This window comes from Malania oleifera, chromosome 10 (assembly GCF_029873635.1).
Source record: "Malania oleifera isolate guangnan ecotype guangnan chromosome 10, ASM2987363v1, whole genome shotgun sequence".
Classification (NCBI taxonomy): Eukaryota; Viridiplantae; Streptophyta; class Magnoliopsida; order Santalales; family Ximeniaceae; genus Malania; species Malania oleifera.
In genome coordinates this window covers 46,023,089-46,084,036 of record NC_080426.1, presented here as the reverse complement: position 1 = coordinate 46,084,036, position 60,948 = coordinate 46,023,089, and the positions used below count along the sequence as shown (strand labels likewise).

Sequence of the window (60,948 nt, the reverse complement as noted above, 5' to 3'; positions counted from 1 at the left end):
TAAAAATAATATTTTTACCAAATTAATCACCTCATTTCCCACAACAATTTCAATATAATACTACCTACATTTCAAATACCCCAAACAACTCATAATACCCTTAAATCTCTTACTCACCCTGATTTTGGGACGGTGCCCAAGTTGGCTTAACTGACGAACTACTCCAGCAGACTTGAAGAGAATCTTCTCACGAATAGTGTGGTACCTTCTGATCGTCGATCCGGGCTTTAACAAAGCCGGAATTTTAGAGAGAAGGGGAGAAGGACAAGTTTAGAGAGAGAGAGAGAGAAAGAGAGACCAGCTGCATGAAATTTGCTCGTTGAAATCCCGAGGTTGGTGGTTTTATAAGGCGCGGATTCGTCGACGAAACACGTCACCTCGTCAATGAGACACGTCACCTCGTCGACGAGTTCATGAAGGAAGTTTGTCAACGAACTCGTAATCGTCGTCGATGGAATTCAGGCTCCCCTAAACCACCCTCGATAAGTTCTCGTCGACGAGACACGCATCCACGTTGATGAGCCTAGTAAGCCTGTTCGTCGACAAGCACTCTCCACTCATCGACAAAACCCTACTGAATCCCCTTTTCTCTCATTTCTTTTATTATTTATGCGCTATAATTCTCCGAATCTCTACAAAGGTCGTGAATTAGTCCAACAAATTTGATGACAACAACCAATACCATCATCTTAATCATTATCATCATTATCATTGTTACCTCCTACTCCCATTTCCCATGCATACACCTAATAACATAATAGCAATACTTCCTTATCCCTCTTGTAGGATTTGTCCTAGCAACATGGGACATAGTCAATGCGAAGGTTGGACTAGTGAGGCAAAGGCTGTGTCAACTAGGCTTTGTGGTGTCGCAAAAGTAAGATTTTAAAACCCTCTTGCGAAGAAGATAGGGGTTATGCATGACTTCTTCGGGTTCATTTTTTTCTATTTTATTGTCTTATATTATTTTATGTCATCTTTTTACGTTTATTATAGCCTTTGCTTGTTTAGAAATATAAAAAGAATAGATTAAAATTCTAGAAATATAAAGAATAAAAATTAAAATCTTTTAGATTGTTATTATTATTTTTATTTATTTCATTTGTATTATTTGTTTATTGCTCCATAAAAATCTAAAAATTTATAAAATAGGATTTGAAAATTGAAAGCTTGAATTTTGAGATGTTTATATAAATATATATATATATATATATATATATATATATGTTACTTATTTTATTATTTTTTATTCTTTTAAAAATTCACAAAAGTCCATTAATTTTTTTTTTGAAAAAGTTTGAAAACTTTTAAAAAAAAAAACACTAATAGTTTAGAATGGAAGTTCTTTTTTATTTGGACACTTAGGTGTTTTACATCATTTTTTTTTTTAATTGCAAAAGTTACCAAAAATCTCAAAACTATAAGGTTGCCAAAATTAGAAAAAACTAATTCCAATTTTTTTAAAAAAAAAAAATCTAAGAAAGAAATTTGAAATGCCAAGGAAAGATGATTAATTGCTTTGAAGACTTATTTCAATTTATTTTAGGGAGTTCAATAATTTTCATACTCACAATGTTTGGATTTATTTTATTTTATTTTTAAATATATTTTTATGTGTTCCTTTCTATTACTAAAAAATCTAATATAAAATGATATCAAGAGTGAAGTTATCGTGACAGTCCCTTTAATAGAATATCAAATGATCATGAGCAGATTAATACTGACAATCATAAGATGAGTTATTAAAATTAAATGATCATAGTTGAGTGTCTATGACCTTACATTTAAGATAATATTTTAATTTTTAAGTGGAGAGGAGTTGAAGAGCGAACCTATTAACTCGAACGATTAGTTAGAAAACATTGTCTAAAAAAAAATACTTTTAATAAAATTTTGAAATGTGGTGTTGTTAATGAGATAAAAAAAAAATGGATCCTCTCTTTTTTTAGGATGAAGTTAGCCCTTGCGAATAGCTTGATGCACTATTTACTTTCAATCCTTTGAGCAAAATGAGACAAAAGGAAGAAAAATTCATGGACCGGCCCCATTGTCTCTATTCTGTGAGAACTGTAAGATCATCCTAAGGATGCCTTAGGCATCCATAAATCACGAACTGACCATACAATCCTGTTGAATAAATGGAACGTATTAACTATATATGCTACAATATGGGTTGGCTTAACCATGCTACCGTATGAAATAAACGAAAAAAAGGAAAATTTAGTCAAAATCAAAAGTCGGTCGAAACGGAATGGTATAGAATTCTTGGAAGCTAATTCAATGTAGAAGCAGTGGTTGGGTGGGGTCCATGAGGAAAGGATTGACCGGCTAGGACCCGACACCCACTCTGCCGGGTCACCCTCGAATAAAATATTGCCATGTCAGCACATAACTTTGGAACCCACTTCTTTCACATAATTCGCAGGTAGGGTAGACAAAGATACGATGACATGCTGTCCAACTCCAAAGGTTTGTTTGGGGATTGAAAATTTCAAAACCAACATGATGACGATGATGTGGCAAGACATGATATCATTTTTAAATTCTCTAATAGAGTACAGTAGTACACCACCGACTTTTTTTCTCCTCCAAAATGCCAAATTATTTTTTCCATAAAAAATTAAATACTAAATCATTAATTTTAAGGGCTTTGGATCAATCTTTCCGGAAATTTAACCAAAAAAAAAAAACCTTTTTTTATAGGTTTTCAAAAATTCATAAGCCTTTTCTTGAGGTTTGGTTGAAATAAGATACCTTCTCTAATATTTATTTTGAAAGAAAATTTTAGAGTTGTAATTGATTTTATTTGATCCGATTATTAATAAAATCAAACTCTAAATCAAAATTTTTTATTTTAAAATTTTACAAACCGATTCCGAACAGTAGATTGTCACTTAATTAAAAAATCAAATTGTCGTGGTTCGGTTAAACTTCGATTTTTAAAATTTTAAATTATAACAAACTTTTGAGGATCATTAGCCTCATCTGTCGCACGCCCAAAACATGGGCTCAACTTATAAGGCTAAAGGCTGAAGAGGAGGGGAGGTAGAGTTGGCATTTATAGGAAGGGAACTAATTTACTTCCCTTGTGCAACAGATGTGGGTAGAGATGGTGTGTTTGGACTTTGAAAGGTAGTCAACACGAGAAGTACATGGCATAGGCCAAGCCAACACCGAGACCTATGGTGGCGACTCCACGATAAAACTCGGTAGGGTTGTCAGATTTCCAAATAGATCAGAGGGCGTGCAAGACGCCACCAACTTAATTGGGCATGACCTCAGGCCCTACATACGAGTCTTCATAGTGTCGATCGGGAACATGGCCATGTGCTCCACAGGGCCTATGATTGAGCCAGCGATCATAAACTACCAGAAATAGCGGTTGTCGTGAGACAACGAGACAGCGACCTTCGATTGGTGGAACTCTGGGGGCGACGGGATAGGTCTGAAGTCATGGTTTTGGGATTTGGGGGTGATGTTGGTAGCCATGGTGATGGGATTGGGGAATTAGAGTGAGGATTGAAATGGGTATATGAAAAGTTGAGATTTTGAGGAGGTCTTTGATTAAATCTTTGCTATAGTCTGTCGCCATATGTTGGTTTGGAGTCAAGAATTTGCATAATACTTTCATTGATGTGAAGATGTCTTATATATAAGACTTGAACAAAGTATGATTGTTATAAATTTCAAAGTATTTAAATATCAAATCAAAAGATTTTATACCATCATATACAAACAAATATTCAAGTAATACAACTGGATAACTTAGGTTATCGAATATCAACCAATCTTCAGCTGCATAGATTCTCGGCAACTCAACAACTGACAAAGCCATCAACGATTTGCTGAAACCATCGACGGTTTTCAATATTCCGTCAATGGTTTTCTTTTGGAAATGTTTCTGTCTGAAACTATTGAAGTGACCGTCGATGGGTATATAGTAACTGTCAACGGTTGGTTGAAAAACTACACAATTTCTTTTACACGCCCCTTTAAGATAGGCATGTCATCACTCGAGCCAATTTTGGAGCACAGAAAGTGGAATTTCTGATGTGATAGAGCTTTAATCAAAGGGTCTGCAAGCTAATCGTGGGTGCTAACATGATATACTTGCAACATTACTTTGGTGACCAGATCATGATAAAATGAAGATTAATAGCAATATGCTTCATCTGGGAATGCATAACAGGATTAAAACTCAATTGAGTAGCACCAATATTATCACAAAATAAATGTGGAGGTTTAGTTGGAAGAACCTGAACCGTGATTAGGGAATTAATTAATTAAGAGAGAGAGGTAAATTGATAATCAAGCAAGCTTCGTCGACGAAGCCAGAGTTTGTTGACAAAGTCTTTGTAGTTCTAGGCGATGAAGTGTAGAATCTCATCGACGAGGAGTGGCTGGGTCAAAAGATTATAAATAGATATTTTCATTACTTCTCAGCTAAAAAAACTCAAATTCAGTTATAAATAGATATTTTCATTACTTCTCAACTAAGAAAACTCAACCTACTCTCTATCTCTCTAGATTTCATTGCCATATATAGCAGGAATCGTAGATCCGACGTTACCACAAGGATCATGAAAGGATTATCTACAAGTTCTAAGGATTGGATTTTCGGTTAAGACATTTTCAAGTTTCAGCGTAAAATCGAGGTAAGGCTCGGTTTTCATTCCCATTCTACTAGTTTTGTATAGAATGGAGTCGTGAGTATATTCTATACTGTGGGTTGTAGGTTTTGGAACTCGGTTCGCTGTTTAGGGGCCTTGAAGTTTGGGATTTTCCATTTGGGAAAAAGGTAAGGGGAATTGTGTTTATATTGGTTATTTTCGAAATCGGACTCAATATAACTGTGGTTCACGGTCCTGTGTGCATTTTGGTTACTCATTTGGGAGGATCTAATGGATAAAACTATGGGTTTTTCATTATTACAATTTTTGGAAAAAAGGGGTATTGGGTTGCATCCCTGGTTTTGTTGAAAACCGTATAAATATGCTGATTTATACTGTGTAATAGGGATGGTCGTACTTTGACTTTATTTAAATTGTATATGTTTGGAAAATCATGATTTTAGATTGCCAAATGGGTGTGGTATGTTTGATTATATGAGCATGCATAGTTGTGTTTTGTGGAATGCAATTGGAACTGGGTTCTGAGTTGTTCCAAGTACTGAGAGTGTCTGTCTCTATATTCGTGGGTGTATGAAATCGCTAGGCCATGTTTGGTAAGTGTCCGACTCTATATCCGAGGGCGTGAGCCTTACTGAATGATCACCGAAGGGTGTGGATCCACGAGTTTGCGCTGGTACGATGCCATGGGAGTCGAAGACTAACCATGTGCCGGTGGCGCCGTGCATCGTAGGTCGGCTACGGGCCGGCGCCGGATATCGCGGACCGACTTTGGGCTGAAGGGTGTGATGACACCGAGATTGCGTGATCATGTGTGCGTGCGTGTATGCACTGTTGTGAAACTAGTACTGGAACTGCATTTTAACTGTGTATGTGTTGTGTATCATGATAACACTCGAATGCTACACACCGATATAACTTGTATTCTTCCTTACTGAGAAGTGTCTCACCCCTGCTGTACATACATATTTTTAGGTCCTTCAGGTAACCGGAGCTAGCTTCTTGGTGTAGGGGCGTAGTGGTCAGTATACCGTGGATAGCGCTTAGGTAAGAGCTAGGTCTTTTGTTCTCGAATTGTCATTTTGAGGTATGGTTGATAATTAGGTTTATGTTTTGTGCTATGGAGCTTGGACTCCTGTTGTATGAACTCTGGTATGGTACTGTATGTATATATATAGAAAAACCTATTTCCGCTGTGTATATGGTTGTATATGAATGTGTATATGCCTGGGAACCCCACGGGGTCGGACCCTCATTTATCGTACTATATCTATGCTTCGTGTTATGTCTAGACAGTACACTTTTTTGGGGTATAAGAAAGGTGGATGCAAGATGGGTGATCCTGTGGCAAACAAAGGGGTGATTGAGGACATGACTTTTGTTGTTAAAGTCAACGGGCAGCGTACTCAGGTAAAGGAAGAGAAACAAATGCCAGAAAATTGCAGCAGCATCAATAATGTTATTTTTGTAGAGTTAGAGACTTAGAGCAGAACTGCGGGGAGTTTTATCTTAGGTCAATAGTATCATGATATGAATGGGCATGTGATGTAGGTGGAGCAACAGACTCAGGGCAAAGATGACATAGTTCATATTGTAGGGAGTTTCAGCTCGGGAGACCAGTGGAATCACGGTGGGCTCATGTGTACTATCAAACCACTGACTCAGGCGTGTGAGTTGATGAGGGTTCCAATTTGGAAGAGGGTGATAGGATGTCGTGGAGCGATGTATCTATTGTGTGTGAATAACATGTTATTGGATGAAAAGCCTTTAACTGAGGCTAGTTAGTTGGATACTTTGTTGAAAGTTTTTGACATGAATGTGTTGGGTACAATATTGGTCTTGGTTTATTGATTCGCATGGACAAAATTGTAGGGAGATTGGTTTTATCTCAGGGGTGGTTTTGTGAAAAGCTACAGGGAGATTAGTGTTATCTCAGGGTGGCTTTATGGACGGAACCGTAGGGAGACTTTGTTTGCAGTCTCAGGGGGGTTCAATGGAAAATCAATATGAAATGTCTACCGTTCGGTACCCAAAGATGAACTATGATGTTCGGGATATGTCAAAGGTCCTACATGATTATGTAATGTAGTGTTTCAGATGGCAATAGAGTGGACCGTCAATTGTTAGTTTTGTTGAGGACTATGTAGGGGACTTTGGTGATATAAGGCTTGCAGCAGTTTTTGTGTTTTCTATTGTGGGAAGGTTTTATTGGAAGCCTAGGGTGAAGTTTTCGGGTATTGCATCTACAACTATATCAAGGTTAATGGTAGAAGCTGAAGCTGTCATCGGCAAGTTCAAGCGACATTGCTTGGACTTGGTGCATGTCTCCAAGTGCTAGAAGGGAGACGGTCCCAACTGAGCGTTTCAAGTTCAAGGTGGAGAAATCAGTTATATTTTCGGGTTCTCCTAAGGGGCGTATAATCGCCAAGGTGGAGATTGTTATATTTGTGTGTGACTCTTATACTTAGTGGGATCACAAACAAAGGAAGGAAAACATGTGAGAGAAGTCTTCTTGTGCTGGTAGTAAAAGACTCATTGATGAGTGCCCTGTGCTCATCGACGAGAAGATACCAAGGGTAAGAAAATTTCATAGTTAAGACTCGTCGACGAGAGGATAGACTCGTTGATGAGTAGGCTTCTTGGACTTGTCAACGAATCCCCCATTCTCGTCGATGAGTGCACTTGGGCTACGAGAAGTTATTTGAATTTTGAATTTGAACGGTGTGACTATTGGGGATTTAGAGGGAAACCTTTGAGGGTTTATTATATATGTTATTCTGAGCATATTTTGGCATGTAAAAGAGTGAGAGAGGGTAAGAGAAGGAGAGAAGATCATTGAGTGTGTATCTTTGATTTTCATAGCAAAATCTCTTGCCGATTACTCCCGTGGATGTAGGCTTGGCCGAACCACGTAATTCCTCGTGTTGTTGCCTTTATTATTACTTTCTTTATATTACTATGGTTATGGAATGATTATGAATTCATCATTGATATTGTTGTATTTATATAATGTTTATTCCGTTGCGAATTGTTGGAAGAGACCCTATTTTCACAATACCACTAAATTGTTAATTAATATTTAATTAATAAAAAAAATCAAAAAGAAAAATTTGTTAAAAGTGGGGTATCGCTCCACTTAGTTTACGAAAAACCCTCTTACAATATATATAGTAGGGTAAAAGTAGGTGACTTTCGTAATTGCACCTACTTATTTTACACATAAATTGGGTCTAACTCAAAATAATAAAATTATTCAGATTATTTTTAAATTAAACAAAAAAACAAAAGAATACTCGCTTAGTGCGAGTTTTTTTTTTTTCCTAATTTATTTTTTTTTTAAAAATATATTAAATAATATATTTTTTTAAAAAATAATTTCTTAAATAACTCTAACTTAATCTCATTATTTGATCCTCTCACAAGTAGTGAAATTTAAAGGGCCAGAGGGGGACGTGTGTGAAGGCAAATCTCCTCGGAGTGTTAAGGCTTGATGAGACACTTTCCATGCGTACCGGAAATAGCTTGAACCCACGTCTTGCGAACTGCACGACCCCTAAGAGAGGTGGAGGGGGAGACGTGGCCTTGGCGGGAACCAGAATCTGAGGCGGGGATGGGTGGAGGAAAGGTCATTGTGGCGGCGATGGCGGTGTAGCTATCGAAGGGTGAGGAATGAGGATGTGTTCGCGCAGATATCGAGCGGTGGGATCCCGTGGTTCGTAGGGACGACCGTGGTGCTGTCACTGGCGTCATTGATCCCTCTGTTAAAGGGGGTGAGCGTGCAGTCCAAGTCGGAGGGCGTGATGAATTCAGACGCTGTGGAACGGGAGGATTGCCATGTTGGGTCTGGTTGCTTCGGCCTTCACTGAATATGTTAAGGGTGGTGCCCTTGTGTAGCTCACCCCCACCATCTTCTAATATTCCTTTTGGACAACAACTACTATAATATTTTATTGATTATCAATACTGCTATCAATAGATAGATCAATGTTTTTACAGTAAAAATACTACTGTAATATTATTGTAATTTTTGGCTTATACTGATTGATATTTTAAGGCCATAAATAAATTTATTAATGTGTTTAATTTCATCATCATTTGGGTAAATTAATTGCATCGACCACAGACACAGTGCTGCTTAATAGTTTAAATCGAGGGTGGCTGTTTGATTCTTATAAATTTAATTTTATATTAAATATGAATTTCAAATATGATACTATTACAGCTACATTGTTAAAAGGAATAAAATATAATTTAGTGAAACTATTTGTGTGATTTACCTCTATTTTTTCATAAAAAAAATTTGGATGCAATATTTGTTAATCTAGGTTCATACTATTAACAATGTTGTATTATTGAGTTGTTAGTTTAGTTGTTAATTCAGTTGTATTTTTCATTTCGTGTAAATACTATCAATTTCGGAATATACAATTTTATTTATTTAACATGGTATTAGAGAGTTTTTCTCTCCGCTCCGCTCACGCTTTTCTTTGATTCTCCCTCATTGAGATCTCCCCTTAGATGGTCTCGCTCTTGTCGGCCATCAGTTGCGGTCTCATTCTTCCGACGAGGTGCGGTTACTTCTCGCATAGACTCTTCGCTCGAACTGTCCCCTATCTGACATCACTTTCTTGTCTCTGCTAGCAAAATCATCCTCTCCTCAGATTTTTTTTCTTCATTTTGATTATGGGTTCATATCATTCGACGAAGATTTCGTCCCCTGTTATCTATTTTTGTTAATTTTAGGAAGTCCTTGGACAGTTGATCGATTTGCGATTTTTATTTTGACGACGTATGCTTTTAATCCCCACGAAGGCTTCATTTAAAATATATCTTTTGTTAGATGCGTGATGGATTAGAAAATTCACACGACGAACTTGGTTCTGTTGATATTGTTGTATTCGGATAAGTGACATAGAGAAATCATTTGAGCATAATTATTAGATCAATACAATTTTTATAATTATGTATTTTTTAAATATATTTATAATATATCGGTTCGAATTGATTAATTATGGTTGTTGAATGGTTCAAATCGATAAAAGAAAAATAAAAAAATTCGAACCAAAATGGAAACGAAAAAAATGACTAACCAAATTTTCAATTTCATTTGATATGATTTTCTTGCTTAACTCTATTTTTTTTAAATTTTTCTTGTCCATCCTTAAATAGCACCAACCCACTAAAAGAAAAATTAGAGTCGTCCCTACAGTAAGCCCAACTAGCAGGGTCATGCATGTTTACCCCAAAGGCCAAAACAACAAAAAAGGCCCGAAGGTGTCAGATGCTTCTGGAAAGTAAATTGGCATCATGTGATGTACCATCAAAGTATCCCATCATTCCTGCCGAGGCCACGTCTCCTCCTCCACCTCTCTTGGGAGCCGTGCAGTTTGTGGGTTCAAACTGTGGCCGGACATGGAAAGCGGTGATCATCAAGCCTTTAACACCATCGGGCAATTCTTGCCGACAAATGTCGTTGGATTATCCAACGAGATTTGCTTAAGTTGACTTGTTCAATGAAATTTGCTTTCACACGCATTAATATTTGAGTATTTAATTTTTTTAAATCTTTGTATTTGATTCAGTAAAATTTATTTAAATTTCTTTAAATTAAGTAACGATAGAATTATTATTAAAATTATTTTTTTAAAAAAATATTATTTAATATATATATTTTAAAATAAATCAAGAAAAAACTCGGCTTAGTGCCCTCCCACGAGTTGCTCATTATTTTTGTCACTCTGTCCTCTACGCTTGCAGGAACTGACGGGGGCAGAGCAAGCTTGCCGTCGGTCCTTGGCCTTCAAACCTCAGGCCGTCACGTGCAACAACCAACTGATGACGCCTAATAGGCAGCCCTCAACCTCAAGCCCCATTCAAGTATTCCGACTCCCTCACAAGCACAACCTTTGGATCAATTTTTTGTTTACATTATGCTTGTTCATTCAATTTTTAATTTTTATTTTTAAAACCCTAGTTTTTGTTTGAAGTTATGCTTCTCTATTATTTTTGGAAGTCCTAATTTGAGTTAGTCCATCATTGTTATCTTTTACTATATTAAACATTATAATTATATTTCTCTATTTTTTTAAAGGCCAAATTTGATGAGAGCCCTAAATTGTTATTTTTTACTACAATAATTTTTGTTTGAAATTATGTTACTTCTTTTCTTTAAAAGCTACAATTTGATATTTTTGTTACCTTGTGAGTAAATTTTTTTAAGGTATATATATATTTTTTCTATTCAGTGTAGTGAAAAGTAAGTTTTTATTTAAAAAAAAATTTATTTAGTTGTGCTCTAATGATATGTCTAAATTTATTACAATAATTTATAATTATTAAAAATAATTTTAAAAATTGAATTTTATAAAAAAAAATCTTGTGCATAGAAATTCTAAGTACATTTTTAGGAATTTCACAACACAAATAAAATAAAAATGTTTTTATGAGACAATTATGGTGTTCCTAAAATTAAAATTCTCCAACATGTCATTTCATAAAACTATTTTCAATGTTTAGAACCAAAAACCTTCATTATTTATCAAAAAGATTAAAATAAAAAAAAGACAAAAGACACTAACCTCCTTAAGACTTAACAAAAAAATAATAATCTTTCCTAAAATTTCAAAAATTTCAAAAACCTTCCAAGATATTTTAAAAATTCTAGTGACCTCTCTCTTGAACTTTGTAAAAAAGATACAAATATCTTCTTGTATCTTACAAAGTGAAAATATTTTTAAGGGGAGGTCTATGTTTTTAGTAGTGATCAGGGCCGGCTCTTCCATTAGGCCACTGAGGTACTTGCTTAGGGCCCCAAAAATTTTGGGGCCCCTAAATATTTTTTTAATATAATAATATTAACATTATTTATGGAATTCATGTGTTTGGTGGGTGGAGTGCAGATACAGTGCAGTTAAAATTATTTGATATACTTAGAAAAATTAATTTTAAATAAAAATAAAAATTAATTAAAATATTAAGAACCCCTAATTAAATTATTCGCCTAGGGCCCCATATTGTGAAGAGCCGCTACTGGTATTGATATTTTTAAAATGTAAGGAAACTAATATTAGTTTTTGAAGTCTAAAAAAAAAAATTACTTACCATTTAGAGATTGTCAAAAAAAAAAAAAAAAAAAAAAAAAACCAAAAGAGAGAGAGAGATTGATGAGATAGACGACGGATCCGTCGAGGCAGGCGGCTCGGTTCCATTTTCCTGGCAGGAAACGGTACCGTTTCTCGAACAAACGACCGTTTCATTAACCCCCCGGCCACTATGAAACGCAGTCTCGCAAACGGCCGGGGCCTGCCTCGCCCTTGCCCTTAAATTAGCCTTTTTAACCATCCCATCATCCCATGATCTCAAACTACCGTTCTTCAATCCCTACCGTTCATTTCAAACTTTTGTTATCACCATCAACAAGCTTCTCTACTGCTCTTACTCAAACCGCCAAAAATGGCCAAAAACACGACCGGTCTGAAGAAATCCATGAATCTCTCTTTCTGGGTCGACCCGGAGCTTCGATGGGAACTGCTAGCTCAGCCGTTCATAGCGGTTCTCAATTAACCCAGTCCTTCTGTTCAGGTGCCCTCAAAGTCTCCGCGAAAATGGGTTTTATTAATCAAGGAAAACAACTGCATTCCCACTTGTTAAAGTTAGGATACCAGGACGAGCAGTCTATGCAAAATCAGTTGCTAAATGTGTATGTCAAGTGCAAGGAGTTTTATGATGCACAGAAGTTGTTTGATGAAATGCTTGTTAGAAATGTGGTAACGTGGAATACAGTGATTTGTGGGACGGCTGAGTGCAGCCGTAGTATTAGGTGTAGCGTCCATTTGGGATTTTTCTATTTTAGGAGAATGTTGTTAGAAATGGTGGTTCCCAATTATATAACATTGAATGGTTTGCTGCGTGCTTGCTTGGATTTAAATGATGTTCAGATTGGCAAACAGCTGCATTGTCTAATAGTGAAATGGGGATTTCATTTGAGTTGTTTTGTCAGCAGCGCCCTTGTTGATTTATATGCCAAATTTGGCTTAGTTGAAGATGCACGGTGCGTTTTTGAGCATGTAATTTCCAGAGATTTGGTGTTGTGGAATGTGATGGTGTCTTGCTATGCTTTGAATTGTTTGGGAGTAGAGGGTTTTAGGGTCTTTAATTTGATGCGGTTGGAAGGTGTGAACGGTGATGATTTCACATTTACTAGTCTGCTCAATTCCTTTGGTACATTGGGAACTTGTGAATTGGGGAAGCAGATTCATAGCCTCATCATAAAACTGTCATTTGGTTTGGATGTTTTAGTGGCCAGTGCACTTGTTGATATGTATGCAAAGAATGAGAGCATAGATGATGCTAAGAAGGCTTTTGATGAGATGAGTATAAGAAATGTTGTGTCTTGGACCACTATGATTGTGGGGTATGGACGGAATGGAGATGGGAAGGAGGCTATGAAACTTCTTCAGAAAATGCGTAGGGAAGATTTTGACCCAGATGAGCTAACTCTAGCTAGCATCCTTAGTTCATGTGCCAATTTATCAGCCGTGAGTGAAATTGAGCAGATTCATGCACAAGCGTTTAAAAATGGATTTCAAGCTTTTTTGTCAATCGCAAATGCTCTAATAAATGCTTACTCCAAATGCGGTAGCATTTCTAATGCATTCCAGTCTTTTATTTCAGTTCCAGAGCCTGATCTTGTTACCTGGACTTCAATTATTGGGGCTTATGCCTTCCATGGTCTTTCAAGACAAAGCATTAGTAGTTTTGAGAAGATGTTATATAATGGCATGAGGCCAGATAGAATTGCTTTTCTTGGGGTTCTTTCTGCTTGTAGCCATGGAGGCCTGGTAAGTGAAGGGCTTCATTACTTTAATCTAATGACCAGCGGCTATCAAATTGTGCCAGATTCTGAACATTATACTTGTCTTGTTGACCTTCTTGGGCGTGCTGGACTTCTTGATGAAGCTTTTGATGCATTAAACTCAATGCCAAATGAACCTGAGTCAAACACCCTTGGGGCATTCATTGCAGCATGTATAGTTCACAAAAATGTAGGATTAGCAAAATGGGCAGCAGAAAAGCTTTTTGTATTGGAGCCCAACAAACCTGTAAACTACACTGTAATGTCAAACATGTATGCTTGTTCTGGGCATTGGCTAGATGTGGCGAGAGTTCGCAAAATGATGAAGAGCAGATGTGACAATAAATTTCCAGGTTGTAGCTGGCTGGAGATTGCTGGCAAGGTTCATACTTTCCTATCAAGTGATAAATCCCACCCACAAGCTGTAGAGGTGTTTAGTATGTTGGGATTGTTGATTAAGCTAATGAAGGAGGATGACAATGTTTCCAGCACAAGCATTGTACTTGACATTGTAGGGGATGAATATCTGCTTAAAGATGCTACCTGATTTGGAACATGCATTACATGGAATAAGATAATCTTTAACAATCAAATAGTAAATGCAGCAGCAAGACTAGAACCCCGGACCTCCTAGCAACCATGGCTTTGAAACTATGTTAGGCAACCGCTTCACCAAAATGTTTAAGCTATTACGTTCCGGCCAACAATGTGTATCAAGCCTTAGCAGCTTGCTTAACAGACTCTACAGTCTGAGGTAAAAAATTCATATTTTAGAGTCAACACATAACTTGTATGTTTCATTGTGCTCATACCAGAAATTTTTAAGAAGTTCCAATTTTTAATCTTATTTTATCATGCATAAATAAATTTTCTAATTTTTTTTTGGATCACTCACAATTCTACTCTTTGTTTGCCTTTTATTTTTGTTACCAGAAGCAGCTTGCTTCACAGACTTCAGGTCTGAGGTAAGAGATTCTTTGTTTACAATAAATGCATGGTTTGTACTTTTCATTGTGCCTGTACCAGAATTTTTGAAGAAGTTCCAAATTATTAACCTGATTTTATCATGTATATATCTTTTTTTTTTTTTTTGAATTAATCACAATTCTACTCTTATTTTCCTTTTTCTTTTGTTTTTTTTTTTTACAACTTTTAACAATCTGCAGTGCTTCCCCTTAAATTTTTTTTTTTAATTTTTAAATTTGGTCAATTATCCATTAATTTGTCACTACATTTTGCCATTACTTCTTACTTCCTGATTTTTAAAAAGAAATATATTTTTATCATTAATTTTCTGTTTCAAACTGGTTGCACTTGTTAGTTACCACTTTACCTAAAAGCTTAAGCTGATAGGTTGTGGGCTAACAATGTATATCAAGCCTTAACATTCCCCCGCGTGTGCAGCACGACAGCAGGTGGAGAGATAAACAAATGATAGCACCACCCATTATAGGGAATTAGATAATTCTTTAACAAACAAATAATAAACACAGGCAACAAGACTGGAACCTAGGACCTCCTGGCAACTTGGCTCCAATACCATGCTAAATTACCACTTTACCTAAAAGCTTAACCTGTTAGGCTGTGGGCCAACAATGTATATCAGGCCTTAACAGTGCTGCTCAATAATTGCTCAGATTAAATTTGTTAAGATACCCTCAGTGATATCTCTTATCAAATTGGTTAAGAATTAAGATACCTTAATGGTCTTAACTTTATAACTTTAAATATTTGTTTTGGACGAGTACTTTGTGTGTTGAGGGGTGGGGAGGGGCACATGTGTTTGTAGGCACGCATGTGTGTTTTGGGATGAAGTTACATTGCTAGACCCCCAAGGCTCCACATGAATATGTGGGAGCATGTATAATCCACTTTTTTTAACTCAAATTTTAATTTTGAGACTTAATATTTAAATATGTCACCATCAAAACATTGTCCCCTTGAAAAATGTCATACAAAATACTTTGTATGTATGCAACATGCATTTAATTTCATATACTTCCCCTCGTTCGGTTAGTAGAATGGAACTGAAGCATGAAAGTGGTCGAGTGAGGAATGGGAATTGAGGCAAGAATGGAATCATCGTTGGGCCATTTCTCCGTTGGGTTACTATATACTAGTAATGGTTATTTTAGTCTTTTATATTATTAGTATGTTAATGTTATGTTAATTAGTAAGAGTTAGTAAGGGTATTATGGTCATTAGAATGTATTTGATATGTAATATGTATTATATATAGAGGGAGAGACCTATTGTTATGTAAGGTCATACATTTAATAAAAAATCTAGACATGGTATCAATGCAAGATCCAACCTAAATCCTATCAGCAAACTTGGCTCAGTGCCACTAGGAAACACCCTCCCATTGCTGCCCTTCTCAAAACCACTACACCCTTCAATATTTCATGAAACCAACTATATAGCTAGAAATAGAACCGTTTGAACTATAACCCTTCAAAATTCCATTGCTAGAAACCTCTCCAAGTGCCCCCATGCACTGGTTGATTGCTAGTAGTCCCAACCCCATGCGCCAGCACGTGAGAGTGTTTCTAGCCATCAATTTTTGTTTTTGTTTTTTTTGTGTTTTTTTTTGTGTTTTTTTGTTTTTTTGTGTTTTCTAGCATGTTCTGATTCCTTCCCTTGACCACATTATAGGCTATTGGACATGTGTTTGCTCCAAAATCCAATTTTTTTCGTCCATGCACTAATGGTAATCTGTTAGTTGTTGTTTAGGGTTAGTAAAGGCCATTTTTGAGTCCCTTGGAGCAGCGACAGTGTTTTCATAAGTTGATTTGTGAGGTTGTGGCAGTGTTTTATCAGTTTGTTGGTGGTTCACGGTTCACCTCATCCATGGTTGTTTCGGTGGTTAATTTCATTCATAGTTGTCCCGATTAGTTTTGTTTGTTCCTCTTATTTAATAATGGTTTGGTTTGTGAGTATTGGGATGGAGTCTATGAATCCCAAAAAATATGTTTCCTTCATTGCTGCCACAAATAACAACTAAAAAGTTGGATGGAAAGAATTATGTTAAGTGGGCAAAATCTGTTAGGGTTTATTCAGTAAGATTAGGAAATTAGAACCACTTGTTCCAATCTAGTCCTTTTGATGAGAAAAGAAAAGACGTGTGGATTCAGGAAGACGCCCTGATTGTTTCCCTTTTGTGGAACTTGATGGAACCCCAGATGGCACGGATGTGCATGCATCTAGATACATGCAAGGAGATTTGGGATTATGTCAAGCTTCTGTACTATGGTAATATCACATGTGTGTATGATTTATCCCATGAGTACTCAATTACAACAGGGTGATTGAAGCATTACAGAGTATTTTGGAGAGATGACATGTATTCATGAGGAGTTTTACATTATATGACCTATAACTACCGATGTTCATGAGATGTAGAAATAGAGGGGAAAGATGACAGTTCTTTGGGTTCTAGCAGGTTTGAAACTTGCATTTGAGGTAGTTCAGTCCTAGATACTTAGTACTATTGAGTTGCCATCGTTTGACGATGTTTATTCTTGTGTCCTTCGTGTTTCCTTTAGCATACATTGACTTGCTTTTGCATCTGGCTCTGAGAGGACAACATTTGCCATGTGATTCTAGATTTCAACCAAGCAACTGTAGAAGTTATTGAGGTGGTTAAAGGGGTTGTGGTAGTAGAGATGGACGAGGTAACGACACTCCTCGCAAGTGTGTTGACTGTGGACAAGTTGGTCATACTGTTGAGCAGTGTTGGGATCTTCATTGTAAACCTTCATGTGTTGCCAATGCAGCCACTGCCGACTCCACACCTTTGGGGCCAAGTGGGGGGCAACATACTATATCTATGTCAGAGGAAGAGCTTCCAAGTTCTAATAGTATCAAACATCACAAGTTTCTCTTCCCATTGCATCTCTTGCCCAAATCGGCAACCTCACAACTCACCCATCATCTCGTACTTCTCGTCCTAGTCCTTGGGTTATAGACTTCACTACCATTGATCATAGCATAGTTATACCTAATTTCATGTCTACTCTACAATATCCCAAAACTTACCTTGTGCTTCTTTTGTTGATGGATCCACCACAACTATTTGGGGAATTGAGATTGTAAATCCCACTTCTTCTATTTCTCTTCCTTCAATTTTGTGTGGTCCCAAGTTTCCTTTCAATCTTTTGTTACTTAGCAAGATTACCAAATCTGTGAATTGTTTAGTAACATTCTTCCTAGATTTTGTGGTTATTTAGGATTTGAAGATGAGGAAGATGATTGGTGTAGGGCGTGAAGCTGGCAGACTTTATTACCTTGAGCCGCTATCTCCATTAACTGCTTGCACTGCTGTTGCCACACCTCTCCAAATTCATTGTCACCTTCGTCATCCTTTGTTGGAAATGTTGGAAAGTCTTGCGTCTAGTTTTGATTGTGAGTCTTGTCAGTTGGGAAAGCTTCATGTGTCCCTTTTGCTTCTTGAGGTAATAAACGGGCTATAAGCCTTTTCATGTTAGTCCACTTTGATGTTTGGAGTCCTAGTAGAGTTGTGTCCAAGTTGAGGATTTTGTTACTTTGTAACCTTTGTGGATGATTATTCAAGGATGACTTGCTTATTTTAATAAAAGATTGTTTTGGGTTATTTCATAAAATTTGTGCCTTTTGTTATGAAATAAAGACTTAATTTGGTTTGTCAGTTTGAATGCTTCAGAGTGATATTGCTAAAGAGTACTTTAGTACTCGATTCGCTACTTATATGACTTAATGTGGTACCATTCATCATCATCTTGTGCCCACACTCTTAAAAAAAATGGGATTGTAGAGAGGAAAAATAGACATCCTTGAAATAATTCACACCTTTTACTTTATCAAATGCATGTACCTGAAATATTTTGGAGTGATGCTATACTTACTACTTGCGCTATCTTATCAACAAGATGCCGTCCTATGTTCTTAGTGGTAAAATTTCATACTCCGTTCTCTTTCCTAATTCACCTCTATTCTCTCTACCTCCTCGTATATTCGGGTGTGTGTCTTTTGTTCATTAGCTGACTCCTAGGGTGAATAAGTTGGATCCTCGTGCTATAAAATGTGCCTTTTTGGGCTACTTATGTACTTAAAAGGGATATCATTATTATAGTCCTACTCTACATCGCTTCTTTGTTTCTGCAGATGTTACCTTTTTTGAGTCTACACCATACTACACTCAGTCTGTAAGTGCTTCTGATCTCAATGAGTCCTTTAGTCTGCCTTATCTTCCAGGTTCTAGTCTTCTATCCTTACCCTATCATCCACTTGTGTCTCCATGTGGTTTGAGTCCTTCTCACCGTCTCGATCATCCTAATTTGCAAGTAATTTTCCTTGAACTCCCTAATATCTTTATTATTTCTCAACCATACTTTGAGTATTACAAAATCTTGTAGTGGGCCCCAAACAATTATATGCGCATATGAAAGTATCGCCATTTCTCAATTTATTGCGAAATATTTGCAAAAAATTGAAAGTCATTAAGGCCTATTACCTTAAATTGGCAAAATAAATGTTTAGTATTCACGCAATTGTCCCAAGGAAGAGAGTCCCCTCTAGCTTTATGCCTTTGGTTTCCTATGATCATATTTCCCACGATGTTGATCCTCCCATTGCTGTTCGGAAAAAGTAAACACACATATACACAACATCCTATCTCCGAATTTGTTTTCTATGACTTCTTATCACCCTCCCATTATTGGTTTGTTACAAATCTATCATCTTATGCTCTTCCTAAATCTGTTTAGGAAGCCTTAGGCCACTCTGGGTGGAGGAATGCAATGGTTGATGAGGTGAATGCTTTACAGGACAATGATACTTGGGAATTGGTTTCCCTTCCTCTTTACAAATTTGTGGTTGGTTGTCACTAGGTATATACTGTGAAAGTCAACCTTGATAGTTCTATGGCTCGTTTGAAGGCACATTTTGTTGCTAAGGGGGTATACTCAGGTGTATAGTTTGGATTATTCCAACACTTTTTCTTTGGTTTCCAAACTTACAGTAGTACACCTATTCATCTCCTTGGCCACCACTTGTCATTGGCCGTTGCATAAGTTAGATATGAAGAATACCTTATTGTATGGTGATCTTCGGAGGAGGTCTATATGGAGTAACCATGTAGGTTTGTTGATTAGGGGAGTCAGGCTTATTATGTCAGCTCAAGAGGCGCATGGTTTGGTTGATTTAATGTTGTAGTGCTTGAGTTTGGCCTTCAATGGTGTGCAGTGGATCACTTTGTGATTTATCGTCATACTCAGGGTAGGATTCTTCTTATTGTGTATGTGGATGATATTGTAATTAGAGGTGATGATGATCAAGGTATTCAGAGCCTTAAACATTTTCTACTAACCAAGTTTCAAATCAAATATTTGGGACAGTTGAAATATTTCATGAGTATAGAAGTATCTTGATCTTGTTTGGATCTATTTTGTCACAGAGGAAGTATGTTCTTGATCTTTTGGATGAGATATGTTGTTGGGATTCAATCCAGTTGATACACTCATGGATCCTAATAGCAAGTTAGTGCTGAACATGGATGATTTGTTGCCTAATCCTAGACGATACTGGAGATTTGTTGGAAGTTGAATTATCTTGCAATCACTCAACCGGACGTATATTTTCATAACAAGTGTTGTGAATCAATTTTTGGATTCTCCGAGGATAAGTCATTGAGACGCAGTAATTCACATCTTATGATACCTCAAAGGTGCACCTAGGAGAGGTCTCTTATATCAATATCAGGGTCACACTTATCCACAAGTAGGTGCAATATTCTTGTTGGTGGTAATTTGGTTTTCCTGGAAGAGAAAGAAACAAACTGTAGTGGCCAAGACAAGTGCTGAGTTAGAGTATAGGGCCATGGCTCACACTACATGTCAGCTTGTTTAGTTGAAAAACATGTTGGAAGAATTGGGTTTTCCACATTCTTAGACTATGGAGTTTATGTGTGATAATCAAGATGCTCTTTGTATTGCCTCCAACCTAGTATTCCTTGAGTGAACAATACACATTGAAGTTGATTGCCATTTTTTTTTGGAAGAAACTTGTGCAGAAGCTCATTACCACCACTTATGTGAAGTCTGATGAGCTTTCCGATTTGTTTACCAAAGCTTTGTGGGGGGGGGGGGGGGGGTGTTGGTGGTGTTTGTGTTAAATTTATTTGTATCAAGCTAGGAGCATATGATATCTATGCTCCAGCTTGAGGGGGAGTGTTAATTGTTATTTAGTCTTTTAGTGTTATTAGTGTGTTAGTATTATGTTAATTAATGAGAGTTAGTAAAGGTATAATGGTATGGTCATTACAATGTGTTTGATATGTATTATAAATAGAGGGAGAGACCTATTGTGTAAGGTCATTCACTTAATCATAAATCTCAACAAATACTAATACATAATGGTTGTATGCATAGAAATTTCTATTCCTTTCCAACTTTAATGGGTGGTTAAATGAAATGACAAATAAGTATTTTTCAAAATTGCCCCTAATGCAAAATTATTTTTATTGAAAATTTATGCATTTTGGATCAGAAATTGTATTTGTTTTTATATTTTTAATAAAAACAATAATAAATGATATTTTTGGTTGTATTTTCTTGCTATCTTTCAAAATAAATAATAATAATACTAGGTGGATGTAGGGCCAATTGATGGTATAGACCCAACCACACCTAACCAAATCCTTACTGAGAGGAAGATCCACTTCGACATCCATTGCTTGCTTCCACCTAGGGTTAGCAAGCGCTTCAACATGCGAGGAAGGGATAGAAACTATGGAATAGACATAGCAAAAGAATGCATAGGACTACGTAGGTGAAGAATTAAAACATAATGAGCAATATGATAAGTGGCTAAGAACTGACAAGCACATGTTCGAGTACCTTCCTAGTGAGTAATGGGCAAATCCAAGTTGCAATGGGATCTTTAGAACCAAAAGCCGAAATAGTGATGGGAAGAAGGTGCAATTGTATGGTGGTAGTGATATCTGTGCTTGCTTTCCATTTAATTGTCTGTCTAAATCAGTAACTAATGGATTTGGAAGAGGAGTAGAAGATTTATCTAGAGGGATAAAGGTAGGATAGGAGGACCAATACAAGAGGGGGGACCATTAATTGTGATGGAATCAAAATAGATTCTTCTAAGGAAGACCAGACACTATAGAATAATGGTGTTCCCTAAAAAATTGTGATATCGACTCTTAACATATTTCCTACAAGTTTGGGGGATCATAATAGTGAGTTTTTTGTTTTGTCCAAAATTATATTATTTATATCAAAATTATGTAAAAATGCCTGGTCCCCATATTTTTTTTCCCCCCGAAATGATGCATAGCCAAAACTCGTGGACCATCTTGTGAGTTTTTGCAAGTTTTGCATGGAGAGGTATGTGGAGGTGAGAGTCGTCTCGACCGCCTAAATTGTTATGTTCTCTTTCATTTCTTAATGTTGAAGTTGAATACCCCCTTCTTAACCACAAGATCTTGGTTGAATAGGGTCTCCTCTCCTCTCATCTCTTTGGAGTTTGGGCTTTTTTAGATTCCCAAAATTGACACGATGGCTGCCCCATGTGCATTAATTACACACCATGCCCATGCCATGAAATCTAGGGCTATAAAGGTAGTTGTTCTGCAGACTCTTCAGAGTCCATTTTCCATTTGAGGACTTTTTGAAGACACAACCCAACCCTTTAAGATATTTGCTCTTAACACCTCAAACCCAAATTAAAATAAACAATAATAAAACACAAAATATCATCCAATGCAATGGATGCATATGAGTAAAAGAACCTAGCCACCTCTACATAACTACGTACAAAAAAATGTGAGTGTGCTTCACATTGTATATCATATGATTTACTTCAAAACTAATGGCAACACATTGTAAATTGTATTCTTGCGTTCGGTTTGTCAATCAAGGGGGGAAATGTATTCTAACCAAAATACGATTTCTATGAATGGAAGAATCATGATTTTGGTCAAGATTGGTTGGAACCCATCTTCATTCCATGGAGTCAAACTCGTTTTATAATAAAAATATTATAAGAACAGCAACAATTCAACAAATAGTAATAATACTAATTATTATTGTTATAATTAAAATAAGAACAACTAATGATAATTACAATAAAAATAGTATTTATTATTATAAAAATAATAATAACAACAAGAACAATCTTAATAATAAAAGGAAAAAATAATAATAACAATTTTAAGAATAATAATTATTATAAAAATAATAAAAGCTATAAATAATTACACTAATATAATCACTATTATAACTCAATTCTTGGGTTTTGTCTTCATCAATTCTTCAAATGGAAAATGGAGTCTGATGAGACTGGGGAACATCTACCCTTATAGCCCCAGATTTCGTGCATTGGCATGGCATGGCATGGCAATGGTCTGTATTTAATGTGTGTAGGGCAGGCATCATGCAAATTTTAGGAAACTAGAAAAGTCCAAACTCCAAATAGAGGAGGGGAGGGGAGGGGAGGGGAGACCTTGTTCAACCAAGATCCTATGGTCAAGAAAGGGGGATTGAATTTCAACGTCAAGTAATGGAAAGAGAGCACGATAGTCTGGGAGGTCGACCAGTCCACCAGTCCTGCGACTCCCACCTCTATATACCTACCATGCAAAACTTGCTGGATGGTCTTGCAAGTTTTTGCTGCACGTCATGTCCAGAAAAAAATTAGGACTGAATGATTTTTAAATAATTTTGATTAAAATATTTTTTTCTTATTACATCTATATCATTTTTGAGTTCTCAAGTACCTGACAATGACACATTTAACTGTATGAAGAGAGAACTTGCCCTGACCAGCATGTGGAACATAAACAAAACATGTGTATCCAAAGACATGAGGTGCAACAGAGAATATGTTTCTGTGCACACAATGGATAAGGGTATTTGTCACCCTAGAACACTAGAGGGCATCCTGTTGAGCAAAAAACAAGAAGAGCATCGGTCCAAAATGTTTTAGGAACATGCACATGAAGGAGTAGAGACCATGCTGTGTCAAGTAAATGTCTATTTTTTTTTCATTTAGCTACTCCATTTTGGGTATGCATGCCTAATGTTTGATGAATAATCCCTTCAGCCAAGAAAAAAAAAACTAACGCTCATTTTGAACAAATTCAAGTGCATCGTCAGATTGAAAACGTTTGAATATCAATTACAAACTGAGTTTTTATTTCTTGATAGAATTAAGTAACTACATTAAAAAATTCAAACCTATCTTTTAAAAAATAGATCCAAGTCATACTGAAAAGATCATCTACAAAGGACACAAAATATTAATGACCAGGCAAATTCTTGACTCTAGATGGACCCCGAATATCTATATGAATAAGAGAAAACAATGATTTGCTGCAAAAGTTGATTCTAGATGGAGAATGTGTCCTAATATACTTTCCCAATTATTGCAAAGCATTCAAAATGAGTAAAAGCAAATTTGGACATAAGAAAAATTGCTTATAGTTTTTTAATACGTGGATGACCCAAACGAGCATGTCACTAATCAAGGGAAACACCATGAGTAGAAATTGAGGAAGCCATATGACAAGAACTGAATCCACAATGACCACCATCGAAATAGTACAGGTCATCCTTCTCAAGCCCTCCACCAGTCCTCTTCTTTGTTTGGGGATCTTGAAAAACACAATGAGAAGGAAAGGCCACATAATAGTTGTTGTACTTAGTTAATTGACTAACTCATAGCAGATTCAATAGAAATTTAGGCACATATAACATAGAAGAAAGAGGAATAAAAGGAATTGAAAGAATATTGCCAAAACCAGAAACCGACATAATTGAACCATCAACAATTGTAACCTTAGAGTGTAAAGTAGTGTGGTTCAAGGCCTCAAACAAATTAGGACTACTTTTCAGGGAGGAGGCACCAAAATCTGTATAGGTGAGGAGGATGAAAAGGCAAGAAGACCGGTTTTAACCTAAATGGGCCTCACTAGCACAAGATGTAAAAGATTGAGTTTGGAGTTGTTGAATCATGCAAACACGATTGCTAAATCCCTCTCTGGACATGGTAGATGATGTACTCAACTCCTTAGTGGAGTGGCTTAGTGGAATCGCCCTTAGCAAGAGACTTATTGGGCCAAGTTGATTTCCTAAGGAGATCCCAACCACAATTGTGCAAATGCAAGAATTCATGACGAACTCCTCATTCTAATACACAACTGCTGCCATGACCACAGTCAAAACCTCGTGCCTGTCCCCCAAAAAACTTCTCCTACTATGGTTAGAGGCAATAACCATGTCTGAATTATCACAGGAAGGAGCTTAAGAAGTCAGGTAGCACACACTAGCACAAAACAACATTTTTGAACTTCAAAAACCCATAACTTACAACACTTGAGACCTTCCAAATTCCAGAACTTTAAGAGGCAGCTATGGCTACAGAACTGAGCTTACAATATCCTAGGAGGAATTGCTTTACAACAAGAACAGAGCAGACCGCAGCAAAGTACCGCAATCATTTAATAAACAACCTGGAAGCAGCTCTTGGCATTATGGGCTATGGCTGGAAGCAACTGGAAATGAGTGTAGGCAAGAACAGCAAATAAGTCTTTGAACACCAATCAATCACAAAATGAACACACAGCATCAAAGCAGTATCCCCACCAAACCACAAAGAAAGTACAAGTGCACAACTGAAAGCAGTCTGTGGAACAGAGGAACATCAACAACATTACACTGAAAAGGAGTATAAGTGTACGACGAACTTAACATCAACAAATCACAACAAAAGCACACAGCTTCCTACCAAGAGTGTAGCACAACCTAACCTAGAGGAAGGGTATCCCTAAACGAATGTCAAACCAATTAGAAAATCATATTCAAGTTTAGGGGAGTATATGGAAAAAAAGAAAAAGAAAAAAGAAAAAACTGAGTATCAAAATCAATTTAGATTAATTAGATTTGAAGGAGATCAATGGTATGATACCATGTTGCAAAATTAGAGATGGAGGAGGAAAGAGAAGAAGAGAAGAGGAGAGAAGAGGAGAAGAAGAGAGAAAGGAAAGTTGGGCAGCAATTTCCTGTAGTCTACATACAGCTCCAGGTATGCCTTCTTATATATTATTAATTAGAATAGTCTTAAGAACAATAATTCCCCCATCAACAAAACCTAATTACTAGAATAGCATATTCTCTTTTGACAATAAGAATGATTATTATTGTAAGTGTGTTGTCGTTTGTTGTTTATTATTTTATACATTTTTTGTTGTTATCACTATTTATATTTTTCTTATTATTTTTATTGTTGACATTATTATTATTGTTGATGTTGTTATTTTTTTATTATTTTTATAGTTATTTTTTTGATAAAAAAAGAAGGTGTGTTAGAAAGAGAAAGAGAAGTTACAAACAAAAGGAGACAGGAAATCCACCCCAAAAAACGAAAAAATAAATATAAAAATTTTAAAAATTTAAAACTAAAAATTAACTAGGGAATCCCCTCATCAATGCTTTTGCATCATAATTCACCGAACACTTAAAGTTACTAACTCTCTTTGACATTTCTTAACTATGTTATTGCCCCTATCAATTTGCACTTCATTTCCTCTATAATCACACAACTTTAAATCCAATCTATACATTTGATCTTGCGCTTCTAAAACCTTCCTTGGAATCTCCTTCGCTGGTGTTGGTAAAATTCCGTCCTTGCACTATAGTTCATTGACCAAACTATCATATTCAAAAATAGGAACCCCCTCCAATCCTTCCAACAAGATGGATGTATATATGATATGTCCCCTAGAATAGGAACCAAAGATATATCGCATGTTGTTTCCTAAACTCATCCAACAAAAAACCTCCACCACAATCAAATTCACTAAGATAGTCACTGTTGTTATCTTACAGACCCCCCCCCACTTCATTTCCTCATTTCCTTTGCTAGCCCCGTCACAAAAATTGCCCGTATTCTTTGTAGAAATATCTTCCAAAATACTTAAATCCTCTTTTAAATTTCTCTCTAAAATCTTTTCTTACTGCCTTACCCAAGTGTCCTTTCTTTTATTTGTATGACTTCCTCATCTTTGCGCAACAGTCTTCCAACGAGCGTAAACCTTGGGACCCTTAGATTTATTTGACGTAGAGCTGAAACATTAGATTTCATACCCAAATCATCAACTCTTCTATTAGCCTTGGTGACATCCGCCTCTTGTTCCTCTCCACGTCTGGTTTTGGAGATCCATCTCAGTGTGACCTAGGTTCGCCCATTGGTTATTGGAAAGGTGCTCAAACATGTGCTCTGCATTCCTTAGTTTCTTATGCTATTGCTCATTATGTCTCAGTTCTTCACCTTCCTAGAATCCTAGTCCTATAAGTTTTTTTCCTTTTCTATTTTCCTCTATTTATGTTCCTACCTCGAATGTTGAAGCTCTTGTTGACCTTGGGTAGAAGCATGCAATGGATGTAGAAATGGATGCACTCAAGAGACATGGGACTTGGTGGATCTTCCACTCAGTAAGGAGTTGGTTAGGTGCTGTTGGGTCTCTACTAAATAGCTTAAGACTTGGTTCGTTGCCAAGGGGTAACCTAAAGCTACGGTATTGATTATTTTGGGACCTTCTCTCCTATTGCTCAACTAAATTCTTTGCATGTACTGATCTCATTGGTAGTTGATTTTGGACTTTATACTAGTTGGATGTGAAGGATGCCTTTTTGTATAGAGATTCATAAGAAGAGGTATACATGGAGCAACCTTTTGGGCATGTTTCTCAATGGGTGGATGGTAAAGTATGTAGGTTGCATAAGGCCATTTATGGTCTTAAGCAGTCTCCTCGAGCGTAATTTTACAAAATTAGTGTTGTAGTCTTTGCGAATGACTTTATACAACGGTAAACCAATCATTTAGGTTTTGTCCGCAAAAAGGAGATAGGTGTGATACTTCTACTTGTTTATTTTGATGATATCATCATCACTGATAGTGACTAGAGTGGGATTGCAGATGTTAAGCTATGGCTTTAAGAAAATTTCAAATCAAGGACTTGGGTATTCTACATTAAGTTCTTGGTATTGATATTATATAGTGTATGAAAGGGTTGGATCTATCTCAGCAAAGATATGCATTAGACTGGTTAAGTGAGACTGGTTTCTTGGGAGCTAGACCAGTTGATACTCCTATGTATCCTAGTGTGAAGTTGTCTAGAGATGTTGGATCATACTTTGAAAACAAATGTTGGTTGATGGGACTTTGTTGGTAGGATTTTGCGGTATCTTAAAGGCCTCTTAGCAGAGGTTTGATGTATAAATATAATAGAAATTGTGAGATCATATGTGATATACTTTGATGCAGATTGGGTTGGATGAGTTGATGATTGAAGTTCTATTATTGGATATTGTACATTTCTAGGAGGTAACAAGGTTACCTGGCATAGCAAGAAACAAACTAATATAGCAAGATTCAATGCTAAAGCAAAATATCTAGCTATGGCTTGTATTATGAGTGTGGTTATACATCTGAAGTCTCTTATGTCATGGGATTCTTGGTAATGAAGCCAATGGATATGCCTTTTGATAATCAAGCTGCCATTTATATTGGTAGCAATCCAATGTTTCATGAAAGCACAATGCACATAAAAGTTGACAGTCATTTTGTGAAGGTTGCCGTGTTGAATAAGGTCGTGAGGACTCCTTTTGTGAAATCTATGGATTAGTTAGGTGATGTTTTTATGAAGCTTTTATTTAAGCCTGCCTTGTCTAGGGTTGTTACAAGCTGGGGTTTGGTGATATTTATACATTAATGGCTTGACGGGCAGCGTTAGAAGATAATATGCTATTTTAGTAATTAGGTTGGGTTAATAGGAGTATTTCTGTCCTAAAGATTTCACATTAATATAAATAAGAGGGCAGACCCAGAGCTATACGTGACTCCATGAAATTGCCACTCAATTTTCACTCTTTTTTTTGTCTTTTTCTCCCCTTCTCTTCTCTTCTTCTTTTTTTCTCTTCTCCATCCCCTAACTTTACAACAAAAACAATTGTAGAAACTAAAGAAAAGTAAATGCTTATTTACTAAAATAGAGATGTCCTAAAATCTAAAAGATATGGATCCCAACAAAAATACACGAACCTTGTGTTTGGGAGCATGGATTTCACACTTGGATTTGTGTTGATTTGGACAAAACGCAGTATAAAATTGTATTGAATTTGTTCCAATCCACACAAGTCCAAATCCAAGGTCCAAAATCCATATTTGCAAACACTACTTAAATATTAAAAGAATGTCAAATTCCTGATGCTGCTAAGAGATTAAAGGTTACGAGTTAAAATCCTCCCTAGAATTCAAACTCACAACCGCCCATCGTCCAAACTGCATGGGAATAAGCTCTTACTAAGCCATGAACTCCTCTACTAGCTGAAATTTAAGGTCTAAGAATTTTAATGCAAGTTAAGCATCAAGACAAACGAAAAAGAGGATCAGCATTCAGTGCATAATCAAGATGATTTTAGCTTGGTTCCGATAACAAGTAGGGAAAAAATTGATGAAAATAAAAAAAAAAAACATTAGATTGGTGGTTGATTTGGGTTTCACAAAGGGGTTAGAGGCTGGTATATCCAGGAGGAAGAAAAAGGAATATGGTTTGGGTACAAAATCTGATGTTTTAGGTTTTAATTATGAAAAATATAAGGGCCCTAAGGTGATATTCATTGGAAGGCTGCTTTGATGGGTGCAGAAATGAAGAAATTATATGAAGAGAAGAGAGAGCAATTTGGTGAGGTAAGGCCAAAGAGTTTTAAGGAGAGATTCTGCAGGGGAGTTGAGTATTGTGGAAGATGCACTAGATAAGTGGAAGGATATAGGGATTAATGGAGCTTGCAAGGGAAATGAGATTAAGAAATGGGGCAATTTTTCAGATAATGATAGCTATGACAAGTAAGTTTGAGAGTGATGGGGGTTTGTTGTTGGACAAGATTTGGGAACAATTTGGTTATGTTTCTGATCCATGTGATGATCTTGGGGACCTATCATATATACTCACCCACCCCTGCTGGAAGGATTGAAGGGGGTTTTTAATTTTGAAAACAATGGATTGGGTAATGAAATGTGTGATGCTGGAGGAATGGAGGTGTGGTTTGTCAGGGATAAGTACGAAGTGAAGGCTCAAAGGGAGCTAGAAAATCTAAAGTGCTTTGTGAGTTATGATGGAAAGGGATAGAAAAGGGGTCTCCTTGGTTAATTGTGCTTTTTGTTTATTGTTTATTTTTTATTTTTATTGCATTTTTTTTTTTTTGCTGTTTTTATTTTTTTGGGCAGATTTCTTGTCCCCTTAAATTGCAACTTCTCTTTCTCAATCTAACATACTTTCTTTTATTATAAAAAAAAAAAAAATGCAAGTTAAACTTCAGTCATAGTTGGTGCAATCAAGCCTCTTGTTGACTCGGTAAACTCATAAAGGCCTAACTTGTTCTCTTTGTGTCTCAAATCATCAATGTTCCTAACAAAAAAGTAACAATTACTGTGACTCCATACATCTTACTATGATATCATCTTACCAATAGACTTAAACTACCGATAGACTTAAACTTGTCTTGGGGGACACTATCACCATGGCACAGTTTGCATTCATCCATGATAGATAAATCTCTGATGCGGTATTGGTGGCTAATAAGGTGGTTGAGGATGTGAGGAGGGAGGGAGGAGAGGTAGAAAGGGGATTCTCTTTAAATGAATTTTGGGAAAGCCTACATTAGGGTCAACTAGGGTGTTTTAGATAAGGTGTTGGGTAAGAAAAGGCTTTTGGGAGGATTGATGGAGACAGTGGACCAATGGGATCCGTTCTCCCTGTTCTTGTTTACCCTAGCTATTGTCACCCTTAGTAGGATGCTACTCCATGCTTAGTGTAGGGGAGTTATCAGCAGTTTGCATGTGGGGAGGGATGAAGTGGAGATCTCTCACCTTTAGTTTGCTGATGATGCCCTACTCCTTCTCGAGGACACTTGCTAAATTCCAGAAAGTCATTATGTTGCTGAAAATTTTTGAGCAAATCTTGGGCCTTAAGATTAACAAGTCCAAGAGTGGGACAGCAAACATCAATATGGGGAGAGAGTTCTTTAAAATTTCATTTCTTTAGCGGGTTGTGAATCCCTTGAGTGGCCCCTATCCTATCTCGATGTCCCTTTAGGAGGGAACCCAAACTCTGAAGTCTTCTGGGGATCCTATGGTTGATAAGGTGACTAGGAGATTGGAGAGTTGGAAGAGGGCTTATTTCTCTCTTGGGGAGCTGAGCCACTTTAATTAATTCCTTGCTCTCTAACACTCCTATTTATTATCTCTCCTTATTTAGGATTCCACTGAAAGTAGCCAAATCGCTAGAGAGGCTGATGCGTGATTTCTTGAGAACGGTTCCAAGTTGGGTAAGTGAGACCACCTTGTTAGCTGGGGTGTGGTCAGTAGACCTAAGTCTGAGAGGGGTTTGGGCCATTGAGAATGTGATATCCAAAAGCATCTCCCTTATAGGCAAATGGCTTTGGAGGCTCCCTCTAGAATTTGATTCCCCATGGCATAAGGTGATTAAGAGCAAGTATGGTATCAAATGGAATGATTGGGGGATGAGAGGCAGTGGCATTACCTCTCACGTGTATCCTTGGAAATTTGTCTCCCTAGTAGCTTGTCTGTTCTTTCCTTTTATTTGGTTTAAAGTGGGTAATGGCAAAAAAAAAAAAAAACGTTTGCTTCTAGGAGGACATGTGGGTGGGGAGTCTTTTTTGGAGTTGAAAAATTTCCTCATGTATTCAAGCTTCCATTGCTTCATGATGCTCCCATCAGCTCCTTCATTTCTTCAGAGGGGGGTCCTTGGGATTTCCATTTCTTTAGGAATCTCAATGAAAGAGAGTTGAAGAGCTCACTATCCTTCTTTCTTTATTAGACCATCATGCTCCTGCCATTCATTAGGATGGAAGAGTGTGGCAGGGTGATCTCCGACACATTCATTTCTAAATTCTTTCTATATCACCTTCTAAAGCCTCCTTCCCCCAACCTTTCTCCTTGGAACCACATTCTTTGGAGGGTTAAGGTCCCTGGGAAGATTTGAGCTTTTGGTTGGACTGTGATCCTGGAAAGGATTAACACGCAGGATTTGCTTCAGAGGAGAAGGCCCCATAAAGCTCTCAGTCATAACATGTGCTTCATGTGTAATGCAAGCAACGGAACGAGTGCCCATCTTTTTGTGCATTGCAGGGTAGCATCGAAGCTTTGGAATGGTCTTTTTTCCTTGTGGGGAAAGAGTGGGTGGCCCCAAGAAAGGTGGGGGACTTGTTATTGGTCAACCTCTTGGGTTTTGGAAAGAATAGAAACAGAATTGGTTTGCAGCTGTCTTCGCCATCCTTTGGACCCTGTGGATTGAGAGGAATGCTAGGATTTTTAAAGGTCGCTCAACCCGTCCATGGTTTGGGAATTGGGATAGAGCAACTTTGCTCACATCCCTTTGGGTGCACTCTTGGATTTTTCTGGAGATTACTGTTTTCTGACATCACAAGAGATTGGAGGGCAGTTCTCTTTTGATACTTGTACTGTTGTTCCTGGTTTCTTTAGTAGTTTATAGTTTCTTTTTCAGAAAAAAAATGAAAATGTCAAGCCTCAAAGGTATTTTTGTCTTCATGTATCTCGTTTCACTTTATTTCTAATGTGAAAGACCTCTAAAATTAAATCGTTCTCATATTATTTTGAATGTTTGTTAGGAAATAAATGAAAAATATTCACTTTCCGACTACAGTCAAACTGGCATCTTGTCAGTTGGTTAATTTCTTTGCCTGTCTGAGTTCCCATCCTGTGGAACTTTTTCCTGATTTTCTAGATGCTAATAATGTAAATGTTTTTGCCAGCTTTGCAGGATGTAGTGCAGTGGCTATGAATTATGAAATTGCAATATCCTCAAATAGTCAAACTGCATCTTTGAATGCTAACCATGCAAGTTCATAGAATTTATTAATTATCCTACAAACCTCTGCTTTCTAATGCTAGAAGAATCTGCAAAATGTAAAACTTGGTGTTTCTTTAAACATAATGATTGTTGACTCTTCTACTGTGCCAGTACAGAGAATCATTGTTTTGCATGTTGAATGCTCTCTCTCTCTCCAAAGTTTCCAGAACCTGGTTGTAGTTCTGCTTTCAGTTGTGTAATTTTAGTTCAATTGAGTAATTTAATATTTGACTAGATCTTGAGTTTTCTCAGCTTATGAGAAAAAGTGGCTTTTGAAGATAAGCCAGCTTCATTATTAGAATGACCTAGCATTGATTTTTTTCATGGGAAAAAAGTAGCATTTTGAATTTGAAGGAGTCAGTGGGATTTGGGATGATTTAAAAATGATAAGAATTAATGTTGTTACCATAAGCAGGAAAATGAAATATCCCATAACGATCAACATTTCACTAACGAGTAGTCTTGCCCTCACATGCAGCCCCCCATTGGTTGGAATTATCTAACCTATCACTAGATTATTGTCTTCTTGATTACACGTCTGGAACAACCAGTTACTCTAAACACTTAAGCTTGCAGAGAAGAGTGCTTTTATTTCCTTATATATAGTTTTAACCTCACTCGTGTGAGAAGTTATTAGGGGCCACGTCACATTTTAAATATCCAATCAAATCATTGAACTTTAGGTGATTTTTGAAAAGTTGGACTTAACCCGATAAATAATTAATGGACAAAAAGGGACATCTGCAGGCCACAAGGCTCTCACTTTGCGAGGGTAGGGGAGGGTCCTTGCAGTGTACGCAACCTTACCCTTGCTTTTATGCAGAGAGACTATTTCCTTGGACTCGAACCCATGACCAACTTGCTACAAAGGAACAACCTTACCTTTGATTCAAGGCCTGCCCTCATTATTAATTAAAAATCACTCAAAATCAAAAGATTTGATATCTTGTCTAAAATTTGATGTGGTTAGATAGACTAACCTAATAATTTATCCATGTGTGGCCATTTCCCGGGCTAACCAAATACATTGGTTTTTTAAATATTCTTTTGGAAAGGTGATGGCTCAAACGCAGAATTTGCTCTGATAGTTACTTCTAGAATTCATGCTTGTAAGAGTGGTTTAATTCCTATTATATATATTCTTAAGATATACAATTCTTTATTTTTTTACACTAATGAAAATATGATGCTTCTTCAGTGGCTACAGGAAATGGTTTTTGACCATACTGTGAGTTTAGCTCCTTAATACCATTTCAATTTGAGAGTCCCTTGAAGTTGAAATCAGGGCTTGCTGTCAATGAAGGGACATATTTGGCAGTTCTCTGTTTTGCAACTGCATGGTAAGTAGTGGCCTAGAGATTCACTTGCCAATAGGTATTATTTTTTGAAGTTTAGCACTGTACTTTGAATTTCTCTTTTTCAGTTGATTCATTCCTAGGAAAATCAGAAATAGGGAATATCAACACAGCATGAACACATTGCCAGTGACCATAGTTCCTCCTCCATTGTTTAAAATGACAATTGATGGTTCTCCAATTTGTTCACAGGTTAAAGGTGGAGAGTGATACCCAGTCACATGCATGTTGAAGGAAGCTAAGTGGCATCAGGATCTTTCCCCAGGGAAAAAATGGTCAGTCACTCAGTTCTGCTGTTTCTGTTTTTGTCGATTAATTTACTTTATTCCTTTTGTGTAAAACTTCTGCTTCTTTTTTTTTTTTTTTTTCATTTTATTACATATGCTGCATGCATTGTTTTTTTGAATGGTTCTGTAAATCATTGTGGACGTCCTTTTTGATGGATTTGGCTAGTTTGGATGTGTATTGAAAATATGTAGTGACCAATGAGAAGTTATACTTTTGAGTTGGTGATTAGGATCCTGTTTGCAGGGAGAGGTGGGGGGGGGGGGAGTGACCCATTTGGGGTGTGGCTACCCAGAAAGTGCAAGAAAGAAAATCACAGAAAAAAATAAAATGAGAAAAATAAACTCTTTAATTTTCTCTTCTATGTGAAAGTAAAGTTCAAGCTTTAGACTTGAAATTTGTGGAACTTGACTAAAATATGTTACCTCTAAAAGATAATTAAAATTTCTTTGCTTGTCAAAGTGAGAACTTATATTTTATAATGACAAAACTAACCCTTTAGTAATTGTTAGTAAAATTTTACAGTCACACAATTACCTTGACAGACTTCTTAAATTTCTTTATTGATATCTCATGCATCTATTTCATTTCTTAAAACATATAATATCATGCATTTTGTCACATAGAGTAGTCATTTGGTGGGGGGGGGGGGGGGATCAATTGGCAAAGCAGATGGTGAGTCTAAGCATAGAAAGAGCTATGGAGAATCGATGTCAAGGGTAAGATGCTAATCAATATTCAAAATAAATGGACACCATCTAATACTTCTCATTCTCTAATTTTCCTTCCGTCTACTCCTAAAATAGGATTCAAATTTGGTTAGTCATCAAAGTGAGAATACAATTTATAATAACAAGAGTACAAGACTATGCCTTTATTAGCTGTTCGTAAAATTTTACAATGAGAAAACTGCTCTTACAACTTCTTAACTTTCTCTATTGTCTTGCATTTATTTCATTTTGAAACATATATGTGATGCATTTTTTTAAAACCTGAGAGCAGAGATGGAAGAATCAGTTAATAAAGAAGATAAAGAGTTCAAGAGTGGAAAGAGAAATGGAGAGAGTTAATAGACAAAGTGGTCGGAAACTAATTAAGATTCAATATAATGGGCAATATTTAATATTCTGTGTGTGTGTGTGTGTATTATTTTAGAAAATTATTAGACCCTTTTGATTTGTGGACTGTTCGCTTCTTGCCCTTGGAATTTGCTTTTCGCCTTTTTTGAATTGTTTATTAATTTGTAATATTAAAAATGGCAAAGAGCAAACACATTTGAAACAGGAGATTTTCTTATTTTTGACTTGATACGCATAATTCAGGGGCGCAATCAAGCTAGCTCAATTTAACAAAAACACTCAAACTACAACTTCTCCATGAGGACGGATGAGGAAAATTATACATTGCTTCAATCTTTCTATAGGAGATATACTCATGCAAATGAACAAATTAATTTATGTTCTTTAATTATTTCGAAGACTAGATTTTAAGTTGTCCATCTCTTTGGTGCTTTCACACACACACACAAACACATATATATATATATATATGTGTGTGTGTGTGTGTGTGTGTGTGTGTGTGTGTGTATGTATATATATATGTACACAACAAACAACAACGAGAAGGAGCTTTAAGTCCTTAGTTTAAGAGTTGTTAGACCCTTTCTCAATATTTCATTCCAAGTTATTTTAAGTCCACCTCTATCCTTTCTACTACATTGACAATAACCAATTCACTCCTATTCAGTGGAACACTACTAAGCCTATGTTTCAAATGCTCAAACCATCTAAATAGCCCTTCTCTTATCTTATCTTTTACTGGTGTGCCTACCTTTTCGTAACCACTGTCCTTCACATATTCCTTGTGCAACTGCCCTGAACTCAGCTTCAGCACTACTTCGAGCCACTACATTTTGTTTTTTACTCCTCTAAGTCACCAAATTTCCTCATACAAAGGTGCAATATCCGGTGGTAGACCTTCTATCTTCCGTTGATCTTGCTCAATCAGCATCTGTGAAAACTTCTACTTCCTTGCTTTCACATTTCTTGAAGAAGAGTCCTTTGCCTGGAGAACCCTTGAGATACCTAAGAATCTTGTACACAGCCTCTAGGTGAGTCTCCTTTGGTGAATGCATGTGTTGGTTTACCACACTTACTGCAAATACGATGTCAGGTCTGGTATGTGATGGATAAATTAGTTTACCAATCAATCTCTAATACCTCTCCTTTTCAACCGATATTCTGCAGTCTTCAACTCTTTTTACTACTTCAATGGGGGTTTCACTAGGTTTGCATCCAAGCATGCTAGTTTCGGTTAGGAGATCAAGGATATACTTTTGTTGAGAGACACTAATACCCTTTTTTGATCTAGCAACTTCCATTCCCAAGAAGTACCGCATTTGTTGTAGGTCTTTAACTTCAAACTCAGTAGCTAGGACTTTCTTCAATCTTTCTATCTCCACTATATCATCTCCAGTTAGGATTATATCATCAACATACACAATCAAAATTGTTTTCTTCCCACTTTTAGACTGTTGGAAAAACATAGTGTGATTTGATTGCCCTTGTCGATATCCTTGGTTCTTTATCACCTTCGCAAATCTATCAAACCATGCTCTAGGAGATTACTTAAGTCCATGCAGGGACTTCTTGAGTTTACATACTCTGTTTTCTTCACCTTTTTTACTGAAACCCGGTGGTATCGTCATGTAGATTTTTTCTTCTAACTCACAATTTAGAAATGCATTCTTAATGTCAAGTTGCTGAAGTGGTCAATCCAAGTTGGCTGCCAAGGATAGGAGAACCTGAACTGTATTCAATTTTGCCACCGGTGCAAATATCTCCGTGTAGTCAATGCCATAGGTCTGTGTAAACCTTTTTGCAACAAGACGGGCTTTATACCGTTCAACTGTCCCATTAGCTCTATATTTCAATGTGAAGACCCATTTGTAGCCTACTGGCTTCTTCTCTCTCGAAAAATTCATAACATCCCAAGTTCCATTCTTTTCCAGGGCCCGCATATCCTCCATGACGGCTTCCTTCCATTTAGGAATCTCCAAGGTTTCCTGGATATTCTTTGGAATTTTTATCTTGTCAAGGTAATAGGTAAAAGCCGACACCTTGTAGATAGAGTTTTATAAGACATGAATTTTGAAATGGGATGGAGAGTACATGACCTAGTTTGTTTTTTGAGAGCTATGTCATCAGGTGCAGACTTATCAGAAGGAAGCTTGTGGCCATTTGGATCTATTACTTGATCGAGATTGGGCGTGGACTCATGGTTGCTCGGAGCTATCACTGGTACAACTCTCTTGGTGTCTCAGGTATGAGATTCTCCCTGTTATTTGATTTTGGCTTCCTTGAGTAAACAAGTATCTCCTTGTTATTGTTTTTTTTTTTTTCTGTATCTCCCTCTGAATTTAAGTGGTCTTTTGTACATGACAGATTAGGGAATGGTGTAATGACAATGGTGTTGATAGATTTAGTGTATGGCACAGATTCATCCACACTGAAATCAAAGAATCGATCTTCACTACAATTCTCCCCCCTGAAGAGAGGGCTTTTGGAAGTAAGGAGTGGTTTCAAAGAACATGACATGAAGGCTAACAAACAATTTTTTTGTGACATGATCATAAAATTTGTAGCCTTTCTGAGTTTGAGAGTAACCAATAAAAACGTAATTAATGGCGCGAGGTTCCCATTTATCCCTAATGTGAGCATGAACATGTACAAATGTAGTACACCTAAAAATTTTTAGGGAGAGATTGGAGTTGAGCTGAGAGTTGGGAAAATATTCTTTGAATTTTTGGAGAGAAGTGGCAAAAGAAAGAACTTGACTAGGCATTCTATTAATGAGATATGTAGCAGTTAAAATGGCATCGCCCCAAAAATATTTTTTTCATATTTGTAGTGAACATCAATGCCTAAGCTACTTCAAGAATATGCCTATTTTTGCGTCCAGCAATCGCATTTTGTTGAGGGTTATCGACACAGGAACTTTGATGGATGATTCCATTTTCTTGAAGATAATTTCCCAAGATATTATTGAAATATCCTGTACCATTATCAGTTCGCAAGATTTGAATGTGAGTTTGGAATTTTGTTTGAATCATGGGATGGAAATTGATAAAAATAGAACGGATTTCAGTTTTATCTTTCAACAGGTAAACCCAACAAATATGAGTGTGATCGTCAATAAAAGTAACAGACCATTTCGTGTGAGAGCGATTAAGAGAGCGTAAGGGCCCGCATAAATCACTATGAATCATAGTACAAGGTCTGGATGATTTGTATGTGGATTTTGGATAGGAATTACCTTGGTGTTTTTCAAGTTCACAAATCTCACACTGAAAATCAGAAGATGTCTTATTTGAACAAATGGAAGGACATAAACGTCAGTATTTAAAATTTGGATGACCCATCTTAAAATGCCATAACAAAGATTTCACTATCCCTAAAAACAGATGCAGAATCGCAAATGGTAGTTTGACATTGTTCACTCATATTCACCTCCTCAAAGTAGTAGAGTCCCTCACACTCCTTAGCACTATCAATCGTCTTCCCCGATGATTGGTCCTGGAAAACATAGTGAGAGGAAAAGAATTTAGTAGAGCAATTGGAATCTTTTGTCAGCTGGCTAATGGATAACAAATTGCAAGACAGCCTAGGGACGTGTAGGATAGATTTAGACTTATAGTCAGAGATTCGAATACTCCCTTTGCCTGCAACATATGAGAGTGATCCATTTGCAATTTTAACTTTCAAATTTCCAACACAAGGTGAATAGGATGAAAACAGATGATAGGAATCGGTCATATGATCAGAGGCACCAGAATCAATTATCCATGGTGATTTGTAATAAGAGATAGTATTTAAGGCTGTCAAAAAATTACCTCGGTGGGCTAAAGAACCAGACGGAATACGTGTGGAAGACTGACCCGATGCTTGAGTGGTAGAGAACATTTTATAGAGTTGCTCCAACTGTTTTGAATTGAATGTGCAACTTGAAGTGGAATTATTATTTTTCTCACCTTGTGGTTTCTCGGTTGGGTTATCAATAGCAGCTTGGTAGCCATTTTTTTGGATTCTATCTTGACTTCCAATCTACGGGCTTCCCATGTATTTCCTAGCAATTATCTTTTGAGGGGCCCGACTTGCGGCAGTGCTCACACCAGGGTCTTCCTTTCTGCATTTTTTGGCTTGTCCCAACAGGAGTTCCTCTTGAAACGAAGGCAGACATTTCAGGTCCATTGTTTTCGATCAGAATCGGCTCCTTCAACATCACTTTGTGCCGATTCTCCTCTCGCCTCTCCTACGAGAAAATTTCCCGAGTTGAAGGCAGAGGACATCGGTCGAGAATCCTCCCTCACACCTTGTCTAAGTCTTGGTTGAGTTCTGCCAAAAATTCGAATACTCGTTCATTCTCGATTCTTTTCTTGTATTGGGCATTGTCTTGTCTCCAGGGCATTCCCATTCTTCCTCAGTGCTCAGGTCGAGTTCTTGCCAGAGATTCGTCATCTCCATATAGTTGTTTGTGACTTCTCTTTCTCCTTGCCGCATCTGCCATACCTGAGTTTTGATCTCAAAGATTTGAGAGTAGCCTTGAACGTCTGAGTTAGTCTCTCAGACAGCATCCCAGATGTCCTTCGCCGACGGTAGGAACATATAGGTCTTGCTAATTGAAGGTTTCATGGAGTTCACTAGCCACACAGTCACCATGGAGTTCTCGGACTTCCACTTCTGCATAGCTGCAGCGTCGGTTGAGGCGGGCTTCTTCTTCTCGCCGGTAAGGTAGCCTAACTTTCCTTTGCCGTCAATCACGAGTTTGATTGACTGAGCCCATTCATGAAAATTCTTTTTGTTTAGTCTCTCCACTGAGAGTGGGAAGGACGAGCTTCTCGCCCATTCGAATTCAAGGTGGAGGTGGCTTTAGTCTTGCCGTCAAGAGCTTCAGAGGTGCTCGACGCTCTGCTATTGACGGCTCCTTCTGCCATCGTTAACTAGGATTATAGAAACCCTAGCTTTGATACCATGAAATCAGAATATGTTTTCTGTATTTCTTGAATGAATTTTTTTGTACAATACAAGCCAATACATTATACATATAATACAATCAGGTATGCTAAAGATGGAAACAATCTCCTAAAATAATCTCTCTCAATAATAGACAATTCTCTACATAAATATCCCCTAAATCACTCCAAGACACTCGGGATTTCTACACATAGCATGCTTGAAGCACTCCTCTATTTGACCCAACTTGCTTTTAACTCTATGTATTATATCCTCTTCAATCTCTCTTTGCTTGTACGATAGATTCAACGTATCGAAATCTACTAGTGTTATTAATTTCTTGATTATCAATTCTAGTCTTATCTCTACTATTCCTCCTTACGTGGCTGAAGTTACATTTTATATATTCTATCTTATTTCTACTTATTCTAAAGTCTCTAGACTCTAAAGTTTTTTTCATAGTTCTAACTTATATTCTACCCCACTCCTACTTTTATCAATTAGAACAATATCATCTGCAAACAACATTCACTATATGATCTTATTTTGGATATTACTAGTGAATTCATTGATCACAAAAGCAAAACAATACAGACTCAAAATAGAACCTTGATGTACCCTTATTGTGATTGGAAATTCTTTAGACTCTCCTCCTTCAATCCTAATATTGGTCATTACTCTATTGTATAAATCCTTGATGACATCAATATATCTATTGCATATTCCTTTTTTTTTTTTTTTCCAAAACACACCAAAGGATTTCCTAGGTACTCTACTATCATATACTTTCTCTAGGCCAATAAATTTTTTTTTTTCTTTTCCTTCAAAATTTCCATCAACCTTCTTAGAAGATGGATAACTTTGTTTTCGACCTTTCAGTCACAAAACTGAATTACTCTATTGAGAGCCTCATTTCTAACCTTGTTCTTTGTACAATTACCCTTTCCCATAGTTTTATCGTATGACTCATAAGTTTGATTCTAGATAGTTATTATAATTTTGAACATCGCCTTTGTTTTTGTATAAAGGTATTTTTGTGCTTTTCCCCCACTCCCTTGGCATTCTCTTGGTTTTTAATATAGTGTTGAAAAGATTTGTTAACTATATACTACCAATACCTCCTAAACATTTTCGAACTTCAATTGAGATGTTGTCCAGTCATATAGATTTCTCACTTTTCATCTTTTTCAATGTTATTTTTACTTCACTAACTTCAATTTTACAGATAAATATCATATTTTTAGTCCTTTCCTCATTTGTTAAATCTAAGTCTGAACTTTCTTTGTTTAGCTTTACCAATGGTCTTTTTTTTGTATCTTTTCTTATCTCTTTATACTTTTCAAGATTTCTTATGTTTCCATAATTTTTCCATGTGTTGTACCAAATATTTTTTGTCTTTATGGATTTTTGGACTTGTTGATCTCACCACCAACTTTCTCTATTGTCAAAGAATCTTCCTCTAGATTCACTTAAAATCTCTTTTGGTATCCTTTTAATAGAGCTAGTCATCCTATTTCACAGATTGTTCAACATCTCCCTAATCTTCTATTATCCAATCCCTTTCTTTAATCATTTTATCTTGAAATTTCACTAATATTGTTTCCTTTCAGCCTTCACCACCTAGTCCTTGTGAATTAAATGTTTTGTTTTTTCTTTTTCACTTTCTAGTACATGTATCTAATATTAGAACTCTATTTTGTGTAGTCAAGCTTTCACTTGGAATAACTTTACAGTCTTACAAGATAAAATATCCCCTTCCTAGTTAAAGGAAAAATCTTACTTTTATTTTGTCTACTCTTGAAGGTAGTATTCTTTTCTTTTCTTAAAACGTGTACTCAATATAACCAAATCATATGACAAGGTAAAATCTAAAACAAAAATCACCAGATTCATTTTTATTTCCATATCCTTTGCTTCCATGTACTCATTGCCTTTATTGTCCTTTTCAACATTTCTATTCAGATCATCTCCTGTGAATGTCATACACTAATATCCCTTGTATAACGGTATATATATGTTGGATTGAGTCCTCCAAGCCTTATATTATGATTTTTCATACTCAAATTCAAAAATGCTACAAAAACTATGGCATGCTTGATGAAGTTCGGCAAATGCAAGTGCAAAATGTTCTATCCACAATGGACTAAATAATCTCAAACAAACAAAATAGAAGTAAAGAGCTTAAAATTTTGTAGTTAGCTATATAATTAAATAATAGGTTAAACATGAAGCAATATGATAAAAAAAATCACTTTGATCTTTTTTTTTTTTTCTAGTAATGTTAAGTTCCATACTTATTTAGCCCCTATTTGGAACGTCTAAAAAATAAGTACTTATTGTAAAAAGTATTTAGATAGAGTAAGTATTGTTTAATTCATGCTTAAATGAGTACTTATTTTAAAAAGTACTTTTTCTAACTACTATTTTTAAGGAAAATAAGTATTTTTCAAAAATGTATTTTTCTGAAAAAAAGTTTACTTTTCTGAAAAGGTACTTATGATAAGTAATCTGAGACCACTTTTAGATAAATATTTTTTTAGATAAGTACTTTTATAGAAAAGTACCTTTTTATAAGTGGTTCCAAATGATTCCTTATTCTTCAACATATCTGGCTAACCTTATTTATATTTCAAGACCAAAAAAATGACTATTAGATTATAAATCCAATATAAATAAAATTCAATCTCTAAGTGCACGTTTAAATTTATGTTGTATTTGGTAGAAAAGAAAATAGTACAATAATTTATGGATAGGTTTGCAATGTACACACTTCTGCAATGCCGAAAATATGCTTGCTTCATTTTGCAAAATTATTCTCAAATCACTTTTTTTTAAGGGTAAAATAAAATGATCTATTTTTGTAAGGTTAAAAAAAAAAAGGTTTGATTGGAACCAATTTACAATGTATTGTATTTTAGCATTCCCCTACGTGCTTGCACATGTACTTACGTGCTAACTTAGATGTAATGTTTTGATTGCAATACTTGCTAATGTTTAATATTTACATTGATATAATGGCTATGTTAATGAAGGCATAGATATGGATGTATTTTGTTTTTGCTTCATTATATTTCAAAAGAATGTTGTTATCCTATGACACAGAAAGAGTTTTTGATTGGTTTTTTTAAGGGGCAACACAATAGTTTTAACATGTGACATCTATATTGGAGGTCTCAGTTCAAACTATAGAAAGAGATATAGAGGGATTTGGAATAGAGAATGAGCTACCCCATTGTGTAACTCAAACTCAATGAATCACTTAAATCAACCAAGATTAATATGTGTGTGTGTATGTGTTTGGTTGACCATTTTGCCATTTAAGTACAATTTAATTTGATTAATGTAATATTTATTATACAACTTTGATAAAGTTTAAATGCATGAATAGTAACTTGATTAACCACATCTTAGACAATATAAATTTAGGAACCTAACTTGACTGTTAATGGTGCATCAATACACTACATGCATAACACATGCTCCTACTAAGTGTAATTTAATTGTTAATTTTATGCCACCTAGTGGGTCTTTAGGTTTATTGTTAATGTTGTATTTTTAATTTTATGCCCAAAACCCAATTATGCTAACACTATGTGAAGGCATTTGTATTATACTTTTTTACATTAAAAGACATTAATACTTTTTTATATTAATCTAATAAAGAAAAAGGAAAAAATATTTATATACATATATTCATTAATTGTGAACATAAATTAGTTCATACAATCTTAGGTGAGGAAATAAGTCTTCAAAGAGGTCACAGATAAAACATTCATATGATAGAAACACATTTAGTCTCCAGATTATCAATTGGACATTCATAATCCAAATAGTAAGGTCATGTTTGGTTCAAAAAATGGAATAGGATAGGAAAGGAATGGAATTAAATTTCGAATGGAGAACATGAAAAAATCAAGTGATAAACTTGATTCTATTGCTTCTTATTCCATTCATACGTACCAAACATGCAGTAACTTTTGGCTTATCTTCTAATTGGAGAATGACCAATTTCAAGTTCTAGTGTTGTGACACTTAGACTAACATTGTCAATTGGATAATAATAATCGAAATAGACTAAAATGTGTCGTGTTTGCCAATTGGAGAGTGACAATCTCATTATTAGTGTGGTAATGCTAAGACAAACATAAGGATGCATGAAAAGGAATGTCTATTGAGTATGACCATTGAAAAAAAAAATAACAATTTGCATGCCTGTTACAGTTATGTATATGGTCCTTGGACATCATTCATTTATAGCTTTCCTTTGGTGAAATATCATTTTAGGGAATATGTATATTAAGTATGAGAAACCAACTCAAAACTTTACATACATTTCAATATGATATTTCATATTACCTTTGTGCATATAGCCCTTAGACTTGATACATTATAGTTGCCTTATTATGAAGTATCATATTTTGATTAGTGCACATATGGTCATTCTCTCACCAAAGGACAAAAAATGCAAAATTTGAAAATAATGGTCTAATACGACTCAATAAATCCTTGGATAAGGTATAAAAGAGTAGAGAATGGTGTTCTATTGAATCCTTTAATTAAATGGGCCAAAGATCAAACACATAGCATTGAGAAAAGAATTTGATAATAACATCTATATCCTAATTGCTTAAATAGGACATTACCTAAAGGAAGGACCAAATCACACAATAACCATAATAGAATATGCTCTTCTCCATTCTCCCTAATCTAAATTGTCATCGTATGCTATTACCCTATGTTTGAAGAGGCCTTGGATTTGAATTTGTATTGGATTTAGATGAGATATAATATAAAATTGTATTGAAATTTGTCCAAATCCACCCAAATTCAAATCCAAGGTAAAAAATCCATGCTTCTGAACGCAACATTAGGTATCGTTTGTTCATGGATATTGAAAGCCCTAGTGAAAAGTTTTGGTAAAAAATTTCTTATAAAATTGGAAAGTCTTTAATTCAATTAATTGAGACATCAATGGGTACCAATGTTACTATACACATTATTAGATTATAGTGACTAAGGCATCACATATAATAAAGATAAAATATAATTAAGATGAAAAATAGATTGTAAGGATGAGATGGGTAATTTGAAATATCTTAAAATTAGGAGCCATATATGGATTAAGGTTGAGGAACAACGACCTTGGTGATTGCTCCACACACCCCTTTCCCCTATTTAATGAGGCAAGGTATCATGAGCCAAGCTTTTCAAAGGTTTAGTTCTTGCCTCTATTTATTTCTCTTGTACTCATCATAAATTGTATTACTTTTGTATTCATCATGTTAATAGTAGTATAGTATTTCTATGTGGGGTCATTATGTAAATTTTTAAAATTTTGGGGAGCAAAGTCCAATATTTTTTAATTGCGTAGAAAACACTTTAGGAGAGGCAAAGTGTTTATTGATCTTGTATAAATCACTAGTGTCGCATTTTTGTTTAAGTTGCTTTCCCTACAAAACACAATTTACAAAGGCATAATGAATAAATCGTGTTGTTTCTCTAGTATATGGTTCTCTTTTTTTTTTATTTATTCATGTTTATGTATTGCCTGTTGTTTACTTTGTATTTTATACTTTTGAACGTGTTTGTGTAATGAATCTATAGCAAACTTGTTTTCTTTTATTTATTGACTAACTTGGGTTTGTGTTGCAACTAGTGATGTGTAACACTTACACTAGGGGAATGTTTGCCTATGATGACTAGTATAAACCATGCTTCATTAGTGTCTGATTCAATTGCCTCCTGATTTGATGCTTGCTTGAAGCATTGAGAGGAAATCATGCCCCAAAAGACATAATTTTAACAAGAATCAACTGGATAAGCTTGGCTCAAAAGTCACCTATCTCAATGAAATGGCCATTGAGAGACCAAACTTGCTAACACAATGTTGTTGGAAGGAACCTAAAAGCATATCACGGTTCCATTCTTGATCCAGCCAAAGACTTCTTGCTACACTATGAGCCCTAATACATGGGATAGAATAACTGACCTTTAAGGTGACCTTTTAGCCAAGTGTTCCATAGTTGCCTTGATATGTTTGTGGTTGTATATCTTGATAATATTGTTGTCTACAAACCCTACTTGAATAACACAAAAGTTGTTTTGTAAATTAAAGGAGAATAGTCTATTTGTAAAGAAAAAAAATGCTCCTTTACTTAGAAGTTTATCAAGTTCCTCAGCCATGTAATTTTGTAAGATCGAATTTGGATGGACATGGAAAAGATGAGGTTTATCCAAGACTAGGAAGTCCTAACAACTGTAAAATAATTTTTTATCTTTTTTAATCTCACCAATTACTATTGAAATTTTCTCGAGAACTTATTAAGGTTGCCCATTAACTGAATTGTTGAAGGAGGATCTAGGTGGAATTGGATGGAGGAGTGCTAAATATCATTTAACTTGTGGGGAATTATGATGAGGGATCCTATCACTGCCCTTTTTTCTCAACATCATGAAGTCCTTTAGGTTGCGTTTGGTTTGGTGGCTAAGGCGTATAGGATTGGATTATGCTAAATTGGACTGACTAGACTAGGTGCTTTTATTATCCTGGCTTATGTTTAGATGGTATCAGGCTAATCTTTAAAAAGAGCAAAAGAGCCTTTAGTTTTGGGCATAACTCTCTCTCTCCATAAAAGGAAATTATAATCGCATGCAAAAAAAATTTCCATTGGTAGAAGAAGATACAAAATAGACCATTTATATGGCCAACTATCATTCAACCTCATGATCCAATTTCTTACCAAAAAAAACCATCATCTAATTAAAATTTAAACCAAAATCATGAATTGCTTCCAAAATTCATGGATTGTGAAGAAAAAGGAAAACCAAATCCGTGAAGAGGCTTCATCACAATGAATCAACACCTCTTATAACCTTCAACATATGCCTAGCTGCTTCTCGAGCCATCCCCACCACCATCTCGTCATTGTGGAGTCTAGTTGATATTGTTGAGACCTGCCAAGTATAACAAGATCTACCCACTATGGGTTTTATCTCACCAGAACAATTAAAGAGGAAGTGTGACATTATCATCATCAGCAGAGCCAAGAAACACAAGATGCGCCCAAGATGATTTAGATCACCGAAACAATTGAAGAGGAAGCATGGTGTTGTCATCATCGATAGTGCTAAGAATAGCAAAATCTACCCAAGATGGATTTCGGGTCATTGAAAAAATTGAACATGACTTGTGAAATTGTTATCATTGATAGTGCCAAGAATGGCAAGATCCACCCATTGCCTTTCATCGTTAAGAGTGGTGTAGGTGAAAGATTAATGGTGAGAATAATGGGGGCAACTGAGGGAAGAAAACAACAAAGGTGGCAATAGTGCCAGAGAAGTCAATCAAGGGGGGCGGGGGCGGGGATCCTTGTCTCTTCCTAGTCAAACTTGTTCTACTCTTATGTTGCACCAAACATGGGGTGAAGGTCCTTAGCTTAACCTAACCTAGTGTAGCCTTCGCACTAGACACTCCCTTTAAGCATAGAATAATGCATTTGACTTTGCCCTTAATGGTGTCTTATTGTAAGAGAGTTATCTAACAAGCTATGACAATTGGAAGCTTAATAAAGAAGACGAAAAGCACATCGGTTAGGAGAAAGAACAATTGATAATTATCCATTGCCTTTGAGCAAGTACATTGCTTGCTTGGGTGAAAATTAATTATGAAGGTGGATATCTTGACTATTAGTTACTTCTTTGCGCAGACCAAGTTAACCCTAAGCATTCTCATTTGCAAGATTCTTGGCATACTTTGACTTCTTCTTAAGTAAAAGGTAGGATGAATGAATTAGGCTACAAATGCTTTGCATTAGAAGGTCGAGCTTTTGACTATCTAGATAGTAGCATGCTTGATAGCTAGTTAGGTTGTTGCAACGATAGTTATCTCAAATGTGGTACATTCTAGGTCATATATGGGTATGAGGATTGAGGATGTCAATTAATTATACACGTTGTATAGAGGGGGTTAAGCTTCATTGAATTCTATTTTGGATCATGGTAAGCTTTTTTGAAACTCTTAAGGGTCACTTGGTTTGCTGTTTTAGATTGAAGTTGCATGAGAAAGTCATATTAAAATAACAATGAAAAATATGAGTTTTTTTTAAAAAAAAGAAAAATTATTTTTGTGGCTTTTGTATGACACAAATAATATATCCTAAATAAAATCATTAATATCATTCTTCAATTAACTTGTTGGGAAAATATATATATATATATATATATATTTTCCCTTTCGTCAAATTATAAAGTAATAACCCAATAACAAAACTATATCAAGTGGGTACTTACTTTCCCAAATATATATATATATATATATATATATATATATATATGCATAGATAAAGCATCAATATTCTTCTGCGCTTTATATTTTGTTACTTCATTTTTTTTTTTCAATCACAAGTTCACAAGATTTGTTATTTACAAGATGATAAACAACAGAAGAAAAAAAGGGAGGTTATGTTTCTCATTGTCTTTCTCTCCCATCTCCCCCCTACTAGTAACTCTCAATCTCTCCTTTTTATGTAGCATGTTTTTCAAATTCCACATGCCAACTCTTAGGCCAAGGGCTCAGACTGTCTTAAATTGTTCTTCAAATACTCCTGAAGCTCTCTTCCTTTATCCTATTTCTAGTTTGTAACTAGATCATGTGGTTTTTTGTTTGGATGTGAGTGTATTTAAGTGACCATTTTTATGATTTGTGTCGTATTCCAACCAATAAAGGGCGCCCTCAGGACACAAGATTCCCTGTTTTGCGAAATAGGGAGAGGATCGTCACAGTGTGTGCAACCTTACCCCAACTTTTATGCAAAGAGGTTGTTTGCTTAGACTCGAACTTGAGATTCCAACCAATCCAGTTTGCAAATATACTATGTATATGCAATCTGAATCGTAGTTGTAGGAGGTGTAGTGATCTTGATAACTATGACCACGACAATATAAGAGCACATCAAGAAAATTCTTGTCGAGGAACTTATAGCTTAAACTATCACGAGGACAGTGGAAGAGGGCAAAGCTCGTCAGTTCTTGGTAAAGAATAGCTTTTTGTGAAGAAAGAAACCAATCCTATGTTCCTTAAGCCGATGACCTCAAGAAGGTGCTCTTTTAGAAGTGTCATGATAAATTGTGAGCAACCCCCCTAGGACTAGGACTATGCATTTGGTCAATATAGTTATTTCAGTCAATTAACTGAATTAACCAAAAGAAATTTGGTTCATGAAAAAAGCATAACGAATCTAGCAAAATTACAAGTCCTATTTAATTTCTAACCAAATCAAATTGTTATTTGATTAACTTGATTAATTGATTTAATAAAGTGTTAACCCACCTCCTTATTATATAATATTTAATAAAATTTAATAAAGCTTGAGGTCTGATGAGTGGTGTAATTGAAATTGGAAGAGTAAGGGAGAGGGGCAAAGTTTAAAAGGGAGATCTAGAAGTTAAGGCAAATGATGAATCTTAATCTAGATTGGGAGTGGGGATTGGGAGCCTAGCAAAAGGGAAAGGCGACTAGAGATCAACGACAGTGAGCCAGTGAAGGAGAAGGGTGACTAGCAATTGACAATGGCGAGTTGGCAAAGGAGAAGGACAGCAAAACTAAGGAAGCGTAATCTGCAATGAGAACTAGGAAAAGGGAATGGGTATAGGAAGTAGGAATGGGGAGCTGGGAGATCAAGTAGGGTTACTTTATAGTCATAAAATGGGTTGGATGTATAAATGAATATAATATATATTTGGTTAATTCAGTAACCTATTAAACTTATTTATTATACTAAGATAAACTGAATTATTGAAATTTCATAACTTTTATAATGAACAAACTGATTTAAAATTTTTAATCAAACTGAATTGACAAATCGATTGGCTACAGTCATTTAATTTGGTTAAATATTGAATATTGCTCAGCCCTACCTTGGACTACAACAAACTTTGGCTTCATTGAACAATGGGTATTATTGGTCACATAACAACGTAATTGAGTGTACCATAACTTGTCTCACTTGCCAGTAAGGTGAGTTGAGGAGTTGAAGATTGTAGGGCTACATGGACCCTTTTTAGTTCCAATGAGACCATGAGACAGTGTCCCATTTGATTTATTCACTAACCTTCCTGGAGTTGGGGATATTGGTTCTATACTTGCTATAAGATGGATCAGTTTTCATAGTATGAAACTTTCATTCTAGCATCAAAGCATTGTGCAGTAGATGAGACCGCACAAATTTTCTAGAAATAGAAACAAGACATCAGATTTACAATAAACTTCAGGTAAGAAGTTCTTCAAAATCTTCATACCGTAGCTAGACATCTCAAATGTCATAATCTTTGTATCAATGCCAATTAGAGAGATTTAATAGTTTACTTGAGGAGTATTTGTATCATTTTGTCAATGCTAACCAAAAGAATGATGTTCAATTACTCGATGCAACTTAGTATTATTTCAACACCCAAAAGAACTCTGCCACCTACAAGAGCCCTTTTGATTATGCTACCAGCTGACAATTGTTGCTACCTGACAATTCATGAGCCCTACAAAGGAAAGAATCTTAGAGCCTATATCTTTTCCACCAAAGAATGGAGATTGGTTCTAAGATTGCATAAGCCTACCTAAGAAAGCTAGAAAAGAGTGAAGAATATGCTAACCAAGGAAGAAAATTGTTGCACCCACTTGCACTTCAAGAGACTTGATGCTTTCCAAAGTCCTTTTGTAACAATTTGAGACTCTCTAAGATTAGTCTAGGAGACTACTTTGCAAATATGAAATTCCTATACCCATTTAAGCCATAGCTGGGTTAGCTTGTTACAAAACTAACTCTAACTTGGGTAAAAGGGCATCTAGTGTTTCATACATGTTGCCTCGAGCCATTCTAGGCCAACGATGAAGATCCAACCTACAATTAGTCAAACAAAGCAAAGAAGATCAAGCAACAAGAGAGAAGTTGAAGCGATCATTACAAGTAGAGAATTCACATCGTCAAGGCATCAACAATTAGGGGTCGGGGATGAAATCTATTGGGTGTTAGCAAAAAACTTTCTTTGGTTTGTGGATAAAGTTCAATAGTACCTAGTGTTAAAGCCTGTGAGGATGTTGAATGTATAAGCAGGGGAGAATATCACAAGTCAAGCTCATCTAAGGCCTTGTTCTTGCTTATGGATACTTATCTCGTTCCCATTCATATTATATCCATCATCTAAGTATAAATGTAGGAATTATGTTTGAGATCATTATGAAAATATATAAATCTTGAGGAGCAAAATCCAACATCTCATTGTGGTCATTAGTCTTATATAACTCACTAACATCGTATTCATGTTGAGCTTAGATGTATCCATGTTGCCTATGAATGCATAATGAAATTAACCATTTCGGTTTGCTTTTATACCACATGATTCCTTTTTTGGTTTTTTAATGCTTACTTCCTCCTTGTTGCTTACATTGTATTTGACATTTACGAATATGCTGGTTTGATGGATTTGCAATTAATTCTAGACTGCATAATGTAAGTTTATGTGTCGCAATAACCTCATAGTAGGATAACTACTCCACATGTGATGAGAACGACCAAAAGAAACTATCATTTCTCCACCAACCCCCCCCCCCCCCCCCCCCCCCCCCCCCCCCCCAAAAAAAACCAAACTCTGTATCACTCTCATTTTTCTCTCGACAAATCATTGTTGTGTGAGGTGTTCCTACAAGGGACTTCTGATATGCCTAACTCCATAAGAGGTCAAGCAACTATATGGCTAAGGAAAAAGATTTCAAAGATTGAAAATTCAAATCTGTGACATTGGCTTTGTAATTAACCATGACTGAGATTTATGGGATTTCATGCTTGCATTAAAATTTAAAATTTTTACCATGCTTTTATTTTCTCTAAATCCATATAAATTCAAACACCATGCTTATGATTTGTTAAATTCATATTTTGTCATTCTGTCTTTGATCGGTACTATTGTTTTGGAAACAATTTCTGCTCAACAAATTAGCACCACAGAGTGCAGCTTAATTTTCATCTGGAAATCAGCCAATCTCAGAAATAAAATTTTGAACCCAACACCTCTAAACTAAATCAACAAATAAAGGGGTAGTAATGTAGTGTGTACAAAATCGGTGCACATATGATGTTGGAGTGTGTCGGTTGGTGGTCCTCAATGCAAATAACTCTGGGTGTAGTTTCCTGGTCATCCTTTATTCTTGCAATCTGTCGGTCTATTTACTTCTCCCTTCATATCCTTTTTTTTTTGGGGCAATGCCAACTTGGCTTATTCCTTAGGTCAGTTGTCACATGTGAGGTGATAGGTCATTGCCCCAAACCTAATTAAGGACTGGTGCCCATTATTTCAAGGAGGAAAAAAAAAAAAAAAAAATGCAAGTGTGAATCACAATTCCTATTTTTAATAGGTTAGAAGTCTACACATGCAGAGCAAGGGGCAAAATGTCTTCTGCAGTTTCACTAGGCATTCAGATGAAGGAATTATTGAGTCTTTAGTGCCCAAGCTTATTTTCAAATTTTTAATTGTTAGGCATCTGGGATGGGATGCTCTGGACCTATTATAGCTGCAAAAAAGTCTAATCTTATATTTTTTGATAGTTTGGATTGTCATAAAAGAATGTTTGGCTCTGTTCACTCAACTCGTACTTGATCCATTTGAATGGATTAAGAATAGAATTGAATGAAAATTTGAATACATGGAATTAAGAAATCGAGTGATAAATTTAATTAAATTTTTTTTTTTGTTCCATTCTGTTAATATATGCTAAGTATCTAACCATTTGACTTAAAAAATGTAGGAAAATATAACTGGTTGTTAACTTGTTAGAATGATGTTATATTAGATCATCCAAAGTAAGTTGGTTGAGAGGGCAGCCCAAACAATAATTGTAATATGAATTATGTTGACTTCCTTTGAAGTTGGTAAAATGATGTAAATTTCTCTTGACATTCTAAAAATGACACTTATTTGACATAAGACACTTGACGCTGGTTGATTTGAAGTATAATACCACTTCTGTCATTTTCAATAAAATCAAATTAGGTTTTCTTTGAAATCAACATTTGAATTATAAAGGATTTAAGCAAAAAACATGAGCTAATACTTGTTTTGTTCATATTGAAATTCATTCAAAAGTGGTATGCAATTTTTTTTTTTTTTTTTGACCTTTTGGACAGCAGAGGGACCACTGTCATCTCCTAAGATTTGGAAAAAAAGATTTCAAAAATTTTAGACACCTTTCCCGAGTTTGTCAAAAAAAGACAAACCTCTTTTTGTATTTTATAAAAAAGACAATTTTTTTGAAGAGAAGTATGTGTCTTTTTGACAAACTTAGGGGCGGTTTGTGACATTTTTTGAAATTTTAGGAAAAGTTTTCATTTTTTTTTTCTTTTTATCAAACCTTGGGTAAGGTCTCTATTTTTTGTCATATCTCAAAAGAGGTCAATGTCTTTTACGCTAAAACAAATATAGCATGTTGTCCTCTGTGATTAATTAACTAATAGAGAAAGTATTAGCATATTTAAATGTTAGGAGAAGTCACTTTCATTTTTGAACGTTAAATGAAGTTTGTATTTTTGACACATCTCGACAGAAGTCGATATACTTTTTAATAATAATAATTTAATTATAATTAAGGGGAAAATTCATTCATTGTCAAAGTTAGTGCCTAACATCAGCCACAAAGGCCAGAAAAATGGGGACATCAGTATATCAATTCCTTGGATAAAACCTAACACCATGACATTTCTCCAAATTAAACAGTCTCACATATACTACTACACACATGGCCAGAATATTTTTTTTAAAAAAAATTTAAATATCTGATGTGCATAGATTACACCACATCCTGCCTTGATACCTTGGCCTTTTTCTCCCATGGATGTTGACAACAGCAAGCGTGCGCTTGTGATGACTCATTTCCTTGTTTATTTATTCTACATGATAAATGCTATAACAACCAAAGCAGATTTAGGTATCGGTCATTCCAGTTTTCCAAAATAAAAAACAATATTTGATTGCTTCAACTCAAAACCGGGCGAGGGTTGAAGCCAATGCAGTCTTTAGTTCTTGCATATTTCGCATCTTTGCCTTTCGATTGCATGAAATTCTGTGAAAGCAACTTTTATCATGTAGATTTCAAAGTATGCACGGCACAAATTTTATGTTAAGATGGTTGTGGCATTTTAACATACACATTGATGTATATTATATAATAGGTGTAAGTTTGGATTTTAGGAGTCCAAGTGGGAGGGGGGTGGTTGCCATATGGGACCTGCTAGGGTCTGCTACTCCTTCAATTATTAAAATTTTAACACGATTTGCATGTATACTTTTTTTTGTTTTTTTGTGTTAGTGTGAGCAGGAGATTTGAAATTGGTACGTAGATTGAGTGAATTTTAACAAAATATAATATATAAAATTGGATTACATTAGGTTTGAATTCACAAAAATTGAATTTTATACTCTCCATGCATTCAAAATTTCCTCTGAATTTATGAGGTCATGGTGCGGCCGTACAGTTACTTCATCATATGATTTAGATGCTTTTGATTAGTTTATCCTCACTACTAAAGAATAATCATTTGATGAGATTTTTGAGAACGTGTGTTGATTATTGAAGTAGGTGGAAAATTTTTACCTATTCTTTGAATCTTATGTGACGAGGGCGCTTGGGCATGAATAGTACATATTAAATTTCAAAGAAACTTTGGGAATATGATTTCAAAATTTTTGTGGGTCCGGAAGAAATTCAATATAATTTTACAATACGTTTTTTGCTCAAATTCATCGAAGTCGAAATTTTGGGTTTCAATTAAATACTCCGAAATATAGGGTAAATATAATTTTATAAAGTCAAAAATTTCAATCCAAGGTTCAAATTTTGTACTCTCAAACATAAGTTTGGAGTCTATCACACTGATAAGTACAGTTTGGGAGTGGAAAGTTTGGGCCTTCAATTTAAATTTGTGTGGATTTAGAAGAATTTTAACTCTGTGTTTAGAGAGATCTTGGATTTGGATTTATATTGGGTTTTGATAAAATATAATATAAAGTTGGATTGAAATTTGTTCAAATTCACTCAAATTAAAATTCAAAATTCAAAATGTATGCTCTCAAATGTAACATTAAAGAATTTATATTATATTTTTTTCAAATTCACACGAATCCTAATCTAAACCTTGAATTTCATGCTTTCAGTTTAAGTTTTGATTAATGACATCTAGAAATTTAAGGCAAATGTGTTTTCAAAATCAAATGCCAAATTATATTTAAACAATGGTCACCCTATTTAGGGGTGTGCAAACGGTCGATTCGATCAAATTCAGTTAATTAATTGAAATTTTTGGTTAACAACAATTTCTAACTGAATCGACCGAATTAGGTGCTGTAATCGAATCGTATCCGATCGAACTAACTTTTTGGATAATTCGATTAACCGAATTTGATTGATATAATTTAAAATTAATTATAAAAATAAAATATGATTGCAAATTTTAAAATTAATTATAAACCCTTTCTTTTAATTGTAAGAGTTGAATTAGGAGAATGACATTGATTTAATAAATAAATTAAGAAAATCGAAAAATTATATAATATATAATATATTAGTTATATTTAATATTACTAATTTATATTTAGTTTTTAATTAATTAGTAATTTGGGTAATTCAGTTAATCGAATTAAAAAATCCCCATACCTGAACCGAAAATTGAATACTCGAAATTATCCAAAGCTGTAATTGAATCAAATCGAACCTCTATGTTAACCAAACCGAATCGAACCAAACGAACTCGATTGGTTAGTTCGATTAAATTCTGTTAAATCTGAATTATGCTGACCCCTAACCCTATTAGTGATTAACAGGCATTGTGAGGTTAAGGAGCTCACACCATGTAGCAATCCAAAATTTAGAAATGGGGGAAAAAAATAATAGGGTTCCTATAGGTGAGTGAAAAAATTTCGTTATTATCAAAACGCATTCAAGTAATATTTCAATTAGATAGGAGCTTCATGCTATATATTTAATCTAAATGGTACTTAAAATACATAACTTTCTTCGAAGTATAATTTGTGATTTTCTTATTGAAAATTTTGAGTTCGAAAATCAGGAATGCGGGATAAATGATCGAGGTATTCCTCGCAACTTAGGCCTGAGTTGTTGAAATAAAAAAAAATAAAAATAAAATAAAAAATAAAATAAAACAAGAGGGTGCGGCCATGGATGAAGAAGAAGGCAATGGGGAGGCGGGTGTTGGTGGTTTAAATTTGAAAAAGGTTTTTATCCATATGATGTCGGTTTGAATTTGGGAACACCGTGGATTCTCCACTTCATAGGTGGCTGATAGGGGCCCCACATTTATTTTTTAAAATTTAAAATTTTCAAAAAAGACTTTCCTTTGTTTTTTTCAAAAATATATATAATATTTGTGGGAGTGGATGTCATCATTTAAATCTAAGACACGTCAAATCAAGGACTTGGGTTGGTCTTTTATTTATTTCTTTTTTCCAAAAGTCATTTGATGTTATTAACCTCTTCCTTTTGAAAGTATTTAAAATTGGTAGTAAAGGTGATTTTTGTGATATGTAGTTTTTATGCTAAATACAATGGTTATTTTTTAGTAAAAATTATTTTTAATAAAGTAAGTAAGGAAAAAACATACGGACCTCTTATGAGTTTTGATAAAAAGTAACAAGCTCTACTTTCAAAAATTTAAGAGATAGATTTCTTTTGAAATTTTAAGAATTTTAAAGATCTCCTTACATTTTGTCAAAATAACGGAAATCTCTTTTTGTATTTTGTAAAAATTAAGTTTTTGAGGAGAGATAAGTTTTTTGAGGAGGTTTGTATTTTTTTTTGTGCCAAACCTTAGGGTAAGTCTGTGGTATTTTTACAATCTCAAGGGAGGTTAATGAAATTTATAAAATTGTAGGAAAGATTTCTGTCTTTTTGCCAAACCTCAAGGGATGTTAGTATTTTTTACCCAATTAATAAATAACTACAATATTAAAACTCACCAACTTTAACGCGAGTTTAAAATTACTAAATATAATTTAAAATTGTAATCCTTTTATTTTTTATTATTTGTAATTAGCTTTTGGATATGCTGTATGCCTTCTCCATAGCATTAAATTTATTATTTTTTAAGAAATAATAATAAATTATGAAAATTATAATGAGTTATAAAATAATTTTAATATTTTATATTTAATTTTCTGTTAAAAGATATTGACCTCTCTTACATACTTTCCTTGAAGTTTCAAAATTCCTAAGACCAAAAATACAAACCTCCCCTTTACTTGAAAAACAAGAAGTCTTTTCAAGAATATTGTTGAAATTGCAACAATATGCAAAAAATTTCATTAATACAAGGAAAAAATTATAAGGGTATGTATATACAACAAATTATAACTGAACTTAACAACTCAAGAATTGTAAATAACAGCTTAATAGCAACTAGCTGAACTAACAAATTGAAGAATACAATTATAACCGTAAGTTGATAATTTTTCTGTGTAGGTGAATTATTCTACTACTGTTCTGTTATGGGCTGCTGCTGCTATTGCTATGAGCTACCTACTCTCTCTGCTGCGAAGTGCTGAGGCTGAGTGTTGTGTTGCTATAATTGCTCTCTGCTGTGAAATGCTCTCTCTGGTGTGAAGTGCTGCTGCTACTGTAAAGTGCTAAATAAGAAGTAGCGGCAAGTATATTGTAATACGCCCCCTCAAGATGGTGGGGAATGAATATTCAACACATCCATTTTGTGCAAAAGAAAGTGAAAAGCATCAGATCCCAATGCCTTTGTGAAAATATCAGCTAACTTGTGATGAGTGGAAACATGAAGAAGATGAAGAAACCCAGCCTGAACCTTGTCACGAACCAAGTGGCAATCAATTTTGATATGTTTCGTCCGTTCATGAAAAATATGGTTGGAGGCAATGTGCAAGGCAGCCTGATTATCACAAAATAAAGAAATTGGCAAAGACACCGAAACACCAAGATTTGTGAGCAAGGTGACATGCTAAGTTAATTCACAAGCAGTAGTGGCCATAGCTCGGTATTTAGCTTCAGCAGAAGACCGAGAGATAGTTGTTTGTTTCTTAGATCGCCAAGAGATAAGAGAGTCACCAAGAAAAATGCAAAAGCCTGTGACTGAACAGCAAGAATCAGGGCAGCTAGCTTAATATGAATCAGTAAAACCAGTAAGTTTGAGGGATGAATGAGCAGGAAAGAAAAGACTCTGACCAAAAGACGATTTGAGATTGCGAAGCACACGGTGAGCAGCATGAAGATGAGGTAACCGTGGGGTATCCCTGAATTGAGCAAGTGTTTGAATAGAGAAAGCAATATCAAGTCTAGTAATTTTGAGGTACAACAATCTTCCAATAAGATGACGATATTGTAAAGGATTCAAAAGCAAATCACCCTCAGACCGAGAAAGCTTAAGCGATTGAGACATTGGAAAAGAAATAGGTTTAGAACCAAGAAAACCAGCATCCTATAGAACATCCAATGTATATTTACATTGGCAAAGAAAAATTCCCTTGGAAGAATGAGCAACTTCAAGCCCCAGAAAATATCGTAGACAACCAAGGTCCTTGATCTTAAAAGCAGAGTGCAGAAATTGTTTTATAGTAGTGATAGAAGCAAGACTATAACTTGCAATAATAATGTCATCAACATATACAAGAAGGGCTGTAAAAATTGAAGTAGAAGTCTGAATAAAAAGACATGAGTCAGACTTAGACTGATGAAAGCCATAAGCAAGTAAGGTATCAGCAAGCTTAGAAAATCACTGTCTTGAGGTCTGCTTCAAACCATAAAGGCTTTTATGAAGTTTACAAACCAAATGAGGCACCCCCTTGGCTACATAAATAGGAGGAAGTTTCATATAAACATCCTCGAATAAATCACCATGTAAAAAGACATTGTTTACATCTAGTTGATGAAGAAACCAATTCTTAGTTACAGCTACAACTAAGAGACAACAAATTGAAACCAGTTTAGCCACCGGAGACAATGTTTCAAAATAATCGATATCTTCTTGTTGAGTGTAGCCTTTTGCCACTAGCCATGCTTTAAAATATTCAATAGAATCATTTGAATTATATTTAATACGATATACCCACTTGCAGCCAATGAGTTTGTCTAGGAGGTAATGGAGTGAGTGACCATGTTTGATTTTTCTCAAGTGCACGTATCTCCACAACCTTGGCATTATGCCATTTAGCAATTTTAACAGCTTGATGATAATACTGGGGGTTCATTATGAACAGATACATTTAAAACAAAAGAATGATAAGCTGAAGAAATATGATAAAACAGAAGATAAACCATATGAGTTACCTGAGGCTCTTTGCTGTGAGCTAGGAAGATGAGAGACAATTGAGTTAAAATTGTTGGCCATAGAACAGTGGTAATTAGGAAGATAAAAAGGTGGCTGTCGGGTGCGTGTTGAACAATGAAGAGAATTAAAATAAGAGGGAAAATTAGATGAGATAGATGAAGATGAATCTTGTGATGAAAAATTAGGAAAATCAAAAGAAGGAGCTGTAGTAGGATTGAGCAAAACAATATCAGATAATAATGGTTTTGAAAGAAAGTTAGTAGGTAAAGAAGCAAAAGGAAACTCTTGTTCATTGAAAATAACATCACGAGAAATGAAAATTTGATGAGTTTGCAAGTCGAATAGCTTGTAACCTTTGATGCCAAAAGGGTATCCAAGAAATATACATCATCGGGAACGAGCATCAAACTTATGTCGATTGAAAGAAAGTGTAGAAGCAAAACAAAGGGAACCAAGAACCCTCATGTGAGAATAAGAAGGGGATTTAGCAAATAAAATTTCAAAAGGAGTTTTATTTGATAAAAGAGGGGTAGGTGTGCGGTTTATGATTGTTGACTTTTTGAGTCCGATCCCTGGTTTTGATCTCTTGGGAATACACCAATTCCAACAATGATGTATGTAGCTGCTAAGATGCAGTCAGACCAAAAAGGCAATGACAAATGGGCTTGAAAACGAAGTGCTCTTGCAACATTAAGTAGATGCTGATGTTTTCTTTCAACAATAGAGTTTTATTGAGGAGTAGCAACACAAGATTTTTGATGTATGATGTCATTGGAGTGATAAAAATTAGACATATTAAATTCTGGGCCATTATCAGTTATGATGATCTTAACAGTGGTCTGAAATTGATTGTTAACCAAAGCAAAAAAAAAAAAAAAGAATGAAGTAACAAACGAGTTTCAAATTTAGATTTCATAAGAAAAATCCATGTGCATTGGGAAAAACCATCAACAATAGAAAAAAAAATAGTGAAAACCTTGTATTGAAGGGGTTGCAAAAGGACCCCAAATATCTGCATGAATCAATTGGAATTTAAAAGTGGATACAAATTGACTGTGATGAAATGAAAGTCTGTGTTGTTTTGCAAGTGTACAAACATTACAAGTGTCATGATTATTTGAAGTAGAAAATGAAATACAATCACGTAGCAAATTTAAACGATCAGCAGGAAGATGACCTAGTCGTTGACGCTAGAGATCAAACATGTCACGACTCGATTTTTTTTACCATTCTTTTTCCAATACAATAATAAAGATCATTATCATCATATCAAAACCATGATGCCATATATCATCAAGATCCAACCCGAAGTGGGATACCAGGTAATTAGTCCATCATATAAAAACATACCTAATAGCGGAAGTCCATATTTACATACCATTCGGAATATAAATAGCCAAAGTACTAAACATCTCCAAAAAAAAAAAAAAAACCTATAACATAACCCAGGGAATTACACAAACCCATTCCCCAACACAAAATGCTTACCCTATCTATCAAGGCACTAGCTCTCTTTTATCTCGGAGTTCTAT

At 35.4% G+C, this 60,948-nt stretch overlaps 1 protein-coding gene across 3 annotated transcripts; it reads left to right on the top strand.

Moving 5' to 3' along the window:
- Positions 1-11,819: 11,819 nt before the first annotated feature.
- LOC131166875 (pentatricopeptide repeat-containing protein At2g46050, mitochondrial) lies at positions 11,820-37,698 on the top strand. 3 transcript variants are annotated; one of them, XM_058125487.1, is made up of 6 exons: positions 11,961-14,236; positions 14,416-14,447; positions 33,621-33,762; positions 33,970-34,052; positions 37,269-37,384; positions 37,506-37,698. In XM_058125487.1, exon 1 carries the CDS (start codon positions 11,981-11,983, stop codon positions 14,027-14,029), a length of 2,049 nt encoding a protein of 682 aa, XP_057981470.1. In that variant the 5' UTR covers positions 11,961-11,980; the 3' UTR covers positions 14,030-14,236; positions 14,416-14,447; positions 33,621-33,762; positions 33,970-34,052; positions 37,269-37,384; positions 37,506-37,698. The 3 variants fall into 3 exon arrangements, with proteins under 3 accessions (XP_057981471.1, XP_057981470.1, XP_057981468.1); XM_058125485.1 differs by lacking the exons at positions 37,269-37,384; positions 37,506-37,698 and having other exon boundaries at positions 33,970-34,211; XM_058125488.1 differs by lacking the exons at positions 33,621-33,762; positions 33,970-34,052; positions 37,269-37,384; positions 37,506-37,698 and having other exon boundaries at positions 11,820-14,236; positions 14,416-14,598.
- The last annotated feature ends 23,250 nt before the right edge of the window (positions 37,699-60,948 follow it).

Coding starts and splice junctions, on each gene's coding strand:
- LOC131166875 (XM_058125487.1), top strand. CDS start 11,981: ATGATCTCAAACTACCGTTCTTCAATCCCTACCGTTCATTTCAAACTT.